This window comes from Chenopodium album, chromosome 25 (genome assembly GCF_948465745.1).
Source record: "Chenopodium album chromosome 25, dcCheAlbu1.1, whole genome shotgun sequence".
NCBI classification, from domain to species: Eukaryota; Viridiplantae; Streptophyta; class Magnoliopsida; order Caryophyllales; family Amaranthaceae; genus Chenopodium; species Chenopodium album.
The window spans coordinates 19,612,547-19,667,513 of NC_137858.1; the positions used below are offsets into that span (position 1 = coordinate 19,612,547).

At 34.9% G+C, this 54,967-nt stretch overlaps 3 protein-coding genes across 3 annotated transcripts; 1 reads left to right on the forward strand and 2 right to left on the reverse strand.

Annotated features, from left to right (window-relative positions):
• Nucleotides 1–8,414: 8,414 nt before the first annotated feature.
• Nucleotides 8,415–15,226, reverse strand: LOC145614468 (protein DCL, chloroplastic-like). The gene is made up of 3 exons (XM_081669524.1): nt 14,637–15,226; nt 14,103–14,217; nt 8,415–8,825 (listed from the first exon to the last, which is right to left on the reverse strand). The coding sequence occupies exons 1-3, from the start codon at nt 14,996–14,998 to the stop codon at nt 8,649–8,651; spliced, it is 654 nt and encodes a 217-aa protein (XP_081525650.1). The 5' UTR covers nt 14,999–15,226; the 3' UTR covers nt 8,415–8,648.
• A 6,740-nt stretch (nt 15,227–21,966) lies between these two features.
• On the forward strand, nt 21,967–26,897 carry LOC145614538 (uncharacterized). Its single transcript, XM_081669595.1, has 8 exons — nt 21,967–22,282; nt 22,383–22,458; nt 22,591–22,689; nt 22,770–23,480; nt 25,127–25,487; nt 25,586–25,667; nt 25,857–26,067; nt 26,596–26,897. Exons 1-7 carry the CDS (start codon nt 22,109–22,111, stop codon nt 26,058–26,060), a joined length of 1,707 nt encoding a protein of 568 aa, XP_081525721.1. The 5' UTR covers nt 21,967–22,108; the 3' UTR covers nt 26,061–26,067; nt 26,596–26,897.
• Nucleotides 26,898–31,796: 4,899 nt separating this feature from the next.
• Nucleotides 31,797–33,109, reverse strand: LOC145615186 (uncharacterized). The gene has a single exon (XM_081670258.1). It carries the CDS (start codon nt 33,036–33,038, stop codon nt 32,238–32,240), a length of 801 nt encoding a protein of 266 aa, XP_081526384.1. The 5' UTR covers nt 33,039–33,109; the 3' UTR covers nt 31,797–32,237.
• Nucleotides 33,110–54,967: the final 21,858 nt, after the last annotated feature.

Sequence of the window (54,967 nt, forward strand, 5' to 3'; positions counted from 1 at the left end):
CAGAAAGTCATCTTCCACAACCTCAGACGCTGAGAAGAATCAAAGCCCCGTCGTCGAAAGCGATTATCGATGGTCTTGAGCGAGGTACTACATTTTTCTCTCTCTAGGTTTCTCTCTCCTTGCTTAATCAAATGCTCTGAGCATCTGACCCTTTTCTTCTGATGAGTTAAAAGAGAGAGGGAAGTCGGTGTAGTCCTTCAGATTCAGACAGAGTTGAAAGAAGCAAGAAGGTGAAGAAGTCGGTGAAAAGCAAGGGCCAAGTAAGTCGGTGGAAATAAAGGGTATAATTGGCAATTCATTAATGTTGGGGGCAAGGCTGTAATAACACCAAAAAATACTATTCATAAGGAATAGTAGCAACATTTGCACTTTTATAATAGTTATGGATGACAATTATGAATCTTGAGTGAAAAAACCTTGAGGTTTTAAGGTAATTATACTCCCCTTTTAAAACTAAAACTCATAATTACAACATTGTCATTACTAAATCCTACTCCCCCTTAATTTTTCCTTTGGGGCCAACTTATTGGGTTCTTAAGTTTCCTTAGTTCCCCAATAGGTTGGTCCAATCATTAAAAAAGATTGACCCTATTCAAAATATTATTATTGCCTCAATTCATGACTCATTTAATTTATACACACTTACATATTATTTAAATAATTAATTTCTTTTTAAAATGAAACCAATAAAACAAATAATGTATACATATATAAAAATATAATAAAAATACGGAGTATTACAATATGATTTAGACAAACTTTTAAATAAATCAAATGTACAATAAAATATCATACCAAAGTAAGCCCGCAGGCTGACCAAGTAAGACTCTCCACAAAGGAGATCGTACACCTATAAATAGAGGATAAAGTACAACGGAAAAGAGGTTAGTCACATAAGTTATTACACTCTCTACATCTATCTAAGTGCACTTTCTCTCTCTAAACACATTCTAACTTAAGCATCGATGGGGGGTTCCTCGAGCCACCCCCGAGGGCTGTTCACGTGTGTTGCCTTGCGCAGGTCATTAACGGGACCTAGCTTGTACGAGAAAAACCCTTGGATCCACACCTGGAACACCTCTTTCTCTAGCCACTCTAAACTTTTCCCAATTAAAGAGAATGTAAATATTTTGAGTCGAATGTATTCTTGAGTTACCCCCGTTGACCTTTATTGTATCACAATATTTCTCAAACTCTTTTAGATGTTCATGAGGACTCTCTTAATTTCCACCCGAGAATCGTTTATGCTCTATCAAGGCAATCAAATTGGGCTTGATTTCAAAATTGTTGGCTTGAGTAGTAGGAGTTAGGATCCCACTTTGCGCTCTAAAGGCTTCGGGAGCCCCAAGACGACTCAAAGGTGTAATCTATCCCATTTTGGGGGTAGCACACTCTCGAACTGAAAAGTTGAGAAAGGATTGATTTCCGAGCTTGATGAAAAATTAGGGCTACCTCCTTCTTCACTTTAAGGTCCGGAAGGTGGAGTTTCTTCTTCTCTTATCACTCCCTCTCTTGTAGGGGTATGGGAGTTTCTACTCCTTGGTCTTGCTTCTCTTCTTAGCGAGGACAAAGACCTCTCGAGCTCGGGATCGATGGGGATCAAAGACCTTGAGCGGGTTTGTACTCCGATCATACAACAAATCTAAGAAGAAAGTGAACACACGTAACAAGAAACAACAAACAAGGGAATAAAGATGAGATAGTCTCGATAAAGCAATGAAATAGCAATGGAAGTCGTCTCTCTGACAACGGCGCCAATTTAATTAAAGATATTTTAGGGCGTTGAAACTAAAACACTTCCAATCCAAACACAAAATTTATAAACCTAAACCTAAGAACCAAACACAAGTCTAGTGGTAAGTCAAGGGTCGATCTAAGGGAGAAGCTAAGCACCACATCTAGTATTAACAATCAAGCTATCTCGGAAAAATAAGTAGAATTATCTAAAGATGCTAGAACAAAGACTAAAACGAAGTAGAAGCAATATAATTGAAGCACTAAGGGAATGGGTTAGGCAAGCATTCACTCTAGCATAACAAATCATGAAATCAATATTGAACGTGAACTAAGCATCTCATATCAATGGTTTTTGATGGGAAGGAGAATGGTAGGTCGTTGGGCTACCACCCCACCCTATCAATCAATATTTGTAACTTAACTAACCCCTATTTAGCGTAGTGGTAAGTCAAGGTCGAACCCAAGGGAATGGATATCAAGTGCACGATGCCTAAATCAAGCTATTCCGAAGTCTAGAAGGGGTTTGAGGTAGAACTAAGGCTAAACTAGGTAATGCAAACTTGTATAAAATCAATCTAAGACACTAGGGCAATGGATCCACATGCAATCATAATGGAAACGGTAATTTGGGAGGTCAAACCGACTAAGTCAAGCGATATGAAGGAAAATCATCATGTATCCAAAAGAGCATACTAAGATGGTTCACCTAGAGGTCTAACTAGCGTCAACTACGCTAAACACTACCTAGGGAACGTCACAAAGCACCTCAATCGTGAAATTGCAAGTTCACTAATCAATGGTCCGTATCATAGCAAGCTTACAATGCAATCTAGTGTATTAATCAAAGATGGCCAAACCTCAATTAATCACACACATGCACATAAAAGATCAACCAAATTTAATCATATCATCAACTCCATCAATTATCCCCAAATTACACTATTCCATCATTCATACATGCTTCACCATTTCCCTAGCTAGGAAACTACTCACTAGCCATAGGAATGGAGATCAAAACTATAACAATCATCAATTTCATCATCAACATACTTAAAATCAAAGATTAAACCAACAATCAACCAAATTCAATCAAAATTCAATCAATAACCAAATCAATCATCAACAACATGAAAAACTAGTGAAATCAACTAAAAATCAAACTTGTATTGAGATTAAGAAGAAGATCCTTACAAAACTTTGATCAAAAGATCAAATACAATGATGAATTCTTGAACAAACACCAAAGATCATGAGTTTCTCTCTCTAGTTCTTGAGTTTCTCTCTCTAAAATTCTCCCAAAAACTAACTATCAAATTCAATCTAAAACTAAAAACTTCCTTTCTAAAAATAGGTAGAAATAACTATATATACAAGGAGGAGGTCGGTAATGACGCCCAAAAATAGACCCTCGTAAGTGCGGGCGCTCGGAGGAGGGAGAATGGCGCGCACGGGACACACCCAGGCAGGTGCGCCCGCACACACCTGGTGTGCGGCCGCACACTCCCTTAGTGCGCCCGCACATTGCTGGGTTTCCCCCCCTTCTTCTCTTCGTCCTAGCTCAAGTGGTGCACGCATCCAGGATGATGATGATGGAGGACAAAGTGGGCAGAAACTTTCTTGAATTTCTTGAAGAATAAAAGCCATGAGTAAGGCATAAGCAAAGCCTTGAAGCTTGCCCCTTGGATCCACCTTTGACTTGGAACTTCTTGCACCTTCTTTAGGCATAAAAGCAATGAAAACTCGTAGAGACGAAGCTCGGGAATTCTTGGACAATCAATTACCACCTACAAGCAAAAGATAAAAAAGCAAGTAAAAGAGAAAAATAACAAGTAAACTAGAAAAAGACATGAAAAAGAGAAACTAACTACAAAAAGCATAATATGAAGAAAACAAGAATAAAACTAAGGAAAACTAAAGAAAAGAGAGATAAAATGAAATAAAAATCATCCAAAAAGGAACCAAATGAGTGCCAAAAATGTCACTCATCAGTTTTAAAATACAATCCAACCGCTTATCGGGGTCAATTGCTTTCTCGATTCATCAAACAACCTACATTATCGTCATAAGTTATGCAAATCAAGGTATTATTCAAATGAAACCATTCAATGGAAATTCCTAATAAGCTACGCTATTGCCACAACTTAGATCAATCCACCTAATTACAACTAATGGTTGGCTACCCCAAGAGAAACAACTAGTAAATCATGGAATACAAAGATATTTAATATCAAATCGATTTCAATACCAAAATATGCTTGAGATTCAACTATACCGTCACCATCCCCTTAGTAAGGGGGATTACTCTTAAATCATGTTGGAAGCAAAATTAATCATTAAATCAATAAGCATCAACATGATTAATAAGCAAACAAGAAAATTCAAACTAAACAAATCAAATGCAAAAGTAAAGAGAAAAGGATGATAAGATGCTCATTGATTGAAGTTAAAGATCTACAAAGAGGTTGATTAAGCTTATTCTTCAAAATCCAAGCTCAACAATGGAGAAATCCACACTTTCTCTCTCTACAAATTAAGACTAAGGAAGTTTCTCTCTCTAGATTAAGCTAATAAAACCAGAAAATTAAGCTAAGCTAATCTAATTTCATCAAAAAGGGAAGTACGGACTATATATAGGAGTGTTGGAAAAGAAGGAATCGAAGACCGTGCGCCTTCTCAAGCCCTCCGCGTACCCGAACAATGCGAAGGAAAAATTGGAACCCACCGATGCGCGCTCTCTCCAATATAATACTCGCGCTCGCACCTTCATGGGTACGGAGAATGAAACCTAGAAAGGTGCGTTTGCATACAAAACATGTGCGCTTTCTCCAGAGTCGTGAAGTAGGCGCACAAACCAAACTGACCTGCCTCCTTCCTCTTCACTCTAGCTGTGCGGGTTCTCACAGAGTTGCGCGCCCGCGCAGTATGGATGCGCGCCCTCTCCAAGTTCGCGCAAAACAATCTGCCTCGAACAACTTGAACTCTTGATTTGCGCGCCTTCTTACAGTAGTGCGTGCCCGGGCCACCTGTGAACCGCTCATGTGCGCTCTCTCACGGGGGTTGCGCAGTGCTCCTCTAAGCCAAGATCTTCTTGTTTTCTAAACCACGGTTCCTACAAAACACAAACAAAGAAACCAAGGTAGAAAAAAATAGACAAAGGAGGTAAAACTATGAAAGAAGACGAGCAAAAGAAAGGAGAACTAAAGATAGGAAAGAGGGTACTAACAAGCTACAAGTATGTGAAAAAACTGTTAAAATAAACCCTTAATCGTGGCATAAAAGCCACTCATTAGGTTTGGGCATGACATTTGATGTTAAGGCCCAACCCGGATTTATGATCATCACCTCTAGTTTTGAGGAAGGGGAAAGACCGAAAGAGAGGCGACAAAAAATTACGGTGGCTAGGGCTGGGATCTGGGTGGCGGTGTGCCGCCCGCGGTGGGCATGGGGTGGCTGGGTTAGTTTAGGGTTTTTGATTTTTTTATATTTTTAATTTTTCTTTTTATTTTTTAATTATATGACGACATGTGGCACAATAGACTCCATTTAACGTATTTTTGAATAGAAACCATTAAGTGGTGATAAAAGCCAATTTTATAAAATTTTTGTGGTGTCAATTTTATTTTATTTTATTTATTTATTTTTTTTGGTAGTGTTAAAAACCATTTTCGTGTTATTTTCGGTATTAAAATTAAAAATTTCCTAAATTTGACTTAAATTCTTTTCTCAAATTCTTAAATAATTTGATTTATTTAACTATCTCATTCACTAGTTAATTATTTAAAACTTGAATTTATTAAATTGAAACAAATTACTTGTATCAAATTATTTGATATTTACATTAATATCAAAATTTCTTATTTATTTTTATTGATAATTTTATAAATAACTTAAATTCTAATATCAAACGATAATAATGTTCAATTTTTTAAAATGATTTAAATCATAAATTACTATTTGTTGTTATTTTAGGTGGTTAAAATCTCAAATCTTATTTGTTACTTTTGCTTAGGTGACAAATAAATTTTTTAATTCTAAAATTAAAAAAATAAAGAATAAAAATAATAAAAGCCAAAATAAAATATAAGTCTAATATATTATTGGTCGAAATAATACTTACTTAGGTGGCACGTAAAACCCATGCGAGGTACTTTTTTAAATTATCATTTTTTTTAATAATTTTTAGATATTTTAAATAATTTAAAATTTAATATCTAAAGATAATTTTTAATTCTTAAACAAAAGATAAGTTTTTATTTTTTTAAATAATGTAAATCCAATTACATCGCTATTTGTTGGTTTTACCTACGTGGTAAAATCTTAAATCTTATTCGTAAATTTTGTTTAAATGGCGATTGAACTTTTCAATTCTAAAATAAAATACAAATCTAGTTTTCCATTGATCAAAATAATATCTATGCTTATGTGGCACGCTGAATGCTCTCAAAATAATACTAGTTTTGTGCCCGGGGCAATACCCGGATAATTAATAAGATTATAGGATAAACTTTTTGGCTTTAATTTTAGATACGGTCATACAATCCCTTTTGATGATTGAATATATTTAAACATATGATATCATATCGCTTATTAAAATAGTGTGTGTTTTGTAATTTGTTTGTAATATGTTATTATCTACTTAAAATTATTTTTACTGGTTTAAACTTATTTTTACTGATTAAAAGCTTATTTTAATGATTCTTTATAATGTTTCAAATGAATAAATCTATCTATCTATCTATACAATATACTAAAGTAATCACCAAAGGAAACACTTGGCATAATTTTGTGAAAAATTTTCCCTCCAAAATGCTATTTATTTATTTTCTTAAAAAATTCTGTTAATAAATGTTATTTATTTACTATGTATATAATATGCAACACATAAGAAGTTAAAGGATAAACTAAAGGAGTTATGTCTTCGTCGTGTGCAATTACTAGATATATAATTGGATCAAATTATGGAGATAATTAAGTCCGGACATTTGGGTCGACGTTTTGCCATAGCTAGAGGTACTTACGATATTTGGACTAGTAAAATAGGCCAAATCCCAATTGGACGGATCCTATTAGGTCACACAAAGGGGCTAGATCGAGCATTAGAGGACGAGGCCCATCATGGGCCTCATCACTCTAGGAGGCCGGCCATATGGGGCTTTAAGAGGCTATTGGGCTTCATTTCCTAGTCTAATTATAATGAGATTATAAATAGACTAGGTTCCTAGGTTTGCAAGCAAGAAGTTTACTGATCATTTTAGATCAAACCCTAATTAGCAAACACGAAACCAACCCCCTCTCATACTCCCTCTCTCACGTCACTCTCCTCCTCCCGACGCCGGTGGTGTCTCGTGGTGGTGGTGGTTCGTGCGGTGGTCGATCGTCCGAAAAGGTGGCGATCGCGGTTTTCCTCAATCACTCGACCAATCTAGTATTGGTGGACGGCTCGTTCGAATCTCGTGGACTAAGTAGAGGAGCAACACTTGGGGCTCTATTCTCTCCCTGACTTGCCCGTCGAATAGCTTTGTGGAATTCACGCTTCAAAGGTATGATTATGTGTCTTGTGTGTTAGCATGCGATCTTTGGATTAGGTACTTTATTGAATATGATTCATATATATTATTCGCTGCGTAGTACCTATAAACTCCTACATAAACATACATAAATAAATTCAAATTTGAAAAAAAAAATGTTGCATAAGTCATTTTTTTTTTTTGAAAGATGTTGCATGAGTCATTTAATTTCATTTAACTCTGTTTCAATTGACTATTATTTATAACTAGGTTAGATCCCGTGCCATGCACGGTAATTTCAATATTTATCATGAGTTTAATACAATTATTTTACTATAAAAAATAATATCAAATTGCAAAATAGGATGAAAGTTCTGTAATTACAATTTTTTTGAATCTTTAAAGAAAACAGAGGAAGAATTGCATGCACGACTAATAAAAATAGCCATGGATTACATTACAAAGTTATAGATAATATTACATTATTGTATTATATGACTTAGGGCCTGTCCATATTTACTGATTGGAACTGAACTGAACTAAACATAACTGATTGGAACTGAACTCAACTGAACTGAACTGATTGGAACTGAACTCAACTGAATTGAGCTGAAATGAATATTTTATGTGAGAGGGAAATTAAGAGCTGAACTGAACTGATTGGAACTGAACTGAACTGAAATTATGTAAATGTGAACAGGCCCTTTGTTCCCATCATAAAATAAATAAATATATAAATCTTTGTTGACTGTGTAAAAATGAATATACTTGCCAAATAGAAAAGAAATATTATTGTAAAGTAAGTATTAAATTAAATACTTCTCTAAGAAGCTTTGAAAAAAAAAAAAAAAAAAACAAACAAAAAACCTTTTGGAGGAAAATTTTTTAACTAGGTTATGACAAGTGTCATTTCTGGTTTCGCCTTTAGTATATAGGTAATATTGATAAATCTCATTTTATACACTATTAGAATCCAGACAAACTATGACAGTTTGATTATGATGGCTCATAAAACTGTCGCAAAATTCATGATAATGGATATGAAAAATTATTTTCCAAACTCATACCATCTCAAATTTTTCATACTTTCAAACTCATACCACTTTTCAAAAAAAAAAAAAAAAAAAAAAAGAGACAACTTCTAAAAGGCTAAAAGTGCTCCAGCTAAAATTGGAAAACTAAATATTTGTATTGAGGTAGAGGCCTAGAACAAAATGTGCAATGCATCTTACAGCCTATAGCTCCACAATTCCACATCCCAAGGTGTGGTTCAAATTTTACATTATGTGTTACACTTCAAAAATCTTCACCAATCATAATTTCAGTCTTAATACAAATATATTAACAGTACAATGAAAGCGACAAAATCATGTAATTGGACGATTCCAAGTTTCATTATCAGCTTCACTCATATCGTCTACGCCGTCGAAAATGCTTCAGAATAAAGCTTTCTGCATATAGCGGGTAATTTTTCCTGATGAAGCCCTTGATGCACTTCCAATACGAGAAGTCAATAAACTCACCATCTTTGCGAACAATGAACATACACCGGGAATCTTGAAACTGAGGATGGTATCCAATCTAATCACCAATTAAATTTTTCGTCAGCAATCTTTGTATTTAGCTCAAGCACAACTCCAAATGGTAAATTAGCCTAAAAATCAACACCTACTTTTCATTTGATTGAAAGATTGAATGGACTATTAATCAAGTAACATATGACCTCCGTTACATATTATTTGCAACGATTTAATGTCAAATCATTGCAAATAATATGTAACGGAGGTAGTATAAGGAATCTAGTCCGAAGAGAGCTACGAGACATGGCCTACAATCTTGAGGTCAATCACGAAATAGCCTAAACAGAATACTAGTTGAAATCTCCACTACTTTTGCAAGTTTAGATAATGTTCCTGCCCGGCCATACAGCCAATTCACGGGCATTTCTATCCTTTTCAGTTTAACACCATTCACCAAACAACTATTACACTTACCATTGCAAAATAAAAACAAGGAAAAGAAGCTATATTATACAAGGTTGTTCTACAAGGTTGTTCTACAGCCCATCGTCAAAGTAACCTAGACATTCGACGGCGAGATCCATCCTGTACTTACATCTCAAATTCTCAACTAAATATCGAAAGAAGCGGCATATAAATGATAGGATTGCAACAATCTCTTAATACATGGACTAAACACAAATAAAGCACACATCTCCATATATGCTTCTCTACAAACTTTAAGGTTGAGCCAAAGAGCAATTACAGTAGCACAGCAAAATATCCTTGTGCTATACAAGGAATGTTCTCAACTATTGTCTATTTAAGAAAAAAGTTCCCAGTGCTTCAATGATTTTCGTAAAGAAGCTTGTATATTGCAGTAAAAATGTTCTATGGTAACAAACTAACAATATTTCCTGCCATAGGAATTATTGCTTCTTCACTATACTTTCCCCATGACTTATATGGACTTCCCTAAAATACACTTAGGACTAAAAAGTTTTTATGATGTGACCAACTCCCCACAAGATGATCTGAATAACACAATAGGAACAAGATATAATTAATTAAGCTGAAGGCTTAATAACTAGCCACTAGCCAGTGTAGATATGAACACCAATAGCAATAAGGAAGATAGTAATGAGGCCAAAGTAGATTATGGTATGAACAAGTATGGTTATGCAGCTTGTCTGCAAGTTAGCGAACTCAACCATCCTTCCCCTCCCCAGAATCTGACATAGCAAACCCGGCGATAGCAACATGAATAGCACCAACGCGATCACGACCGACCCCCAATCCGCCATTCTCACACACTCTACTCTCTCAGATAAATATCAATGTCCTAAAACAGTCATTTTCCCTAAATACACTATGCCTAATCCACAGTATGAAGAAACCTAAGATAAATTACATCAGTTCAAAATGATATGTTAACGTTTCAATCTTCTTCTTTTTTTACCCTATCCAGATACTCTTTTTATCTTCTTTGTAATCTCAATTTCATGAATGGAACAATTAAAAAAACCATCAATCACATAGCCATATTAAAAACAAGCCTCTGCCAGGTTTGGTGGTGTGCACTCTGCAGAAACACACATATCTTATAAACTAGCCTCCAACATATATAGTTCACAAATACATTGATACTAAAATGTCAAATATTGAAATTCTAGTTTTATGGAATTCATAAAATAAAAATCATAAAAACTTATGTTTAAAAAAAAAAAAAAATGCTTCAATCTCAATAATAAAATGCAAAACCACGAAAATAAGACCTAAAAATTATTCCCTATTAATAAAACATGACAGCCTACCAAAACAAATAGGATTTAAAATAGTGTTGTACAGTCTATACATTCAAGAAATTAAACCCATTGGTAGGACTAATTTTCACTTTTTCAGTTCACAAACTCTAAAATAAGCTATCAAGGGCTAATAAAAGCATGTGGTTAAGAAGACAGTAGTAACAGTGCCACTCCTTTTTGGTAGGCCTAATATGCATAACACTAATACATCAACAAAATGTATTTATAAGGTCTTTGGTTGAGAAGCCAATAGCAGTAAATGCCTGCTCTACATTGGACACCTTCTTATAAGCACTTTGCAGTAGACAAAGCAACTATCTATAGTTTTCCATTTACTACCCCTTTTTTTTTTATTCTCAGAAGTCATATGACACGGCCCCCATCAAAAGCAAAAACTGTTGCTAGTGACTAGGTAGTAACTGATAAGAATTCATAAATTAATTGTATTAACCTCCAAAGCATGGCTTCGCCTAATTTGCTCATGACCTTTCCTAAACCAATGCCCATTTTACATACTCCAAACAATGTAAATTTATAACATGAAGTTCATCATTCAACAAGAATGAGGAAATTTAGATAGCGTGCTCTCTGAAGAGAAGCTCAAAAATAAACTAATAATGGGTTATATGATTCAGCTTTTCAAAACAACCTTAAGTGGGACGGAACAAATATAGTCTGCATAGCCTCAAATAGCATTTCAATGAAATGGCAGTAGTGCAAGAAACAAGTAGGTACAATGTTTCCCCCTCCCCCCCTGCAGCAACAAACACACACACACACACCAGGGGCAAAGCCAGGATTATAAATCTGAGGGGGCCAAGACTTATATTACCCACTTTTTTTTTTAATCCAAATTTTTTGCTTTTGTACATACTATCATACATTTGTTTTGACTTGACTATACATTATTTTACTAACTAGTGTATAGAAAACAAATGTTATTAAATAATAGGTTGTATTTTTTTTTTTGATATATATATATATATATATATATATATATATATATATATATATATATATATATATATATATATATATATAAAATATATATACGATTGAAGGAAATATTAGATAATATCATAGGTGAAGTCTACAAAAATAAAGGGACAAAATTAAAAAATATATATATATATATATACGATTGAAGGAAATATTAGATAATATCATAGGTGAAGTCTACAAAAATAAAGGGACAAAATTAAAAAATATATATATATATGATTGAAGGAAATATTAGATAATATCATAGGTGAAGTCTACAAAAATAAAGGGACAAAATTAAAAAAAAAAATATGCTATCTATAGGTTTCGAACCCGAGACCTGTGAGATGGTTTGTTGTCATATTAGACTACTAACCGCAGATTCCGCAGAGCCATCAGTTACAAGTTAATAAGTACTTCGTATAGTTTTAACTTAGGGATAACTCTGGGGGCACAATATTAATGATATTGCTTGTTGGGCCATGGGGGCCGGGCCTCCGCCAACTCCAACCCCCCCCCCCCCCCCCCTCCCCTAACCTGCCTGAATTGGTCAAACTTAGCATATAGCCTATCTTCTACTTCAAGTTTCAGTTCTCCATTGATGAGAATTGGCAAATCTGTAACTGATAAAATTAAGACAAATAAACAAATATTATCACCTCTTTCACTATTTGGAAAACATTTCCTCTGCACCTTAAATTTTGTAATTGGGCACAATAAATGGGCCTCTTTAAGGAGGAACAACACAGGAAGCTTGAGCTATACGAAGAGATGACATCTCATGGGTCATTAATGCTCTAATGAAGCTTAACTAAATTGTTTGCCTTGTTGTGGACCCTTTGTGACCTCAAAAGGTTCTGGCTAGATTAAGGGCATTACAAATAAAGTAATTAAATTACTTTTCCTTCTGATACTAAATAGAATCTGCTTCACCCTCATTGGAAGGCATTGGCTTGGCTCAATGTATTTAGTCACTGATAAAACTCACTTCAGTGATAACTGCATAAGATATTTTCACTAATTTCATCATCTTTTGAGCTACAACTCTACAAGGAGTTCCTATAATAACTAAGATGGGTGGCTTCAAGAATACAAGAAGAGACCTCAAACAAAGACAACTAGACTTCCAGAAGAGAAGCAGCTTAGAACCTTTCATTCCTAGGACTTAAAGACTGGCTTCGCCCTTGTGGCAATGTATGTTTATCTAATACTGGGTAGATGCTTACTTTCTAGGTAAAAGTTCGGTTTAACCAAACCATGAAACATACTCCCTCCGTCCCCAAATGATAGTCCCTTATGGGCATTTTTCACGGGAATTAATAAACACAAATAAGAATAGTAAAAGTACATTGAAAAAGTAAATTGACATTGGGTATGCAAAAAAGTAGAGAGAGAAAGTAATAAAAGTACATGGGAAAACAAAATATACATGAAAAAGTTAAATTTGCACAAATTTATTGCAAATTGGAGGGAATTTTGGTAAACTATTAATATTAATGGTTGTTGGAAAAAACAAATGGGGTGAACATTTTGGGACTAAAATTTGCCCATTAGGGACTATCATTTGGGGACGGAGGGAGTAATATCTTGTTCTATTATCCCCTAATACAAGAACAATCATGACACAAGATAATATGACACCATTAAAACAGTTTGAGTAAACACAATGTTCCTCCCCATAAATAAATACAGAACAGTCTGACCCATTTTACACTGCTTTGTTTACCAAAGATCATTTTGGAAGATGTACTAAAAAATATGCTCCACCTCAATATCCAATAGAGGAAATATTAAAAGAAATACTCGTATATAAATGAATATATAAGAGTAAACATAAGACAAGTAAGTCCTCATAGAAAGACTCATATTGCTACACCACTAATGCTAGCTGCGGGAGGTAATCAATCTCATCCCATACTGCATGAAGGAAGCAATAAAAGTGAAACTAATAGTTTTATTTTCTGAATTATAATACAGACTGGGAGAAGAGGAAAATGAAAATGGAGGTTTTTCAATCTCTTCTTCTTCTAAATAAAATAAACTCTCCCAAAGTTGGAAACAATTGACAGGGAAACACAAGCTCACTTCTTCCTCTCCTTCTCACCCTTCCCCTTCTATCTCTTACTTCAGCTCCCCTTCCTTCCTCCATTGTAATCAAAACACATGATAACAAAGGCAAAAACCAAAAATCTTAAGAATTGTTTCACTAAGTTCATAACAGAGCGTGCTAATAACCTTGAAGACCACTTAAGCACAACATATCTCTCGCGAATACCCCACAAGCATATCACACGAAAAAAAGGCAGTGTAGTCCATAATTCCAAATTCAAAACTATCGAAATAGAATTAAAAAAAATAGATATAGAACAATGTTCACTTCAATAAAGCAAACAGGTTAGACTAGACGACTCAGTAAGTCGCCAAGGGATGTGGGTTTAGGGCGATTCCACTCCCACGAGAGAATCAATAATGAACACAACTTAGAACACCAGAGAAGACAAGAAAGGGCGATATACAAAGTAAATTTTTATAAGCTGAAAGAGAGAAGATAGAGAAGAGAGAGAGAGACTTACAGTGATGTAATCAACTCCACATCCAATTTTATTGTCACATTCAGGGTGATACGGTAGTAGTCTCTCCAAAATCATTTTCTCATGCTCAGCAGTCAATCTATCACCACTTTGGTATCTGATTTAACAAACACAATATTAGAAATCTTTACAAAATTCCCATAAAATTAATTAGCAAAAACAATTTACAAAATACCCACTATCCCCCTTTTGAAGGTCTAATTAATCCAACATACCCAATTACACAAATACTTGAACATCATCACACAAAATAACAAATGGTGTAAATAATCACATATAAAATCAGAAAATAAGCATATTTTTTTTTCTGAAATAGTCTGTAATTATTAAGATACTACCCAAGAAAAAATGAAATGAAAAACAAATGTTCAACTGGTAAATAAAATATACCCAATACAATATTTTATCAAACAAACATACCCAATTACACATACACTTAATTAGATTTTTAAAAAAATATATGCGGAAAAATGGCGGAAAATTTCAAAATTCAAACATGAAAATTATGAAACTTACTTTCCAGAATGAAGAATCATTCTAACAAAGCCAACAAGAGGAACAGTATCCTCTAAAATCTGGTCTTCCCAATCAACCCAACTTTCTCTTTCTGCAACCCTCTCAAAACTATTTTCTCCCTCCAAATTCTCGGTATCGGAATTCTGACCGTGCGATGGAGGAGAAACAACCGGTTTCCTCAACAAATCAGGGCCGTAGGATTCAGGGCTACCAGTTTTAAAAGCGCAGCAACAACGACGATGTTGAATTTGGTGAAGATAAACAGATGAAGGAAGAGATAAGGTTGAAGACGACGAACAAGAAGAAATAAAAGTGGGCAATAAGTTAATATTGGAACTACTAATACTGCTAATTAATGACATGATTCCTATAGTGTTGATGGAGATTGGGGGGTGGTTGATGGATGGGGTTGGGGTTGTGGTTGTGGTGCCACCCTGGTTCAGCTCATGGCGGTGGCTAACAGGGTGGTTTGGAGGTGAGGGTAAAGAGAGGTGCTAACGTTAATGGTGGTGTTGGTGAATTCTGAAAATATGGACAAGATAAAGGGGTATGATTCAGCTCTCTGGATTTTTTGATAGAGAATTGCTATTTTCTTTGGGTTTTGGGTAGGGGTGAGCATGGGACGGGTACCCGTACCGTTAGTACTAACGGTTCGGGTACCCGATAACCAAAATCACTAAAAGTGATACCCATAACCGGAACCGATAAGTTCGGGTACCCGGATTTCGGGTACCCGGATTTTCGGATCGGTTATCGGGTACCCAATAAGATAACCAATAATGATAATTATACTTAATTATGTAGTTACTATGATATAATTTACAACTAATTAACAACAATACCATATGATCTTGACTAAATTATTAATAATATTACTAATCATTGATATAATAAAGTGATTATGAAGTAAAGTGAAAATTTAGATTTATATTAATAGATTTAAGTAGGGACAACAAGCAAAAAAAAATGCTTATTGGATCGGATCGGGTAACCGTTAATTTTAAAATGATACCCATAACCATACCCGATAACAAATTATCGGAACGGGTACCCGAACCGTTATGGTTATTGGATCGGGTACCCTAATTTTCGGAACGGTCACGGATCGATTTTTCGGGTTTTCGGTTTTTTGGGTAGTTTTGCTCAGCCCTAGTTTTGGGTGTTAAAATACATTTATGGGTTATCTATAATGAGAAAATACAAGTTTATCAAGCTGATAAATATGATACGTAATATAAGGGGTATTTGTGTCATTTTACTTCTTTAATTTGGGGCATTGTTATATTTTTATCTCTTTATACCTCCATTCTCCATTCCACGACAATTAGTCAATCCTCGTTCTTCATCCACGCCAGCAAAGTAGAGATTATCAAAGTTAGTCCAGCCCAAATTTGGACGGTTTTAGGCAGAATTTTTCAGCCCGTAGGCCCTGCCCGAATTTTTTTTGTGGGGCAGATTTAAGAAAGCGTTTTTATGCATTATTGGTTGTTTTTTTGGCCTGGCTCGAAAGCCCGCACGGCTCGACCGTTTTGCGCATAATAATTTCGGCTCGAAGCTTGGCCCATCCCAAGAAATGTGCTGATTTTTTTGGCTTTCGGCCACCCGGCTTAACCCGCCCAATGATCACCTCTAGAGAAAAGCTACACACCAACACTTGTGGCGGTTCAAAATGCTGACGCGGAGGAAATGCTTTCCCTAAGTGGTTGATATGGCCCTAACTTACACTCTTTTGCTAAGCTACTAGGGTGTCTTTTAGTTATTGTCGTTGTAATACCCCGTATTTTTATGCGTATTTTATTTAAAGTATGTATTTTATAAAGTATTTAAATAATTGTAACATTTTAATTATGGTATTTTAATTAATATTGTTATAAAAGGAAAGTTTATTTAATTATTTTATTTATAAAAGTTGGGTTTTATTTTAAGAAAGTTTAATTTTAACAAGTTTTATTAGGGAAGGGATTAGGAAAAACTAAAAGAGGAAAGTTTAGGGAAAAGGGGTTGGTAGAGAAGGGGTATAAATATCCCTCTTTTGAGGCAAATCAACTTTGCCCAGAGTGGAGAAAACCCAAGGTAAACTTCTCCCCCTTTTCTCCTTAATTATTCTTTCTTTTTTTTCTTTCTCTTTCCCTTCCCCTTTAGCACGGCCGGACCACCACCACACACGGCCGGACCACCACCGCACACCACCGACCACCACCGCGCACCACCGGCGCACAACCACCAGTCGCGGCGGCATCAGCCCATCCGTGCCGTGGTGGCGGCTGCTGCCGTTTGTGGTTCCCGAAAAAAAAAAAATTCTAATCTTTCTTGTTTAATTTTAATCTATGCTTTAATCTAATTGTAGTTTATGAGTTTTGGGATTTAATTTTGATGTTTGATTATAGTAATTATGTTAATTAATTTTCAGATTTGGTTTTTAATTAAAAAGCCCCAATTTTTGAAACCCTAGGTTCTTGATTTATGAATTATTGAAAGTATATGATGTATTATTGTTTAGATCTTTAATTAAAGTGTATTAAGGCTAAATTACAGCAAGTTTTCATTAAAATAAAGTGCTGGAATTTTATGTAGAACACTTAATATTATGTTTCTTGAAGAAATTTTAATTACCCATTAATTGGGACTTAATTATGGTATTTTAAACATAATTTCAGCTTACCTTAATTAAATTATGAGGGGTTTTAAAATAGTATATATTGCTGGAAATTTGTTTAGAGTGGATTTTAATACTCTATTATGATTTTAATGTGTAGGAGACTTCGAAGTAAGCAATTTCTATTAGTCGTGGCGATTTTAAGATCGTACTCAAGGTACGTTCGCGTACTTAGCATATATTAATGATGTAGAATCATGACAGGTTTGATTTCAATCAATTACAAGTAGTATCATGTTAAGGTTTATGTATGGAATCGTGAATTAATGGTGTTGGTGATTGAATTGTGAAGCATGAATTATTTGTGATGGTTTATGGATTGAAAATTATATTTTGGCATGTTGTGTTTGAACCACACTTTTATTTATGGCATGTTAGAATGCATGATTAATTAAACTACATGTTTAATTATGTTTTGGATATTGAAAAGGAATTTTATTATGGTTCAAATAATTTTTATTGATAATTTAAGCATGAGAAAGGAGCTATATAAGTGTCTATGTACACAAGGAATAAATTGTATGTTGGTGCCTTTGTGCACTTAAGGTGTTTTTAACACCGAGGGATAGGAATTTGGCGCTTTATGCGTTTAAGGTGTCTTTGACACTAAGGTAGAATTAAAAAGGGTTCAACATTATGTTTGGTTGATTGAATAATTATTGTTGATTGATTTATTATGCTTTGAGAGTCATCACCAAGTCCAATAACTTGTAAATAACGTAAAGCGAAAAAGATTACGCACCAAAACTCTTGGAATGTATATACCTTGAGTATGAACAATGGGGGGAGTTATGGGGTTTTATACTTAACCATAACTTCTAATGGAGTACAGGACGCTGTACATTCCTTTTTATTTATTATGCGCAGGAATTTCGCCACCTTTGAGTGGTTTTGTCGCTGGCACGGTTCGCTTCCGTGTCAGTTAACCTCAATTTATTGGGGGAGGTATAGTTGGAAACCCGTTCGATGCGTAATCAACGCTAAATGAATTATTTAGTGTCTAGTTAAAGTGTCTTGTTGATTGTTGTGTGTGCTTGTGAACAGGTGCATTGAGGTAAGTGTGTGTTGATAGGTGAAAGCATGTTAGTGTGTTTATTTACGCTTATGTACTCAGCTTTGCTGATTGTGTGTTTGTGTGTTTGACCATGTCTTTATCTTAGCCCTATGATGACCCATTTTTAATGGAGAGTAGTGGGGACAGGTAGAGATAAACTTTTCAGGTATTGAAGCATATTCATGACGGGGCATGAGTGAAGAGTGAATCATGCTAGTTTCCATTAGTTTACGATGTGTTTTATGCTTTGTTTATTTATGATACTTTTCATGGGGACTAACGCAAAGGTTTGGCTTTGGAACGGTTTTGAATAAGGGCCTTTAATGGTTCCAAGTTGTAGTTTGATTTTATTTGACTTTGTTTGTTTGATTTTAAACTTTACTTTCGTTTGGTTGACTTTTGAGTTGACTTGTTTATACGATTTTTAATTTAAAGTCTTCCGCTGTGTATCTTTGATAGTTGCCTTAGCCGTTTTCACAGTGGCGGTAATGTCTTAGATATTCCTAAAACGTATTTTAAAAGAGTAAAGTGGGTATTTAAAGGAAAGGAATTTCTAGGGTGTTATAGTCGCAAAGCGGCATTGCAGTTGTTATTGAGGATGGAGGAACAACAAGAAGAAGAAGAAGAAGAAGAGGGATGTGAAAACAAAGACAGTAATGGTTATGATGGGTTTCGGAGAGGAACATGGGCCTGTGATGGTGATGGCGGCCTAAGATGAAGATGGTGGTGGTGGTTGAGATAAACATAGGAAGACAGCGATGATGGTGGTGGTTCGTGGTTGATCGGCAAGATGACGAGGACAGTGACGGTGGTGTAGTGGTTGTAATGTGTGGATTTATATCTAAGCTTTTTTCTCCTTTTCTTAAAAAATAAACCTAAAATAGTGTACATATGGCAAGGCATGGCCCAAAAAAGGAAGTGATTAACATTTTTTGGTTGATCAACCTGATCAAGTGGGGCGCCCCCATCTATAATATCATGTTCCCTTCGTTCATTTAATAACTTTTACAGCATTTCAGAAGAAATAGTTTAATAGTTTAAATTACTATTTGAGTGGGCATAAAAAAAAATCAGAATAGGTACTAATGGGTTTTGTAGGGACTAGGGAGGAGAATGAGTGAATAATATCTAAATATTGAAATGAGGGACCTATATTAGAGGAAATTATTAAAATATGATCACAATTCCCAACTTTCTAAAAATAAGAAAAGATTAAATAAAACGGCCAGAAATTAAAAATATATATATAAAAAAAAAAACATTATTTTAACTAAACTAAGGGAGTAAAATAAAAATATAGTCACGATAATATTTTGAATACCGAATAGTGATTTGTTTTATCAAACGTAGTTTAAGAGAAGTTAAGCTTTAAATATTTCTCGTATAAGATATTTAATCAAGGAAAGTGCGAATAAAACAACATTAAAAATTTATATTTAAGCCTTTTTCCGTAAAGGTGGTTTGTTAGCTATGCTAGTATATGTTGGCTATGTTGCTTGTCAAAAAAAAAAAAAAAAAAAAAAAGTATAAGTTAGCTCTGCAAGTAGCTATTAGTAGTTGTCAACAAGTTGTGAAGATATATAATTATGGGTAACTAGTTGTTACCTCTAACATTCCGACAAATATAGATTAAAATTTTCAATAGCTGCTTTTATAATTCAAAAGCTTATAAATTTAGCTTTTGATTAAACATTATCTCAACCACTAAATATTAACCTCACCACTACATTGTCAAACAATATTTAAGTTAATTTTTTTTTTTTTTTTACTAAGAAGACCACTAAAGAGTACTTAAAAGTTAGTAAAAATCGCCTCTATTGTAGAATATGGCCAATAAATCAAGAGAGAATGTTAATCATATGTTTGAAAATTGATACTTGGCATTACTTCAAAAAGAATAATAGATTAAAGAAAAAGATGAGCTGTCAACAATTTGGTTTATGTTTTACGTCAAAGCAAAAAGTTTATCATGTGATGGTATATACTATTAAATGGTATAGTTTTATACCACCAAGGTAATAAAAAAATTTCAGGATATCGATGATTTTTTACATTGTGGTATTCAATGGCAATGGGTTCAGGACCCTACCCAGACCCTGTTGGACACTATCATATAATATGGGTATGGGTCTTATTTTTTTAGACCCTATGGGTACGGGTAGGGTATGAGTCTAGGCGGCATCGGGTAGGGTAAGGGTCCGAGTATAATATTTTCATACCCAGATCCCACCCACGAACATCAGAAATAAAGGTGACTATTCAGATGATCGGATTAGATTCGATAAGGTCGAGTCAGATCAAATTTATTTTAAAATTTGAGTAATGCTAAATAATTATGTCCATGTGAATCGAAATTTGAATCGAATAATTTTTGGGTCGGTTTCTTGTCGAGTGTACTTTTGAGTTTTAAGAATACAAGTACTAAATGCAGAATTTTATTATTATTATGGAAATAACAAAAAGACTAAAATACCCTTAGTTACTTTTCAACTTAAACTTTAAATTCTACCTAAATAATTCTCCTTTTCAACCTCTTACAATCCCACGAAATTCTGGAACTTCACAAAATTCACATCCAGTCATTCACCTTTACCTCTTATGATCTTCTATTTATAACTAGCTACCCTCTGCTACATTCTTTTCAAACTTAGTTGGTCTTTGCTACGTATTGTAACCTTTGCTTATGTTACTTGTTCTATTAATTTACTCCCTAAAACATTGCTTCTATCTTATGGGTATAATTGAGTTTGACATCAGAAATAAAGATGACTATTCAGGTGATCGGATTGGATTCGATAAAGTCGAGTCAGATCAAATTTATTTTAAAATTTGAATCATGCTAAATAATTATGTCCATGTGAATCGAATATTTTTTTTGGGTCGATATCGAGTGTGCTTTTGAGTTTTAAGAATTTCCTTAAATACTTTGTTATAGCCTAGTTACTTTATATAGTTTTTTTTTTTTTTTTTTTTTTTTTTTTTTTTTTTTTTTTTTTTTGACGAAACCCGAACAGGGCATTATTAATCACTAAGGGGGCGTTTGGTTCACAAAGTGGTATGGGGTTGGAATCAGGAATGGGGTTAAGGTGGTATCGGGTTGGAACTTGATACTTAATACCATGTGTTTGGTGTAATTCTGGAATGAAATATCTCACTATTCTCTCCTTTTATTTGATACCTAAGGGAATGGAATGAGCCAAACCCACCTCCCCCCAAGGTTTCTAAACCCCATACCTCATGGGTTTGAGGTATGGGTTTGAAATTCATATTTTTGTCAACCAAACATATGGTATGAGTTTTAGTCATTCTAAACCCATACCTCATACCTATATTTCGTGAACCAAACGCCACCTTAGAGAGTTACTTTATATAGTTAAACGATTATCAATCCTTAAATTATGCCATGCAAAATGTGCTAGAGGGCCCCAAAAGTCATTATCCATGATAGTCAAAGCAATAGTCAAAAACTCCATTAACCCTGCAAAAGGCCGACACCTTCAAAATCCAAGATTTATCATCATTAATCATCATTTTAATTCCTCACTCCCACTCTTAATTTTTAAAAAAATAAAACAAACCCCAAATTTAATAATAATCCATTTAATTAATCAACCAAACTTGTTTGTTGGTACAAACCAATTAACACATTTGACCACAAAATTAATTATTTCAACCCCACAAACAAAATTCCTAATTACTTCATCTTTTCTCCTCTCTTCAATAAATCACCCATGTGAGTTGGTTCACCTCACTTCATCGTTAATGGCGGAACCCAGAAGAACTCCAGCTGTTCGTGATGTTAGTCCTGACTCAGTCATTCTTACATTCGAGTCAAACTTCAGTAGTCTCTTTTCCTCTGCTTCTGCTAGTGTTGATCGTTGTTCGTTTGCTTCCGATGCTCAAGATCATGATTGTCTTTCGTCCGACTTTTCTCAGGTTAAGAAACTCTTATTATCTTATACTATGCATGGTTTTTTAAGGGCTACATTGTTGATTTATGTTGAGTATTTTTCTGGGTGATGATTTTTTTTTGCAGAATTTGAGTGGAAATGGAGGTTCAGATCTAAGTAACAATGGTAGATGCCTCAGCAAAAAAGTTGAAAAAGCTAAAGGTGCAACTGCAACTGCAACTTTTGTTGTTATTATTAGTATTACAGTAGTTTAACTTTTTGGGTTTTGAAATTCAGTTTATATGTTTAAAATTTGTTTGAATAATTGTGGGGTTTTTTTGGTTGTGTGAATAGTTTACAAAGAAGAAAACAACAAAGTAGTACACCATCATGTTGATCATGCAACAGAACCCCTAGATTCTGCGAGAAATTCGTTTTCATTAGCTCTTAAAGGTAACAATTGAAAAAGGGATTGAATTATTGAAGTTTTTTGGGAGTTTTTGTTTATTGGTGTAACACTTTTGGTTGATTAGAGTGTCAGGAAAGGAGATCTAGATCTGAGGCTGTTAATAAGAAATCAGACCGGCGAAGACCGGCTTCATTGGATCTTAATAACTCATTGAGTGTTAATGTGGTGAGTTCATCATCGCCTAAATTTGGTGGGGTGATGAAGAAGGGTGTGGTTACGCCTCGAAAATCCGGGAATTTTCCGAGCCCGGGGACACCCAATTACCGCCATGGGAGTGTTGGAATGGCGAAAGGGTGGAGTTCGGAGAGGGTTCCTTTGCCTTGTAATGGTAGTAATAGAAGGCAAATTGGTGCTGCATTGTTGCCATTGAGTAATAATGGGAGGGGGTTGCCTTCGAAATGGGAGGATGCAGAGAGGTGGATTTTTAGTCCAGTGTCTGGGGACGGAGTTGGGAGGACTTCTTCATCTTCATCGTCGTATCAGCAACCTAAGAGGCGGCCTAAGTCGAAGAGTGGTCCGCTTGGGCCACCTGGGGTTTCGTATTATTCACTGTATTCACCTGCTGTTCCTATGTACTATGAGGGAAACCATATGGGAAGTCATACAGCAGGATCGCCTTTCTCATCAGGAACAATGCTGGGAGATGGTTGGTCTTTTCGTGCGAGTGTTGAAACTAGAGATTTTTCGAATACTTTGGAGCCCTGTATTGCCCGTTCTGCTAGCGTACACGGTTGCACTGATCTCGTCTGTCAAGGATCTTTGACCAGCTCTCAAGGTATGATGATTTCGTCTGTATTGCAATGAGTCTTAATGAAGAGTTTTCATCTTCTTAGCCTTTGCCTTCTGTTGTAAATAATTCTTAGTGAACATAGCTGAAGAAGATTTTCAATTCTTGAATTTGTTAATGTTGATGCTTTGATCGTGCAACAAATTGTCAATCCACAGATACAAACAAAAGATTGGATGGAAGTCCACTCAAATTTATTTTAGTAACAAAACAAAAACAATTTTTTTTTGCTGGGTCCAGGTTTTGGAATTGATTTATGATAAAAATAATAAATTAATCATGTGAACTTCTAAATTATTGAATGTGTAAGTTAATTCTTAAATCAATATAAGTTTGTCTTGTCCCCATTCTCCATTTTGATATCACTTTCAGACCTTAAATTTCTTTTTTTCTTTTCTTTTTCTTTGTTGGTACAAACATTAAGCTCTATTTTTGGTGATCTGAACGTGATCAATGTGTGAATCTGTAAATACTCCGGTACTTGATAGATATGTAGAGTGTGATGTGTTTCATCTTGAAATTCAATTAATATTTGTAAATTGATAAATGAAGTGGCTCTGTTGTGAATCTAGAGAGAGGGAGGAATTGCTATAATTTTGATTTATCAACAATAGCTAGAAGCTCTTTACAAAGTTGATTCTTCATTTGAATTAGATGGCCTTAGTTTATGAGAATCCTACATACATCTTTTTATGCATTATGCCATGTTACCTTTTGTTATTGTCCCAAGGATTGAATGGGGTGCATTAATTCATGGGATCAAGCAATGAAACAAGATGGATGTACTAGAAAAAAATGATCAACTTGGATGATTCTTCGATGGAAAAGAATCAAATCCTTGTCTTTATTAGTAGGGTGGTGGGCTCTAATTCCATTGAGAGTCTAAATTTATAGGAGTTTCCTATAAGCGGGTGTTTGGTATAAACATTGTAAATAAAACAGAAAGTGATTCAAATAAGTAAGGGAAAGGGTAATGATAAACGTTACCATTACTATTTGTTTGGTATCCTAGTGGAATGGAAACAATTTGAGGAGATTGTGATTGAGTAAGGAAATGTATTTTGTTTTCCACTAGTTTGTCAAGGGTAACAAATTGGGGGATTTTGTTACCCTTTGGAAACGGTATTTGTTACTTTTAACTCATACCAAACAATTTTAATTGGAAACACTTAAATGAATCCGTTTCCCACATCTAAAACTACTATACCAAACGCCCCCAAGGGTCTATCTTTGGTTTGAGTAGCATATATTTACTAGCTTAGCAACATTTTCTATTTCATAGGTCATTTTTGCATGAGTTTGAGAGGTGTTATTCTCTCTTTTGATTAATATTTGTGATTACCAAAGGAAAGTGGAGGCTCTAAAAGTGCTTATTTATCTACTCAGTAAAAAAAACTAATGAGTGGTAATGATCATGATTTTTTTTTTTTTTTTTTTTTTTTTTTTTTTTTTTTTGTTAATGAATTATTCATGGTCAAATTGATATGGTGTCACAAGCATATTGCGGTCTTGAGTGGATTTCATCACTGTCGTAATTCATATGTTGCGATCCAAAGAGCCCTTTCTAGCTAATTAGCTGTGAAATTATTGTTGCAACTATACTCAATCGTTTTCTTCTATGTGATTGAACATAGATGAAAGAGTTGATAATGTGAAGGATGCTACCAGCACTGTGTCCCGTGCTGTTTCTAGAAGGGACATGGCTACCCAGATGAGCCCTGAAGGTAGCTGCCATTCCTCTCCTAGAAGGTCTTCTGTCTCTCCATCTACCCCTTCTATCCTACCAATTATGCAGGTCCAGAGTTCTAGTACCTCAAAACCAGAAGTAAGGGATGTGCAGATTGATGAGCGAGTCACAGTGACACGATGGTCCAAGAAATATAGGGGACGCAATACAAGTAAAGAGTCTGAAGTTGTGGATGAGTGGAAATTGAAAGAAGTAGAGCCACGTTCTTCTGCTTGGGAAGTGTCAGAGACAGTGAAGAGCCTTTCAAAGTAAGTCATACTTAAATAAATTGTGGCCTTTGTTGAAATAGCACTGTAAGAAATTAAATCTCATTTTAAGCAAGCTTTCCCTGCAATATCTTGAACAGGGCCAGGAGAGATGAAGCTAAAATCTCAGCATGGGAAAATCTGCAGAAGGCCAAAGCTGAGGCAGCCATACGAAAACTTGAGGTTTTTAGTTTTTATTGTTTTATATGTGTTGTGATTATATTGTGTGATAATATCTCGGCAGTGTTTGTCATGAGGCTTATTTATGAAGACTTCTCTGAAATTTGATCTAGTAGGTCATGCATGATGCAACTAGGTGATTGTAATATCACGATATTAATAGGCTTGTGCTGGCTGAATTGCATGATGCAGATGAAGCTGGAAAAGAAGAGGTCATCATCAATGGACAAGATTATGAAGAAGTTGAAATCTGCTCAGAAGAAAGCTCAGAACATGAGAAGCACAATACTAGCCAATCAGACGTTTCAGGTGTCTAAAACGAGCAACAATGCAGTATCTTTCCGGACTCGTCAAATGGGTTCCCTCAGCGGTTGTTTTACATGCCATGCTTTCTAAACTGAAGGTAAATAATTTATGTACTAAGGAAATGTTAATAAATTTATGTCATTAAATTATCAAAAGAGTAGTTTCTGTTTCTGTGTTGTACTGTCCATATGAACTGTCATGTTTGCAATACATTGACATTTGTGCGTGTGAATTATCATCTATAAGTATATATTTGCAGTCAGATTTCGATAAGGATTCTATTTAATGCTCATAACCATATACGAATTATAGAATAATATAGGTAACCTTATTATACTCAATGCTGAGAAACTGAGAACTAGGGCTCAAATTATTTAGTCCGATTTTTGGTAGCCAAGACATACATACATTTGCTTAAGCTCCTTACTTTTGGAGGCTAAATTTATCAACATTTGATTTATCAACTTAGATCGACTTGACCAATTATCTACCACCATTCTTTGTTCGAGGGACAGTTAAGCTCAAAGAATGAATTTTTATCGACCACCCTTTTTACGATATCCTTCCATTTCCTTGCAACATTTCAATTAATTTTCAGCAGCAAATTGACTCATCAATTTTGCAGGCTCGCAGCAGGACTCTTTCAGCTGGAACATTATACAACTGGTACATAGCACGCTGCATGCTTCATATACAATGCTACAGCCGGTGCCCATTTAGCTGAGTACTTGAAACACTTGTTCGACCTCTTCGAAATTTTGTTTCGTTCACCCAGCTGTAGGGGGTGGGGGGATGTCTAGCAGGGATCCAGATTATATTGTAGAGTATTTAAATTGTTAAGATGTGGATGTGATGAATAATGTATGGCTATATTTTTGTTCACTTATTTCATTTTTCCCTTCTTGTTGGATGTGTCATGTGAATCAAGTGTTTAATTTGTTAAGAGTAACAATTCTCTACATCAACTTTAGCATGAGCTCCATTTAGGATAATTGTTTCAAAATCTATGCCCTTGCTTGTACAAGTATATATAACTAGAGGTGTCAATTCAGGTAACCGAATGAAGTTTGGGTCGGGTCTGTTCGGGTCGGGTATGTTCGGATCAAAATTATCCTTTTAACTCGGATCGGGTCAAATTCGGGTCATGGTCTATCGAGTTCGGGTCGGATATGGGTCGGGTCAACTCCAGATCGGTTCGAATAAATTTGGATCGGATTCAAAACGGGTTTAACCGGATAACTTCGGGTCGGATGAATTTGGGTCGGGTTGATTTCGGTTCGGATGATTTCGGTTTGATTAAGATAAGGTTGATCCGTTGATTCATTAAATGGTTAGTTTCAATTCAATTCCTTTTTGTGTTTGGCTGGATTTTGGTCGAGCTGACCAATTCATATCCAAATAAGGTTATTTTTAATCTAGAGATATTATTGAGTTTTTACCTTATTATTGGTTCAATATGATTATTAATTACGAAGCACGAAGTTTTAGTTTTCTCATTTTATCAAGTTATGTATAATTTTTATCTTAAAGGAAAATTGAGATTGAATAATTATCGATAACGACTTATCATACCTATATAAGTGAGACCGAGCTAGTGATATATTGACGAGTAATAGTTACATATATGGTGATATATACAAAAAAGAATATCAGTTTTTTAAGGTTATTACAAGGTTACAACTCTTCATCAATTGTACAATCTTACGAGGTTATGAAATCTGTACTATTAGTTTAGTTTATTACTAATTCAATTTGTATAAGATATTTGTTAGAGTTGTTAGAATTACTTTATTACTACTAATTCAATTTTTATATTAAAAACTTGACATTATACATATTGATAGTTAGTTGTTACTGTGTACATTCTTTTTATTTGAGCATAAATTATTGCATATGTATGTAGTGTCTATATAACCGTACGATGTATAATGCCTATAATTCTAGGATAATGCACAGTTGTAGAGGAAGTAGTAATGAAGGAATGTTTTGTAAATATATAACAATGATTAAAATGTTCTAAAAACACATGGTAGAGAGAGAAAAAAGGAGAGAGATAGGAAGAGAGAGCTCTTTATATGGACCTGTAGGGAATATTTCAAGCATTATGATAACCCCAAACTTGAACCCCACTGTGATCATACACTAAAGTACGGTGCCGTTCCAAAGGGAAAGACAAAGAGCAAAAAGAGTCGCCAACAAGTTTTAGGAACTTGTAAACCCAAAAGACAATCCAAAGGACCGTCAACTACTCCATAAGGTCTTGAACCAAACAGGGTCCGGGGATGAGGGTACGAATCCAATCTACAAAAGAAAGGACCCGCCCTATAAAATAGGCCTCTACTTTGTTCTGCTCGTATTCATGCGCGCTTTTCGAATAACATACAAACATTATATTAATTAAACCTACCCTGTTTATCTATGTTGGTTGAATATTAATGCACAAATAATACTATTATTGGCGATCACTTGAATTAAAATCACATTAGCCTAAACCAAATTATTAATTATCTTATTAAGCGTGATTTCAAGTACAAATTCCCTTTAACAATCATAAAAGGTGTGATCAAGCAATAACAATAATATATATCAAGCAACATAATAATAAACAATAATAACAATAGTAATGATAATAGCATGATAAGGCATAATAAAGCTTAAATAATAATAGCAAGATCCTAGGCATGATGCTAACAAGATTAATAACAAATCCTAGCATGTCACTAAACAACAAAGATCGAAGCTTTAACCCTAACATGGTACTAACATGATATTAGAAAGAGTAAGAGGCATCCTAAACATGACACTAGAAAGCATAAAAAACATCCTAACATGATACTAGGAAGCATTAAAAGCATCCTAACATGATACTAGGAATTATAAACAATAATAAACATGCTATCTACATTGTGAAAGAAATAGGGAGTAAGCTAATCTACTTACTTTGAAGCCTCGTACCTCTTTCTAATAACAAAATACACAAGTTAGTAAACTTCAATGAAAATAATAAAGAACAATTAAATAATTAAATTGAAATCAAATTAAATAAAGTTTGACTAGTTTTGGACCAAACCCTCAGAAATTATCAACCTTGCACGTCTAGAGCGAAGGCAACTTCGAACTTGGCTAGATGACTCTAAGTCTTGTGTATGCGGAATATTGTATGTAAAAACTAATTTAGAAAAGAGAGAAAGAAAGCATGAATTGCTCAAGAGAGAAAAGAATAAGAATTGATAATGATTGATGATTCTGAAAACAGGAGTTCAGACGCTATTTATAAGAAAACAGTCCGAAAAATCATAGAATTTGATAAGGAATAAAACTCCACGCTGTCGCCAGGAATTAACTCTGTCGCGACGCGACAATGTCTGTCGCGAGGCGACAGGGTCTGTCGCGCGGCGACAGACTTGTCGTCTGGCGACAGCCTGTATAAGCGCGTTTTTCTTCACACGGATTCCGATCTTTAATCAACTTGATCTACGGAATCCGTACAGAAGATAAAATACATATTTTAAGATAACAAAATAATATTTTATTCCAAATAAAAAACCTTTAAAGATAATTAATTATTAATCCTATCAATATTAGAATTAAAAAGAACTTTCTAGAAACTTCTAGAAAACTATAATTAATCTTAATAATTTTAGGAATTAAAATTAATATTGGGCCCTCCTCTAGATCATTGGGCCGTATTAAAATAAAGCACTGGGCCCAGTTTAGTATTTTGGCCATAACTTCCTCAATATTCATCGGAATTGGGCTTATAATATATCGTTGGAAAGGTCTTTTAAAGCCCCATCCAACTATACCATTATTGGACCTTTATCATGGACCAAAATAAACTGAAATGGACGTTTTCAAATAAATAAAGTCATTTTCAAAAACAGAGAGAGAAGAAATTAATTAAAACTAAACCGCGACACTTGACTTTCGAATCATTTTCACCTAATTCGATAATAACACAACGCACAAGGCATTCATCACTGGGTTTGGTTTTGGGGAGACACAAATGGGTGTCTACAGGACCCCACCTACTTTTTGGTCAGATTGTCTCACTGGGTTTGTAGTAAATTTAAGACTCTAGACTATTTCTTTGTAGTAAAAAAGTTAACTTATTAATAATTAGTAAATATATATAGTATAACAACTTGAATAAAAAAGGTCAATAATCAATTATGGTCGGGTTAAATTCAGATTGGGTAAAAATCAAATCGAGTTAAAATCGGGTCGGGTCAATGTCAATTCGGGTCAAAACAGATCGGATCTGATTGGTTATTTGTCGGGTCAATTTTGGATCGGGTTGAGCTCAGGTCAAATCGGTTCGGTTTGAGTTCATGTCAGGTCAAATCGGATTCGGGTTAAGTTCAGGTCGGATCAAATCGGTGTCGGGTTAAATTCAGATCGGGTCAAGTTCGGATTCGGTATGAGTTCAGTTCGGTTACAGTTCGGGTTTGGGTCTTGAATTTCTCGGATCAAATCGGATCGGTTACAGTTCGAAATGGATAATTTTTTTCGGGTCGGTTCGGGTTTGACACCTCTATATAAAACGGAGCACGATAAATAAAATATCAGGTATAAATGTGTTTCCAAAACTAGTTAAATTTTTATGAATTAATGTTACTGGGTGGCCAATGGGCTCGGTTGGACACAACCCACCCTTTCACGGCTGGTGGGTCATCTGGGTCGGCCTGTATTGACCCAGCTCGGTTTAGGTATGGGTGTGTCGTGGTCAATTTTTTCCAGCCTAACCCACTTCGACCCAGCCCACTTTGACTCATTTAATTTGGCCCACTCGCACAACCCGGTTGATACAACCCATATTGAGAAATAGGTATTCTAAACAGAATTTATTGAATCATATTCGTAAGCACCTAAACAGGATCTATGAATAACACATAAAAAAAAAATTCATAATTACACCTTTGAAGCGTTCCACTAGCGATCAAACATGAACAATTTGGTGAATAGAACCTCGAACGCAATTCCTTAAATACATTTGATATCCAAACAAAGGATGGGTATTCCTCCTTTTCTCTTCTCTTCCCTTCCCTATATTTCTCTCTATCCGTGCATTGTGTAAGGGCGAGCAAACTTCAACCACAAACCGACGTTTAAAAAATTGAACCAGCCCAAATTCAAATTCAACTTGCATTGACGTAGTGACATTTATGACCAAATTTATACTGAGCTTCCCTTAATCCCCATCATTTTCAAAGTGTTTTGTTCGCCGCAAATACTAGAAAAAAACTATGAAAGGTTGAGGTTTGGTAGAGTCCTTTTCCTTATCCTAATTAAAAATGACCAAATTTATACTTCTCATACCCAATATCATCTTATAAGAGTTGACCAAGTCACGCTGCAAATCAAATTAGGGGTGAAATTTCGATTTACGGCTTAGATCATAGCCCAAACAAAATCCAAACCGTATAACTATTCGGTCCAATCTAACTCAACCCATTTTTAATTTGGTTTTAAAAAATATATAAAACCAAAACAAATTGAAATTTTAGGCAGCATTTTGGGCTTGAATTTTCATCTATTATTATTGGGCCAGATTTGCCACCTATATATATGAAAAACACCCAAACATCAAAGGTTAACAATGTCATGTTTTAGACTTTTAGCAAATAATAAGTCCTAATAAAATCTTAATAAAGTATAAGGCCTATAAATTGGCCAATGGTTCGTTCAAAAAAAAAAAAAAAAAAAAAAAGGCCAATGGTGGCAATCAACATTTTTTTTAAAAAAGCAATTAGGCTTAATATTTGGATTATGTTTATAATTCATTTTTTTTTTCCAACTATAACCCCAAATCGTAAATCAAATTTTTAATTTTTCCAAATCAAATTGAACCAAATAAAAAAAATAAAAACAAATAAACAAACCAAATTACTCTATATCTAGTGTTGCAGCTTTTGTATATCTATCAACATGGATGTGAAAAAAAAAAAGCATAGAAAAAACTAGATATTTCATCCATAATAATATGAAAGGGAAACCAATTTCAATGGAACAGTTCCTTTACAATTTGCTCTTTTTACAGCCTCCCCCCACCCACCCAATTTAAATTAGCAAATAATTCTTTCTCCCCTCTTTACAACTTTTAATTTACTCCTTCAACAAATTACATCAATAATGCATGACTCCTTAAAACTAAACATTAAAAGAAAGAAATAGGAGCAACAATAACAAACAAAACAAAACAAGTAAAAAAAAAAAAAAAAACACCTTATCATGTAACTCTAAATAGTTAAATTTTCTAAAAATCCATCATGCATCTAAATACTGCTGAACATTATGAGGTGCAACATTCATATGAAATTGATGATAACCATTACCGCCGCTAGCCACAGCCACGGGAAATCCGAGCCCGGTCGAGGCCGGAATGGGACGATGGTTATTGACAGCTGCTCGCTCAAGGGACTGCACTTGATTCTTCAAGAACTTAACGTAATGTATTGCTTCATCTAACATTGATGCGGTGTCCATCTTCGTACCTCCGGGTACGAGTCTCTGCAAAATTCTAACTCGCTCGCTGATTCTCTCCCTCCTATGCCGTGCAGCAACACTCTGCGGATCCTTAGAGATCCTTACATTTCTTCTCTTGGGCAGCTTCACTGATTCCGGGTCGATGTAGATCGGCTGCATTGCTGCTATTCGGAATATCATCTCTCGCATCGCAGCCATCGATGTCTGCTTGTGTGATGAGGAGGGTGATGATGTTGCTGAGGAAGGAAAGGATGTTACATTTTCACTGCTGTTATTGCTGTATGCAGGGAATGAATTTGGTAGTAATAATGAAGGCGAGGAATTATAATTATTGTTATTGTTATTGTTATTGCTATTGTTGGAGAAAGATAAGGTTGTTTGTTGAGAATTTAACAGAGGAGGTGATGAGGTGATATGATGAGGTAAACTACCATTACCACCCCCGGAAAATGACATCATTGCAGTCGTGTCGAGGTAAGGCGGTGGACCGATGATATCGGAGGTGGGCTTGTCCATGTGCATTGTCATTAGCATCATGTCAATTTGGTTATCCGGTGTGGACTTTAATAGGTCAATGTCCATCTCGGAGGTGTCAATTCAGGTAACTGGTAGACGAGGTAAGAAAAGGCGGAATTGTTGTAGAAAAAGAGTTATTATTGGTGATGTTTGAAGAGAAAAAAAAGCAAGTAATGGGGAAGGTAAAGAGAAGAGAGTGTTTAGTCTGTTAGACTGAGAATGTTATCAGAAATCTCAGTGAGAATGAAAGGAAGATATAAAGATAAAAAGAGAAAAAAGAGGTGGAAAAAAAAAAAGAAAAATAGCAGTGATATTTTGGAACAGTATCTACTTAAGGAAAGTGGTATATATAGAGAAACCAATTTATGTGTAACAAGTTGTTTATTAGTTTTATAATATATCCCTCCTTTTAAAATAATAATTTTTTTTTTTAGAAAACAAAATAATAATTTATTTTATCTCAAAATAATTGTATTGTTCAATTAAATGCTCCTGTGAATACATATTTTATCATATCTCAGAAATTATAAATTGTTCTAGAAGTCACTTTTTAATTATCACAAAGTTGTTGAAAATGAAATTAATTTATGTTTTTTATTTTTATTTTTTCATAAGGTATGCATGTATCTTTTAAACAATTCATCTTTTGTATGGATATATTGATATGTCATCAATCTCGTCAAATATATGCTCAAATATAATGATGCGCAATATCAATAATTTCATTATATAAACACCAATTATTAAACTAATAAATTATAGACTCATCTGTAATCTTGATAGTAATTTTACATATATATATATATACATATATATATATACATATGTGTATATATATATATATATATATATATATATATATATATATATATATATATATATATATATATATATATATATATATATATATATATATATATATATATATATATATATATATATATATCACGTCACACCATCCATCAATTACTAATTTAATGCATTGTATACAAAAATTTTTACTCCGTATTAAATAAAATTTTTACATCCCACAAAAGTAATGCAACTCTTCTTTCAAGAGCATCTACAATGGTTAGTTTTAGGGACTTTTTTCAATATTTGAGAATTACATATTTGTATCTCTACCATTAACGAAGAAAGAAAGCAGGCTGCTTATAATTTTCTGTTTAAAAACAAATAAAAGAAGAAGAAAGAATCCTATTATTTAGCAAGTTTTTTTAAATTTTTTTTTTTTATATATTTATTTCAGTTTCTTTTTATTTTAAAATAAAAAACCAAAAACAGTACATGAATAAATATGTGTTTTCACTTTTCTGTTGTCATTTTTCAAAATTATTACGATTTTAAAGTTTGATTAATTTTCAATTAATTGTATTACATATATTAATTATATGCTTTTATAAACTAAAAAACCAAAAAACAGAAAACCACAGCAAAACCAAACGAGCCAACTTCTTTTTTTCCTTCTTTTTTTGTCTTATATATTACTCCTTCATTCTTATATAATTGACATATTTGACTTTTCCACTATTATATTTATAAAGCTACTATAACCATTATATTGTTTATAGTAACATATTAAAAATACATTTATTATGAAATATAGTGTTAAATAAATATTAATATAAATTTTCATACGATCAACTTATTAATATTTAATTATATATGTCTTAAGTCATAATACTACATTGATATACGTGTCAAGTTTAACTGTGTGTCAATTATTTCGCAATGAAAGGAGTAGTAGCAAACCAAGCCGATCAATAAACCACACGGGTTCGAGCTTGGTGGAAGCTCGCTCGTTCATGTTCAGTTATTTGATAAATGAGCCGTGCTTCAACAAATTTGGAAGCTCGATTAAGAAATGAGCTTAAACATGAACATATATATGTTCATTCAAATAAGTTCATGAATAACTCGTTTATTCATGTTCACGAAATACTCAACGTTTATTTTTAGTCATAGATTATTGATTATTCACAATTGTTAATTTAATTCTTAAGTTTATGAATAAGATTAAATTATAGTGCAATTTTTGAGATTTTCCAATATCAAAAGTACAAAGCTCGTTTATTAGATAAGCTCGTTTATTATTATTAAGCTCGTTCATAAAACGCTCGTTTAATAATAAACGAGTTGTTCAGAAACCGTTCGCGAACATATATTGTACTAATTAAATGATTCGAGTTTGAATAAATTTTTAAGCTCGCTTGAATGTTCGGGATGAATTGTGCTCGAAGTTGCCCAAATTAAATGAGGTTGGACATAAATAAAGTAATACTCGGCTCGGTTCGGCCATTTACGCCCCTATAGAGAGGGAACATTGTATTATCTAAATTTGGAAAATTAATATGATGGCGGTTAGCCTGCAAATTAAACCTGCTACCGTAAGGGAATCAAGTGGAAATTTGGCATGCTAAGGTAATAGCAGGAAGATTGACAAAAACTTTATGTTGTGGGCCATGTAAAATCTAATTTCATTTCTTTATTAAAAATATTTACTTAAATACCTTATTATAAAAAAATCTTCTGTATAATCTTACATTTTGATCAGCTCTACCACGAGTTCATGTCTGTCTTTGGCTCTTAGATCATACATGAGAGTCATGGCTTGAATATATTGTAAGAAATTATTTCTCTGTATGTAGCAGTATCATTTATTTCATCAGAAATCCAATTCAAACTACATGCGCATGCACTGCTTGCCATGTACACGGAATGGTACTTATTATTAGCACACTGGCTAGAATCCAAGAAACAAGATTGGAGACTTGGTTTTAATTAGCTAGGTAGTAAGTAGGTGCGAGAGCAGGTGTAACCGCGTAAGCAACATATGTCTGCTGGATATATAAACAGTCGAGAAAGTGATGTAGAAGGTATTTGATCTCAAGTGTTAATCTCTAACCCCAAAACTCAATTTCCTTGATAGTAGACACTGCATGATATCAACAATTTCATATGCAGCTTGTTGTGCATGGACGCTGACACGGGATGCAACATGTATACATAAGAAAGGTCTTGGCCTTTTTTTTTACCTGAAATACTCGTATCTATCAATTACTCCCTCCGTCTCTAAATCAGTGGTCTACTAGATTAGATCCCGTACCATACACGGTAATTAATTTCACTATTGTTTATTTTTTTTGAAATCATTTCACTATTGTTTATAATTCAATACAATATTATTTAAAAACAAAAATAAAATATTTTGTACAATGCATGTGGACAAAATATATAAACATAGTATTTTTTTATGTTTATAATGTAACGAACATGAAATATAATGGCAACAGAGTGAATTACACAAATATGTTTAAAATTTTAATGATAAATTAATATCGTTTTTCTTATATTAACTAAATAATTAAGTATTTTAAAATTGTATATTAAACACTATGGGATTGTAACATAAAGAGTTATTAAAGTGTATTTAGGGTCCGTTCACATTATATTTTATTGAGCTAAGCTGAGCTGAGCTGTACTGAACTGAAAATTTATGAGAGAAGGAAATTAAGAATTGAATTGAACTGATTGGGGAAAGAAATTAGGAACTGAACTGAACTAAACTAAGCTAAACTGAATTGAAATTAAACTGAAGTGAACAGGCCCTTAATCAATTTTGGATAGTGGAAAACTGGTAAACATATATAATTTGTCGTGCTTTTGATATATAAATAACTAAAAATTAAAAATAAATCAAATAAGACTAATATTGTCAAAAAAAAAAAAATTATGCTATTAGGAAGCCGCATTCTAATAAGAAATTAAAACATTTTGAAATTTCTAAATAGAGAATACATGAATAACAAAAAAATGCAAAGGGAATAATATAATAGTAATATTAATAATAAAGTATGAATCAATTATTTATAAAACTCATCGTTTTTTAAATTTTTGTTACAAAATTACTACATATATAATATATTGAAGATTTGAAGGAGTAAAAACTACATAAGGATTAGAAAATAATATATACTCTATATACATACAAAGTAATAGACGTACAATAGAATAGTATTTTATGGAAAATATATATTTTGTTTAAGTAAGTGAATGATTTGATGAATTTTTTAGTATATTTTATAATAAGTAGTTAATGTCACCGTGGAAAAAAACTTATGGAAAAAACAGTACCAAATTATGAGCCGTGTAATTTCTGGAGTCGATTTCTTCCTAGTGTCTGTTTTAATATTACGTTATAGATTTTTTGTTTTTTGTTTTTTGAAACAATATAACGTTATATATAGGTTGAATAGTTTAGATACAAAATAATAAGATATACTAAAAGATATGGAAAATATTTGAGTCACAAACATAACATATATTTTTTTTAGAAAAGTGAATCTTAATAAAATGATTTGACAAATATGTATAAAGAATATGATTTGACAAATATGTATAAAGAATATTTACAGTAAAAAGTAAAAAAAAAAAAGGGTAAAAATAGTTTTGAGGGAAAAAACAGCACCAGGAAGTGACACGTGTCATTCCTAGTGTATGTTTTAGTACGAGTATTATGTTATTGATGATTTCTCTTTATTATGTGAGTAATAAATATTAGAAATCAATCAATAACTTAATACCAAAACAGACACCGGAAGTGACACGTGTTACATCCCGGTGCTATTTTTCCCTCTAAAACACCCTTTCCTTTGTAACCATTTTTTTTTTTTTGTGAATATTTGATACAATTATAATAATATCAATCCAAATCTTTTATATTATCTTTATGAAAAAAAATTACTTTTTATTTGGTGTTCATAATTCTTCCATACACATTTACCATACCTAAAATATTATTCCAGCTCCTTTTTAATTATCTGATATGGAGTAATATTAGATTTTTCTAAAAAAGTAAAACTCCATAATAATAAAATTGATTCATATTATTGATATGAAAGAAACTACTGTAAATAATCAATTTTATCGGTTAAATATAATTATTTTTTACGGGAAAAAAAACACATATCGTGCACGGCACGGGGCTTAAACTAGTGGGCCACGCCTAATTTAGAGACGGAGAAAGCTCTTTAATTTCTCCATCTTTAAATAAATTTTATTTTTTTTTCAAAAATGTTATTGCCTATGCTAAATAAAAGTCTCAAATTCTAGAATATATAGCTTTTTTTTTATTTATTTTTGTTTTTTTATATTAACTTACAATCATTAAAAATACATTATCTTCTTTGCTTAATTTCCATATACATTATTTCTCTTTAATCAACTACTACGTATGATGTCACATATGTTTGAAAAGTATTAGATGTCATATTACTCAAAACTTCTTGGAATTAAACTTATAATAATAAGGGAAAATTTGATTTTTACCACCTTCAAATAACGACTTTATTGAATTTACCACCTCAAAAAAAAAAAGATTTACTTTATCACCTCATAAAAAATAAAACATCAGTTTTACCACCAATCACCTTGCACACGTGTCGCCATATTGTTGGGTAAGTTTTTTCTTAAAAAAAAAAACAAAAAACAAAAAACAAAAACAAATTTAAAAAATCCCCATCAATCAACCGGTGGTTGCTGCCACCGTTGGGACCCCCACTGCCGGACCAGCTACAACCAGCCCCACCACTTAACCGTTACGACCAACCCCCACCACCTAACCGCTACTAGCCACCGTCGAGACCCACAACCACCGCACCGATTTCGACTCCCTTTCCACCAATTTTCGACCTCAAAACCCTAGCCACCACCTAACCGCTACCACCGCACCGCACACCACAGCCGCACCGATTTTGACCCCCTTTCCACCAATTTTCGACCTCAAAACCCTAGCCACCACCTAACAGCTCCGACGAACCCCACCACCATCCAAACCCAAACCACCGCCACCCAGACGCGAAACCACCGCGACCTGAAACCACCACCACCCAGATGCGAAACCACCGCAATCCACCCCAGCCAACCTAACCCCAACACCAACCTGACCCCAGACCAGAAATCACGCCACTGCCACCAGAAACCACCAACACCCAGAAGCGAAACCTACACGAAATTCCGACCAACCGAGGTAGTTGATTTCGTTGCTGGTTGGTTGACATGGAAGATCGGGGAAGATGAAGAAGAAATGTAAAATATGTGGGCCCTACTAACGGAATCATCGACGGAATCCATTAGTTGGCCTAGTGGTAAAATCGAATTTTTGGAAATTTTGGTGGTGGTAAAGTAAATCTTTATTTTTTTTTGAAAGTGGTAAATTCAATTAAGTGGTTATTTGAAGGTGGTAAAAGTCAAAATTCCCTAATAATAAACTCCGCATCCATATAAATAATCTTAGTACGTACTTCCTCCATTTCATATAAATTTTACATTTATAATTTTTAAAGTATTAACACTCTTCTTTAACCATTGATAGTGATAAAGGGGACTCCTTTTCTTTGTTGTGCCCTATATTAGTAAATTAGTTTTCATTGGTGAATAGAGAGTACTTGATTCAATAATGTACACAGTGGTTGATTGCTATCACAATATCCACTATTAAATATATAGGGAGAAGAATACATTGATTGGATTATCAAGATATATGATAATGAAGACTTTACCAAAATTTTATTTAATTTGTAAGAAAGGATTAAATATAGATAAGATTTGATTCTTTGATCTTTTAAGTTTTGATATACGAAGACAAACAATTCACCAACTTATAATTAAGTTAACTAAAAAAAAGCTTAGGAGACGACAAGTAATCCAATGATTAGCTTCTAGTTAAAATTACATTTATTGGAAAATATAAATATAGTCTAAAATAACTTTATGGGTAATACATGTATAGCCCTAAAGGCTATAAATAAGCATTAAATATATTTTCTTATAAGATATTAGTTTAAGAATACATGACAAAATCACGTACAAATCAGTGTAATTAATGAATATATTCTATGAATACTTTCCTCTTCTAGCTTCTTATACAGTTATACATAGTCTTTAAGGCTGTAAATAGCATTTTCCTAACTTTATTTATAAATGAGAGAGCTAATACATGATCCATATACAAAATTCACTTACAATTTATTACGTATGTACTCCCCTTCTCTCTAGCTCTTCGATATATATTGACCTTATATTACTAACCTCTATTTTACATTTTTTTTGCAACTTTGAAGGGTGCATGGACTCATAGGCAAAATCTGTCTGTAAGTGTAAGATAAAGAGAGAAAAATAGGAATGCATTTGATGAGGAAAGAGATGGAGAGAAATGACAACATAAAAAGAAAAAAAAACATTAGTTGTAAATGATGTGTAGCATTTATTTTGGACAAAAGTTGCAAAAAATATGAAACGGAGGTAGTATTTTATAGTCTAGCAAGACCATGGCATGACTTATTTTTGTCCCATTTGCAAATTCAAGGTATTATCGCTTCACTTGCATAAGTAATCAAGTCTAACCTACTTATAAACTAGTACATCGGTAGTAACAAAAAAATAAATTAAGATTAGTTAGAAATTATAGTTGAATTGAGGAAATGCAACTATATTTGTTGATCTTACCTTTTTCATAAATTCCAAGAAAACAAAGAGAAATTTTCTATAAATTTTAATGATTTTCGGTGAATTAGTTTAGATCTACCACCGATAAAGGACAGATACAATGGATTACTATTACACAAATGTCGAATGCAATGAATCATTTATCTCATTTGACTGAAATACTCAATTTTTATGTAAGAGCAATTGATTGGAGTAACAAGAAATCAAACTTTTCCCAAAAAAATAAATTCAACTTTGATGGAAAAAATTTAGAAATAATGCAAAGAAAGAGCCCCCACTTCACATGAAAGTAGTCAGAGAAGTAGAGGTCTCACCTAGACACCCCTTTCCTCTTTTTAATTGGTAAGATTATTACAAATTCTTCCGGTCGGTGGTCGGAAGAATCAGGTGCTACTGATCCATTATGGACATACACGTGTAGATTTAGTCCTACATCATTATTCTTTCAACAAAGATTATATACGACTAACCCCACAGTGTGGTCAAAATAGTTTATAAGAGTAATTTTCATTTGTAACCTCATTTATTTATTAGTGTAACATTAATTAATGTTGAAGGATCCAAATTGAGTTCAAAATTAGAAAAAAAAAAAAAGTATACTTCGTGTGTTTCGTTTTGCGTGGCTAATAATGTCAATTTGGACACACAAAACTAGACTTTTCTGCTTTTTTTTTTTTTTTTTTTTTTTTTTTTCGAATTTTCAGCTCAATTTGACCCTTAATTAAGAGCTAAGCTAACCCCCAAAACCTTACCTAAACAATCTAAAAAAAAATTATGACACGCAATCGATATTTTTTTACCATACAAAACGAGGCATATAATTTTATTACTACGTATTTTTTTTACAATAACTCCAAGCTCAATTTGAATCTTTAAGAACTAAATGACCACCCAAACCCTCCATGAAATATTTTTCAAAACGTTAAACTAGGAAAAAAAATTAATAGTTGACATCGTGGGCCCCATTAACAGTTTTTATTAGTGGGTACATACCAAAATTTATAATAATAATAATGATTTTTAGTGGTAGTAAAATAAAATAAACACCATATCAAAATCAAAATATGTTATTATAGTGGTATAATAATGGTACTGTACCAAAAGTCATAATTTTCTTATAAGTATTTAACAACTATGCATCTATTGCATGGGGTTTAACCTAGTATGACATTTACAAGAAGGAAAATAAAGTATACATATTTACATATTATTATTTCTGTTATCCTAAGTTTTCAGCCCCGTTCTTTTGAGCTTTGGGCAAAGCAGAGCATAACAAAGCAGGGGTTAACAAAGTAAAGTAGAGTAGATTTTAGTAGAGCAAATTTCAGCAGAACCGATAGAGCAGATTTCATTATTATTATTATTATTATTATTATTATTATAAAAATATCAAAAAAAATCTACAAAGTCAATCAATTTACAAGAAATTAGTGGGGAGCCGAGATACAATATACTGAAGATCCTGCTGAAGATGTGAGCAGCTGCACGAGCACCAATATCCTGAGTCTTAGCGAACGCTGAACCCGCTTCAGCAACGCAATATCATCCTTCTCTAATTCCCCCCAACGAAGAAAAGGAGAAAGGAAGAAAACCGTAGCCAATAGCCCTGCAACGCGCCCCATACTTGTCTTGCTTCCGTTGAGCCGCCGCAGACACAACACGACTAGGAACAAAGTCAGACAACCCCGATAGTTTACTGTCAAAGGTGAAGATCCCGTCAAGTCAACAGATACATCAAGGCCTCTATCCCAGGAATAAAGCAAAACCTTTGCTGGTCGAAGAGCCCCATCATTCCCTCAAGTTAACCCAACTTTAACCTCCTTTCGAGCAGAAATCCCAAACCGAAAACAAATATCACAAGGGTGTCACGAACAACGTCGTGCCGATGCTTAATACCCACCATCCCAGCACAAAACACATTCAAAGTTTGACCCAAACCCGATATCGGAACCGCCCGCAACCAGGCCGAAGAGTGATCCCCCTGTCGGGACTTCCATTAGGCAACCTGACGCGCAGATAAGGAGAAAGTGGAATTCGCAGAAGCAGTGACCTTCGTGAAATATATATCTGCCAATTTTTTCATGAGTCTGAGGGCAGCGATCTCACTAGGGTTACTCATAAGGTCAGTCTCCGCAGTCATGTTAAAAAGACTAAGAGCACCATCGAAGGCCGGTTCCGGACCAACAATACCAGAATTGCTAAGAAGCGCAGCCTGAAGACTATAGACGTGACGCAAGGAAAGCATATTGCCGAACATCACCCGCTAAATAGACACCCAAACCACCGTAAATTATTATTATTATTATTATTATTATTATTATTATTATTATTATTATATCTCAAAAACAAACGTCATACAACCTACAATAAATTAGTGGGAAGCCGAGATACAATTTGGGCCCCCACTCCTCTAGCAATAGCAAAGCCTACCCTATTGAATATATGAGCTGCAGCACGAGCCCCAATATCTTGCGTCGTCGAGAACCTTTGAATTCGCTTCAGCAACGCAACAGCCTCCTTCTTTAATTCCCCAAGCGAAGAAAAGAAGAAGGGAATGAAACCATATCCAATCGCCAGACAACGAGCTTCATACTTAACCAGCTTCCAATGAGCCGCATCAGCCACAACCCGTCCCGGAACAAAGTCAGAAAGCCCTGTTTGTGTCAATGGAGAAGACCCTGTCAAGTCAACACATACATCGCGACCACAATCCCATGAATAAAGTAACACATCGACAGGTCTGAGGGCCCCGTCATTCCCTCCAGACAACCCTATGTCAAGCTCTTTTCTTGCTGAAATCCCTAATCGATAGCAAACATCAACAAGTGTATTCCGAACAACATTATGCCGATGTTTAATACCCACAATACCAGCACAAGACACCGCATGATCACCGAAAATATCCCAAGCAAAAACCCTCGAACAACCAGAGCACGGTGTCGAAACGGAGAATAATGGAACACCTGTCCGATAACACAACACACATCGGTATGTCTTAGCGTTCATCGTCTGACCTAATTTAGAAATAGGGATTGCCTGAAGCCAAGCCTGCTGCGACTTCCACAAGGCCGACTGCCGAGGAGATAAAGAAAATGTGGATTTTGCAGAAGCGGTAACCTTTGTGAAATATATATCTGTCAATTTCTTCATGAGTTTAGGGGCATCGACCTCACTAGGATTACTCAAAATGTCAGACTCCACCGTTCCATTACCAGACCCAACGCATCCTTAAAGGATCGACCAAGACCAACAATACCAGTACGACGCAGAAGATGTGTCTGCAACCCAGCAGACTGCAACCGAGAAGCAAGAAAAGCATAATGACGAACATCACCTGCAGAATAAACACCAAGCCCTTCAAACGCAAATGGTAAGGTGGCAAGCCACCACTGCCAATCACCAAACCCGGGCCCCGAAGCAGTAACAATATGCTCCAAGGAAGATCGAAGAGCCTCTTCAAAAATGCGCCGAGCCGCCTTGAAAGCACCTGGAGGACAACTACGCAAGGCAAAGTAGAGTTTAGAAATTCTAGTACATGCCCTAAGTAACAACAGCTCACACTGAGGACCATCCAGCATAGCAACCTTATCCATAAGCGCAATGGTCTTGGTAACCCCCTGCATCACAAGCTCACCACTAAAAACAGAATCAGAACTAACGGGACCACCAAGCAACTTAACACCACGCAAAGGTCGAGCAATATTAGATGGAAAAACACCCACAAGCCTGCTTCGACGGTCTTCTGTAGGCCAGAATACTTCTGTTTTTTCCACGTTAAGAAGTAACCAAGAATGAGGTCCTTCCTCTATAATCAACTATAGAACCATCCCTACCACCAAAGTGTCTCCAATAATAATGTCGTCATCCAAATACCACGCCTGAATACATACATTAAAAGTCTCTCTGATTTCACACACAAGAGGTTGTAAAACCAAAGAAAAAAGGAGAGGACCAAGTGGATCACCCTGCTGCACCCCCTGAGACGACCATAAGGTGTGGTCCCTATAATACAATTTGGCTGGATTAGAGTAGCATAATTCAACCCACCGCGAAATACCCTAACAATGACAACAGACTTCACGTAACATGACCGAACGATCAACTAGATTGAAGGCATTTCGAAAATCCACCAACAACATAGAAAGACCAACGTCAGAACCACGATCCTCAATCAACCGATTCACAGCATGAAGAATAGCCTCACCCCCTGAAGAAACCCCTACGCGAAATTGAAGACCATTAAAGTAACTGCCCAAAGACTGGCCAACCATAACAACACCGACCTTTGAAACCAAACGTCGCCAAATAGTACCACAACTATAGGACGTATACCACCACCCGGCTTGATAAGTGGTGTGAGAGGAGCACTAGCAATATACTCTCCTAGTTCCACAAGACATCTACCAGCAAGAGAGAGATTAACCACCCCGGAAATAGAGACAACCAACTCATCTGAGATAGCTACAGCAGCACCACTCAAGCAATCCATAAGGTGTTGAGCACGTAAACCGTCCCTACCACATGAAGTTCCACGCGGAAAACTCTTAATCCGATCCAAAACAACAGCAGAGGTAGCAACGAGATAAGTTGATCAACAGGTATATCAGTAGGTAAGGATGGAGCTAGAAAAGAAGGGCGTTTTGACTGTAAATCTGCAAGGGTGTTATTATTATTATTATTATTATTATTATTATTATCTTCTTTAAATATAAGTTATTATTATTATAATATATTAAATATTAATTATTGTTATTATTGTTATTATTAATATAAATTATTATTATAAAATATTAATTATTTTATTATTATTTTTTATTTAATAATATTTATTTTTATTATTGTTATTGTTATTATTATTTGTATTATTATTATTATTGTTATTATTATTATTATTATTATTATTATTATTATTATTATTATTTTCGCATTAATTATTATTACAAGCTAAGAGGTACACGCTACACATGTACAATATAAAATTCTTATACTATACACGCATATCATGATCTTCTTAGTTTGCGTATGATTAAAGAAATAGAGAGAGTATGATATACACGTTCTTTATTTTGTTTTTGTTAAAAAAACAATTTTTATTGGTGGTGATTTTTTCTATGTGGCATAAATGACTGTTTTAAGTGTAGTTCACACTTTGAGTCATGTCAAGTCACATGTGTCAAACGCTTTGAGTCGAGTCATAGCAATGCAATGAGTCGAGAACCACTAAGCCTTAGGTCAACACTAAGATAATTTAAGAGATGAGCAAAGTCCTGTAATCAAAAATATAAATGCAGGTACATTCCAAACAGCAAGCAAGAACTCCAACGCCAGACGACAAAATCTGTTGCTTGGCGATAGAACGAGAACGCGGCGACAACATGATCTGGCGTGCACCAGTGCAGCGACGAGATACGTGGCCCCCACATTAAATTATGCGGACCTCATACAACAATTTCAGGTTCTTTGGTACGCCAGTTAGCCCATATAAGCAAATTGACATGATTAGTAGTCGGTTCGATTACAATCGTAGTAAGTGATTGACCTGACAAAAGATCGTCTCACTTAGCTTAAAGCGCCTAAGTATTGGCTCATCACAATCACCAAATCATCGGTTCAATTCAAGCGCATCACTTATACGATAAATGTTCCAAGATTGGATTGTCATCCGCAAGTGACAATATTTCCAAATGCGGATTGTCGTGTATCTTCTTCCACGACAATTTTTCCAAGATTGGATTGTCACCTCTGGCAAAGTTTCCAAGTATGGATTGTCGTGCTCCTTCTCTGTTTGGCAAATTTTTCCAAGTTTGGATTGTCATATATTCATCAAAACCTTGGCAATTTTTCCGAGATTGGATTGTCATATACCTAGTTCCCTATGGAAAAATTCCCCAAAAGATTGTCGTAGGCTTCTCTTCATCATAAATTTCGGCAAAGGTTCCTCAACGTGGATTGTCATTCATTCCAGTAGGTGGAAAATTTTCCCGAAGTGGATTGTCGATCGACTCTTCTTTGCAAATGTTCCAAGACACGGATTGTCAATAGTGGCAATATTTTCCTAAGAGGATTGTCGCATAGCATTGGAAAATTTCCAAGGTGCATTGCTTTTGAGAGTTATGTTCCAAGATGTGGATTGTCGATCATAGCAAGTTCTTATGACAGATTGTTACGAAACATTGGCAACTCTTCCCAAAAATTAGATTTTGGAAAATTTTCCGGGATACGGATTGTCGCTTCATCGTGGCAACATTTCCAAGGATCGATTGTTACGTGGCATTGACAACTTTCCCTAAATCGGATTGTCATACATCATTTAAGAATTGTGTTGGCAACTATTCCCAAAGAAAAGAGGATTGTCATCACCCAAAGCATCAACAGCAAAGTTCAAGCAAACTTTAAAAGATCGACAAGCGTTGGTCATCGATAATTTTCTTCGGAATATTATCATGAACTGAAGGTGATTTCAAGGGAAGTTATCTTCAATCGTGTTCCCTAAGATTTGGAAGATGGTCACAAAGCGGAAGAGGATCGTTTTAAGTGAAGCAATCTTCGATAGTGTTCCCTAGCTTGCGGAAGATTATCAATAGCGGAAATTGGAGGCAGTTACAAGCGTAGCAGTCTTCAGGAGGGATGTCATTCTCTAGCTTGTGGAAGGTCGTCAAAATAAAATGCAGCAAAAAAATGGTTACCCCAGAGACGTGTGCTCGACAGTGCAAGATACGCGTTTCTTAACTCTCTTTACCTGTTTAACTAACGCTAGTTTGCGGTTATCGGCGTTACAAGAATGATTTAGGATCGCAGAACGTTCTGAATCATTCTCCGTCCCTATCGATACTTTGACTTTTGTTTTCGAAACCTAAACTCAGTTAAAGTGGGGGCTTCTGTAGACACCCATTTGTGTCTCCCCAAAACCAAACCCAGTGATGAATACCTTTCGCGTCGAATCATAATCGAATGAAGTGAAAGTGTGAAAAGTCAAGTGTTGCGGTTAGTTTTTATTAAAATTCTTTCTCTCTGTTTTTGAAAACAACTCTATTTATAAAAAAACTTCCAATCATGGGTCCAATAATAGTGTAGTTGGATGGGGCTTGAAAAGAGCTTTCCAACGATATATTATAAGCCCAATTCCGATGAATAATGAGGAAGTTATGGCCAAAATGATAAACTAGGCCCGGTTTGTTCTTTACATGCGGCCCAATGATCTAGAGGAGGGCCCAATGTTAATTCCTAAAATTATTAGGATTGATTATAGTCTTCTAGAATTCTCTAGAAGGTTCTTTTAAATTCTAATAGGGTTAGGATTGATAAGTATATTATGATGAGTTTTATTTGGAATAAAATATTATTATTTTATTAAAATACGATTTTAGCTTCTATATGGATTCCATAGATCAAATTTGGTTAAAGATTGGATTCCGCGTGGAAAGCGCGTGAAAACCAGACAGGCCTGTCGCCAAGCGACAGAGTGGTTTTGCGGCGAGAGCTTGTAGTTTTATTCCTTATCAAATTCTGCCTATTTCCGGACAATTCTTTCCTATAAATAGGGTCCTGAACCTCCGTTTTTATTCATCAACAACAAACAATCATCAATTCTCTCTATTCTTTCTCTTGAGCAGTATAGCTTATTCTTTCTCTTTCTCTCTCTCTCTCTCTCTCTTTCTAAACTAGCTTTTTACAAACACAATTCCGCATTCACAAGATTGTGAAACACCTAGCCAAGTTAGAAGTTGCTTTCGCCCTAGACGTGAAAGGTTTATACTTTTCTGAGGGTTTGGTCCCAAATCCAGTCTAAACTTTTTAACTCTTTCTTTCAATTATTTAATTTAATTCTTTGATTTTATTATTTTTATTGAAGTTTACTAACTCGTGTATTTTGTTATTAGAAAGAGGTACGAGGCTTCAAAGTAAGTAAATTAGCTTACTCCCTTTTTAATTTCAATGTAGAAAACATGCTCAGATTTGTTTAATTCCTAGTATCATGTTAGGATGTTATTTAATGCTTTCTAGTATCATGTTTAGGGTGCTTTTTATTCTTTCTAATAGCATGTTAGTACCATGTTAGGTTTACAGCTTTGATCTTTATTGCTTAGTGACATGCTAGGATTTGTTATTATTCTTGTTAGTATCATGCCTAGGATCTTGCTATTATATTTAAGCTTTATTATTATTATGATTATGATTATTATTATGTTGCTTGATATTATATTTTATTTATTGTTATTGCTTGATCACGCCTTTTATATATGCAAGTTTAAAGGGGATCTGTACTTGAAATCACGCTTAATAGGATAATTAATAATTTTGTTTAGGCTAATATGATTTTAATTCAAGTGATAGCCAATAATAGTTTTATTTGTGCATTAATATTCAACCAACATAGATTAAACAGGTTTAGGGTTAATATAATGTTTCATGTTAGTCAAAAAGCGCACATGAACACGAGTAGAATAAAGTAGAGACTTATTTTATAGGGCGGGATCCTTCTATTGTAGATTGGATTCGTACCCTCATCCCCGAACCCTATTTTGTTCAAGACCTTTTGGAGTTGACGATCTCATGGATCGTTAAGGGGTATAACCTTCAACTCGTGAACGGTTTACAAGTTCCTGAAACTTGTTGGCGACTCTTTTGCTCTCTTTTCTTTCCCTTTGGACGCCACCATACTTTAGTGTATGATCACACTAGGGTTCAAGCTTAGGATTATGATACTTGAAATATTCCCTACACAAGGCCGGCTCACCGAAAAATCTTGACCAGGTTTGGAAAGTATATGTAGATGGGATTTCTACCATGAACGACCGTGGTGCAATGATTATATGTTAATCTCTTGAAGGGGACGAGTATGAATATGAACTAAGGTCCAAGTTTCAAGCTTGAATAATGAGGCAGAATATGAAGCCCTTCTAGCCGGCATTTGCATGTGTAAGGCGGCAGGGGCAACAAAAATTGACGCCTGCTTTGATTCTTAGTTGTTCGTTACCAATACTTTGGTGACTATGAGGCCACCCATCCGGCTATGATCAAATACCTGCAGGCGGTCAAAGTTGAAGCTATGACACTTGATGAATTTCATCTAAGTCAAGTACCCATACTTTTATAAAGAGAAACAAATTATTATAAAAATTGTTGAAATACAAACATTTGTAACTCCATGCATTGCACGAGACCATAAACTAGTTTTATTTATTAGTGAAGCATGATGTAGACTCCCAAATGTGTCTCCCCAAAACCAAACCTAGTGATGAATACTTTTCACGTCATTTGATTATCGAACAAAGTGAAAGTGTGAAAAGTCTAGTGATGCTGTTATTTTTATTAAAATTCTTTCTTTCTATTTTCAAAAATATGCTCTATTAGCCAATCCAATTTAGTTTAGTCCATGATAAGGGTCCAATAATGATTTAGTTTGATGGGGTTTGAAAAGACCTTTCCAAAGATGTATTATAAGCCAATTCCGGTGAATAATGAGGAAGTTATGGCCAAAATACTAAACTAGGCCCAAACCGGATTTTACCTACGACCCAATGATCACGAGTAGGGTCCAAAGGTTTAATCCTATTCCTAAACTAATTAGGATTAATTAGAAGCTTCTATAAGTTTCTAAAAGATATTAATTATCCTTTTTGAAAAGATAAGATCAAAGAATTTGAAATTGAATAAAACTTATATGGTTGGATAGATCTTGAAATTAACTTTGTTCTGTACGAAATGGAATATGTTCAGATAATATTTTCGTGCCTCATAATATTTATCCAAATTCTATATGGTTGGATAGATCTTGAATTTATGTTTCCAATGTTATATTATAATATTAATTCCAAGCTATAACGAAAAAGATATGAAAGAAATATGAAACTGTATCCAATACTGACACCCTTCCACTATTTCGGCCATATATTTTATATACAAAATATTTTATTCTGATTTAAATTGGGTTGGAAAGTAGACTTCCATAGCTTTCCAACGACATATTATATGACTTATTTCGACTTCTGGATCAAAAGATATGATAAAAACAAAATCCGCAAAAAACTGTCTTAGCGCCAAACGATAGACTATGTCACCTAGCGATGCTCCTTCTCGCCCGGTGCTGGTCTTTGTCACTTGGCGATAGGAGGTCTTTTATTCTGAATGGAATTCGATCTCTTTTCTATCGTTTCCGGACTATTTTTCTATAAATAGGGTCTTTGGACCTCCGTTTTCAAACGACCCAGAATTCTCTAATTCTCTTTTCTCTCTCTTAAGCATTAGCTTATTCTTTCTCTCTCTATTCTTTTTCTAAGCGTAGCCCTTTTCAGAATACACAATTTCGCATTCACAAATTTTAGACACATCTAGCCAAATTCGAAGTTGCCTTCGCTCTAGACGTGAAAGGTTGATACTTTCTGAGGGTTTAGACCCCAGATCCAGTTCTAAAATTCTTACTCTTTATTTCAATTATTTGATTTAATTATTTGATTTAATATTTTATTGAAATTTACTAACGCGTGCAGTGTAATAGGTTATTAGAAAGAGGTACGAGGCATCAAAGTATGTAATCTTATTACTCCATTCTTGCATTGTAGAAAGCATGTTTATTATTTATTAATTCATGTATCATGTTAGGATCTAATTTAATACTTTCTAGTATCATGTTTAGGGTGCTTCCTATATGCTTTCTAATATCATATCAATATCATGTTAGTATCATTTTAGGGCTAAAGCTTTGATTTTTTTTTTTGCTTAGTGACATGCTACGATTTGTTATTAATCTTGTTAGTATCATGCCTAGGATCTTGCTAATATAATTAAGCTTTATTGAGATGATGTTAATTTTTATGTTGCTTGATATATATTATTGTTATTGCTTGATACGCCTTTTTTGCAGGTTTAAAGTGAATTTGTACTTGAAATCACGCTTAATAAGATAATTAATAATTTGATTTAGGCTAATATGATTTTTTTTTTTTGAAAAAGGTAAAATTTCATTTCATCCAAAAAATATCTACACCAATACAAGGCCCCATAAGAGGCCACACAAACACCAAAAATAACCTACAAAAACTGCAACAGATTGCAGTACCAAAACAGGCCAAAACACAGCCAAAAATAAGCAAGATCTACAAGAAAAAGGGGAAAAAGTAAGTGATTAAACATCTAACCCACTCCCTATTCTTCGTACTCGTTTTCTTGGGCATTACCACACTGATTCTATGATAAATGTCCCACATCAGCTTCTTCATCACATGTTGAGGACTCTGTAAACAAAGATCCCAAACAACCTTGTTTCTCTGCTGCTAGACTGAATACAGTAAACCTGCATAACAACTCTGAACCACCTGTCTTCTAAATCTTCCTGTAATAGCCGTCAACCTGTCATTTCAGATTCTAGAGTACTAGGATCACACTTATACCCAGTCACTTGATCAACAATCCTGCAACATTCCTTAGTGTATTGACACTCAAAGAACAGATGCTCAACTGTCTCATCAGCCAAACAACAAAAAGGACATTCAGAAAAATCAATAATGCCCAATCTAGCCAATCTTGCCCTTACTCTTATTCTTTTCCACACAATCATCCAACCAGTGAAACTGTGTCTTGGAATGTTCATTCTATTCCATACCCAATTACACCATGGCACATCCTGATTCTCTTCCATTAACCACTTATAGCCACTAGCAATTGTATACTCTTTCCTAGTAGCCACTTAGTACCAGAGTACCCAGCTTTAAACCTTTCCTTCAACTTCCAAAACTGTTTCCAGCTCCAGCTAGCAGAGCTAGAGCAGGAACCCTTTTCAAGTTTCTATCCTTGATATAAAAATGATAAATCCATTGCACCCAAATACTGTCCTGTTTACTAGCAATATTCCAGATTTTCTTTCCCATTGCTGCCAAATTCCAAAGGTAACAATCATGAATTCCAATCCCACCTTGCTTCTTACTTCTGCACACAAAATCCCATGCAATTGGGGGAACCCTGTTAGACACAGCCTTTCCATCCCATAAAATGTTTCTGCATACTGAAACAATCCCATCCAGAACACTCTTAGGCAAAATAGAGATAGATGCCCAATAAGAATGAAGAGACATCATGACAGAGTTAACAAGCTAAGCCCTTCCTGCATAGGAGAGAGTTCTTGAACCCAAGTAATCTTGTCAATAAGACATTCACTACAAGAAAACAGCCAAATAGCGACGGACTTTTTCCGACGGACACTTTATTCCGTCGGAAAAGTCCACTTTTCCGACGGATTTTTATTCCGTCGGTTTTTTCCGACGAATTCAACAATTTCGTCGGAAATCCGTCGGAAATTTCCGACAGAATATAAATCCGTCGGAAATTTTATACTTTCCGACGGATTTTTCCGTCGGAATTGACCTTTTCCGACGGATAATAAGTCCGTTAGAAATTTCCGACGGAATATTATCAAAAAAAAAAAAAATTAAAACCTTGAAAACCCTAAATTCACTTCCGCCTCTTTCCCCTTCTCCATCTGTTTTTCCCCCTTTCCCCTTCTCTCTCCTCTTTCCTCTCCTTCTCTCTTCGTTCTGTCATCCTCTCCTCTTTCATCTCCTCTTCTTTCTTCTTCTCTTTCATCTCCTTCTTCTTCTCTGTCGTCGTTCTCCTTCTCTCTCCTCTGTCGTTCTCCTTCTCTCGATCTCCTCTTCGTTCTCCTTCTCTCTCCTCTTCTTCTCTAACCATTGGTGGAAATGATTAATCTGGGTAATTTATGGTTGTCACGGTGTAATTGATGGTTGTCACGGTGTAATTGATGGTTGTCATGGTCAAATTCGAGCTTGAAATCCTTAGATCTAAAGGTTTCATGGTCGAATTTGACCGTAATAAACCAAATTCGAGTGAAATTCAAAGCTTCGGTGGTAATAAAGGTAGGTTTTCTTGTTTGTGTGGTATTTTTCGATTTTATTGTCTCAATTTTCGTAGTTTTGGGTTGATTGTCGATTTTATTGTTTCAATTTTCGTGTTTTGGGGTTCATTTTTGGTGTGGTGGTGGTGGTTTGAAGGTGGGAAGGGGCTGGTGTGAGTGTGGTGGTGTCAGTGGTGGTGTTTGAAGGAGGGATAGGGGCTGGTGTTGGTGTCGGTGGTGTGGGTGTCGGTGGTGGTGTTTGAAGGTGGGAAGGGGCTTGTGTTGGTGTCGGTGGTGTGGGGGCTGGTGTGGGTGATAGGTTAGGGTGAGGGTAAGGTGGTGGTGGTGCTGTGGATATGTTAGGGTGGTTGTGGTGATGTGGATCTGGGTATGGGTGGTGGTGATGTGGATCTGGGTATGGGTGGTGGTGATGTGGATCTGGGTATGGGTGGGGGTGGTGCTGTGGATAGGTTAGGGTTAGGAAGTGGGCGTGGTTGGGGTTGGGGTTGACAGGGGTGTTTTGGGTGGTTGGAGGTGGTGATACGCCGTGCCGGTGGTGGCACGGTGTATTTTTTTTAATTTCTTGAAAATGTTTTACGACGGAATTTCCGTGGGAAATTTCCGACCGAATTCTAAATTCCGTCGGAAATTTCCGACGGACTTTTCCTGTGCAGGAACATGTCTCACGACGGTAATTTCCGTCGTAATTTCCGTCGGAATAGTGTTTCCGACGGAAATTTCGTCGGAAAAGGTCAGTTTTCCTACGAACGATTTTCCGACAACCATTTCCGACGGAATTCCGTCGGAAACACCTTTTCCGACGGATTTCAAGGTGTTTTCGACGAAATTTTTCCGTCGGAAATGGGCTTATTTCTAGTAGTGATTGACAATATGTCTTATTCAATTTCTTAGAGCTAGGGATATGGTGAAGCTTATATGATGTAATGGATTGATGTAATTTGGGGATAATGGATGGAGTTAATGATGTGATTAAATTGGTTAATTGATCATGTGCATATGTGTGATCAATTAAAGAGTAGCTAACTTTGATTGTTGCACTAGATTGCATTGTAAGTTCACATTGATACGGACCATTGATTTGTGGCTTGCATTTACACGATTGAGGTGTCTTGTGATGTTTCCTAGCTAGAGTTTATCGTAGTTGACACTAGTTAGACCTCTAGGACAAGAATCAGAAATTTCTCTCTCTAAAAATTCTTCCTCTACCATGGCGAAGAAGAAAGCTAGAAAGGAACCGATCAGAGGGAAGGGAAGCAAATTGAAATCTCAGATTGATGATGGGATGAAGGAGGTTCAGGATTTGTTGGCAAAATCAAAAGGGCATTCTCAAGCGGTGAGAGTTCCACCACCCGATTTTGGGATTCTGGATAATTTGGATGATTTGATTCTTACTCCAGAGCAATCGATTCAAGAACTGATTCATGGATCAAGAACGAAATCAAAGTTGTCAGAATGGCTGAATGTGTTGAATTCTAAGGAGGGTGCTGTCCTGCTAAACCTAGAAACAGAGGAAAAGGAAAACAGGGGATCGCAAAATGAGGTATGTACTCAGATTCTAATTAGGGATTTGACTAAGCCTATTTTGAAATTGTCAATTGATGATGTTTCTGATGAAATTGCT

Excerpts from the sequence above, each read along its gene's own strand:
- LOC145614468 (XM_081669524.1), bottom strand. The coding sequence starts at position 14,998 with ATGTCATTAATTAGCAGTATTAGTAGTTCCAATATTAACTTATTGCCC. Across the intron at positions 14,218-14,636 it reads ATGATTCTTCATTCTGGAAA|ATACCAAAGTGGTGATAGAT; the intron begins GTAAGTTTCATA and ends TTGTTAAATCAG. Across the intron at positions 8,826-14,102 it reads GTGGAGTTGATTACATCACT|ATTGGATACCATCCTCAGTT; the intron begins GTAAGTCTCTCT and ends ATTGGTGATTAG.
- LOC145615186 (XM_081670258.1), bottom strand. The coding sequence starts at position 33,038 with ATGGACATTGACCTATTAAAGTCCACACCGGATAACCAAATTGACATG.
- LOC145614538 (XM_081669595.1), top strand. The coding sequence starts at position 22,109 with ATGGCGGAACCCAGAAGAACTCCAGCTGTTCGTGATGTTAGTCCTGAC. Across the intron at positions 22,283-22,382 it reads TTTCGTCCGACTTTTCTCAG|AATTTGAGTGGAAATGGAGG; the intron begins GTTAAGAAACTC and ends TTTTTTTTGCAG. Across the intron at positions 22,459-22,590 it reads AAAAGTTGAAAAAGCTAAAG|TTTACAAAGAAGAAAACAAC; the intron begins GTGCAACTGCAA and ends TTGTGTGAATAG.